Source organism: Ricinus communis, chromosome 10 (genome assembly GCF_019578655.1).
Source record: "Ricinus communis isolate WT05 ecotype wild-type chromosome 10, ASM1957865v1, whole genome shotgun sequence".
Classification (NCBI taxonomy): domain Eukaryota; kingdom Viridiplantae; phylum Streptophyta; class Magnoliopsida; order Malpighiales; family Euphorbiaceae; genus Ricinus; species Ricinus communis.
Genome location: NC_063265.1, coordinates 4,960,344 through 5,032,432, shown reverse-complemented (window position 1 = coordinate 5,032,432; position 72,089 = coordinate 4,960,344). Strand labels below are relative to the sequence as shown.

At 29.0% G+C, this 72,089-nt stretch overlaps 4 protein-coding genes across 4 annotated transcripts in view; 3 read left to right on the top strand and 1 right to left on the bottom strand.

Annotated features, from left to right (window-relative positions):
• Nucleotides 1-1,258, top strand: part of LOC107262441 (protein NRT1/ PTR FAMILY 5.6-like) — a 3,300-nt gene extending 2,042 nt beyond the window's left edge. Inside the window, exons 3-4 of the mRNA XM_015728324.3 lie at nucleotides 1-81; nucleotides 177-1,258. The exon at nucleotides 1-81 is cut by the window's left edge and continues 467 nt beyond it. Of these exons, the coding sequence (XP_015583810.1) occupies nucleotides 1-81; nucleotides 177-1,044 (949 nt within the window). The 3' untranslated portion in view covers nucleotides 1,045-1,258. The remainder of the gene's footprint in view (nucleotides 82-176) is intronic.
• A 15,343-nt stretch (nucleotides 1,259-16,601) lies between these two features.
• LOC125368660 (aldehyde oxidase GLOX) lies at nucleotides 16,602-18,540 on the bottom strand. Its single transcript, XM_048369958.1, has one exon. The coding sequence runs from the start codon at nucleotides 18,390-18,392 to the stop codon at nucleotides 16,788-16,790; it is 1,605 nt and encodes a 534-aa protein (XP_048225915.1). The 5' UTR covers nucleotides 18,393-18,540; the 3' UTR covers nucleotides 16,602-16,787.
• A 20,565-nt stretch (nucleotides 18,541-39,105) lies between these two features.
• LOC107262097 (zinc finger BED domain-containing protein RICESLEEPER 2-like) lies at nucleotides 39,106-41,128 on the top strand. The gene is made up of 4 exons (XM_015725775.2): nucleotides 39,106-39,160; nucleotides 39,280-39,395; nucleotides 39,573-39,964; nucleotides 40,144-41,128. Exons 1-4 carry the CDS (start codon nucleotides 39,106-39,108, stop codon nucleotides 41,126-41,128), a joined length of 1,548 nt encoding a protein of 515 aa, XP_015581261.2.
• Nucleotides 41,129-50,672: 9,544 nt separating this feature from the next.
• On the top strand, nucleotides 50,673-57,733 carry LOC8283902 (BEL1-like homeodomain protein 9). Its single transcript, XM_015725783.3, has 4 exons — nucleotides 50,673-52,166; nucleotides 56,012-56,382; nucleotides 56,572-56,632; nucleotides 56,815-57,733. Exons 1-4 carry the CDS (start codon nucleotides 51,186-51,188, stop codon nucleotides 57,346-57,348), a joined length of 1,947 nt encoding a protein of 648 aa, XP_015581269.1. The 5' UTR covers nucleotides 50,673-51,185; the 3' UTR covers nucleotides 57,349-57,733.
• Nucleotides 57,734-72,089: the final 14,356 nt, after the last annotated feature.

Genomic DNA, 72,089 nt, shown 5'->3' with positions numbered 1-72,089 from the left:
CTCAAATCTGGCTCATTTATATCAGCTCTCCAAGTCACAGATGGGCCGAGGGAGGCTTCTCGGCCATACTCAGAAGCATAGGTAAGCATGAAAAGCTAGCCCTTGTTATTACTGTCTTATCCCTGTGTGGAACTATCAGTTAACTAATCAGATCTTCCTCTCCATTTGAATTGCAGGTTTCTTGACAAAGCGGCTATTCTTGAAGGCACAGAAAATTCTGCTGAAAAGCAAAGCCCTTGGAGACTAGCAACAGTGACTGAGGTAGAGGAATTGAAGTTAATTATCAACATGATCCCAATATGGTTAGCGACATTACCATTCGGGATCTGTGTAGCACAAACATCAACATTCTTTATTAAGCAAGGCACCATGTTGAACAGAAAAATCGGTAACGGTTTCGAGATTCCTTCAGCTTCTATTTTCGCACTCGGTGCTGTTGGAATGATAATCTCCGTAACAATTTATGAGAAGATCTTGATACCAACAGTAAGAAAGGCAACAGCAAATGAACGAGGCATTACAATACTTCAAAGAATTGGTATTGGAATGGGTTTCTCCATTGCTACAATGGTAGTTGCAGCATTGGTTGAGAAAAAGAGGCTGGATGTTGTGGAGCAGAACCCATTAAAGGGTTCACTCTCAATGAGTGTGTTTTGGTTGGCTCCACAATTTGTCATCATGGGCATTGGAGATGGGTTTGCATTAGTGGGATTGCAGGAATATTTTTATGATCAAGTTCCTGATTCAATGAGGAGTTTGGGCATTGCCTTTTACCTTAGCGTCAATGGAGCTGCAAACTTCCTTAGTAGTCTCCTGATAACAGTAGTCGATGATGTCACAGAGAGAAATGGGAAGAGTTGGTTTGGCAAGGACCTAAATACTAGCCGCTTGGACAATTTTTATTGGCTTTTGGCAGCCATGGCTGCTGCGAACTTGATCATCTATGTGTTCTTGGCTCGCCGATATTCATATAAAAATGTGCAGGGAGGTGTGGTTGTAGCTGATTGCCCTGAACATAATATTGGAGGTGACTCAATGGCTTAAAATACTGCCAAAGATTACCCTAATTAATCCTTATACGTAACCATTATATTAATGTTGTAGCATGTATAATGTTACTTGAATATTTGTAGCAAGTAGTTCTGCGGTTTTTATTTTAATTAGATTTTGATTAGTCTTTTTCTTTTTCTTTTGATATGTTTTAATGTAATTATCATTTTATTAATAAAGGTAAATAAAAGACTTTAAATTATATAGTCATCTTTTTTATTTATACAAAACGAGGCAACGGCCTAAAAGAAACTAAACAACAACATTCCCAGCATAAGCCTTGCCACTAGCATCATGCTGGATCCACGCACTGAGGCCATCAGGAGGGAACGAATTTAATTATATAATCGTTTTAATATTGAAGAATTATACTTTTATGAATTAGATGAGTGTAGAACCAAGTCAAATTTTAATAAATTTGAGCTTAATTTGTTATACATGCTACGAGTTCGAATTGAGCTTGAACTTAATAATTAAGAATTTGAGTTAAATTCGAATCGAATTCGAACTTATTTCGAGTTTGACTCGCTAAAATTTATTTAGAGCTTATTTATCAATTTTAATTTTTTTTTAATTTTATTGATTTATTTTATAATATAGTTTATTTCGTTGTCTTGAATCAATTGATTTTAAACACTAAATGTTTAATAGAAGTTAATTATGCCATATAATAAAATTAAAAATACTTTTACACATTGATATATAAAAATTGATAAATATTTATATATGTAAAATAAGATATTAAAATAAAAAATATTGTACATTCTTTTGCGAGTTTAAATACAAATCTATTAATAAGTTAACCAACGAATAGACTCATAAGTCTATAAACGAGCTAGCTCTCGAGCTAACAAGCTAAGTATTGACAACTTTAAATTTAGTTTGTCAACACCAATGAATCTCTATTAACGAGCTCGGACAAGCTTTACCGAGTCAAGCTCTGAATAGCTCATGAGAAGCTTGGTTCATTAACATCCCTATGAGTGCCTACTTTATAATTGGGTTCAGATATTATTTAAGATAATAATAAATAATTTTAATAATATAATATATTTATATATATAAATGTTAATAGAAATTTAATAAAATATTATAAAATCATAATATAAACTATTAGCTGTTTAGCTTCATTAAAATCTGTGTTATATAGATTTTTGAATATAATCTTTGATAATTTATGTTTTAATACTATTTTCTTCTAAATAAAATTTCTGAAAGAAATTAAAATAAATTTAATTTGCATGATTCAAAATGAAGGAAATAATTAATATGATGAACTAATGAAGATTTTTAATAAATCATTAAGAGAAGAAAGTGAGAAGAAAAATTACATATTAAAAGAATATGCCAAATCAAGAAAAAACAACTTCAAAAATAGAAAAAGTCTCATATAATTAAAAAAAAATAATGCTAAAAATATGTGATAATAAACTTTTACAAAAAAAATTTAAAATGTATAGAAATAATTTAAAAAGATAGAAAGATGCATCTAGAAAAGATAAAGTATTTTTTAAAATACTCTTTCATATATAGAGAGACTATATATTTAAATTTAATTAACTTGATATAAAAAAGTATAAAAAGATAAAAATATATCCACCGGTCCATAAAAAAGAAAATTCATGACGAACATGAGAATGATGAGAAAATTAAGTTGAAAACGATGATGATTACTCTTGAAAATATAAAATAGATGGCAAGAAAAGCAGAAAGCTAAAATATGAGAATTAAGAATTTTGTTTAATAAAAAGATTAGGATTTGAAAGAGAAAAATAATTATATATGGAAGAAAAAGATCAATAAGAGAAAAGAAATAAAAAATTTAGATAAAAGAATAATAAGAAAATAGAAAAAAAATATTAATGAAATAAGTAAAAATTTAATTACTTCATTCAAAAGAAGAAAGAAAAAATGTATCTAGATTTGGTGCAAATCTCCACTTATGCATCAAATTGATAAATAATTGACATATATTTATTAGTTTTAAATTAAATGAATATGTATTAATCATTTAATATCGAAGTGTAAAATATTCATAATATATATCATTCTTCTATTAATTGTGGTGTATACAACAAGTCTTTATAAGAATTATCAAAAATATATATATAATTAAATAAGTAAACGCTTTTAAAAAATTAAAAACAAAAGCCATATGAAAACATTGGTTACACTTCTCCAAAATTCCAACTATAATGATTTATTAACATCACTATTTTCGTTACGTTATTCGTTCACTGAAATGTCAAGCATGAAATTATGACCAAACAACGTCGGCCGAGTGGCCAATTTATTGAAAAATAAGGTTTAATCTCATTGGTTAGCAAAAGCATGCAGTAGTACCGTAATTTTATTAAAAAGAATTTGTATAATTTTATGTCCTGAAAAGTTAAATATATATTTCAAAATTAGCATAAAAAGTCTCACTATCTCGCTGATTTTTCAAAATGGTTTGGTTTAAAAATGGATGTATATTGATGCAAAAGATATGTGTGGTTGGCTGGGATATTTTACATGGTAAAAGAAATTTAAAAATTTTAAATTTTACACTTATTTTATGGTAAAAAATATATTTAAACACTTGAATTTGAACTATTTAATAATTTTAATATTTTACCTATTGATACCATCCGCTTGGCGCTTCAATTTGTATTAAAGCTCTCACTACATTATTTTTCTAAAGAGAAATCAAATATCATTACCAAGAGTAGAAACAAAGTTCAGTTGGCTCGTTAAAAATCTTAGAATGCAAAATCCAATGGAACAAAAAAAATTAAAGAAGAAAAATAAATTGTGAAGTTATGAACTGATTTTGAATACTATGAGAGTTGGGTTGTTATGAAATTAGCAAATAGACATAACCAAAACAAGTAGTTAATTAGAAAAACAACAAAATAAGTGAACAGTTTGAAGAAAGAGTTTATTTTATTTTTTTGTTGATTTCTATTTTATCTTTTATTTATTTAAGATTTTTTCATATAATTGAATGATTTTCTTAATATTTAGTTGATGTTTGATTGATTTTAAGATGGATAAACGGTTGATGTTTGTCATGAACCAATGGTGCAGACACTTGATTATAATAAGGGAGTTGAGGCAATTTTAAAGGAATGCAACAATGTTGGTCAAGTCAAGAACATTAGGATTGTAGAAGCAATTTCATTAGTCAGGAGCATCTAATGAAGAGCAGGAACTAAGGGAATAATGTCGTAGCAAAAGAGTTACTATTTGTTTGTTTTTCCTTATTAGTTATTTTCATTCTAACTATTATTTTATCCTTTAGTTGTAGAGTAATAGAACCGTTGTAATCTGCCAATTATTGGCTTATATAATCAATATCTTGTGTAAAGAGAATCATCTAGAAATTAATACAACTTTCATATTTCCTTCCTATTTGAAATCTCTGCAATATCTTCTTCTCTTCCTCTTCTTCTTTTTTTTTTTCCTTTTCTTATGTCTTTCTAATTCTACTCCAACATTTCTCTCTTCTTATATTTTTTTTCATAAATCGTGTCTTTGAACAAAGATATATGATAAATGGTATCAGAGCAGTAGATTCTAAGGATACTCTTCTTTTTCCTTTCTCTTTTTCTTCCCCACCTATTCTACTCTTCCCTGGAATAAAAACTTTGTTTCGGGTCCATATCTAATGTAGGAAAACAAAATATTTATGAAAGCCTTTCAACCCTTTAAGATAATGACCCTACAAGAATTTAAAGAAAAGAACTAAATAAAATTTTCACAAAGAGAGATAATGTTCGAGTCTCATCAAGTTTAAAATAAGCAATTCCAAGAGCTGCAATCTCCTTATCAATCTATGAAAAAGGCTCGATAGCTTTTGCGAAGATATGAAATAACAAATAGACCAGTTAAGTGAGATTCTACCATCTGTTATTCATAACTCACAAAACTTCACTTCAACCATTTACTAACCTTTAATCAATCCTTCTACCACTTAATTTCTTACTGAGGGCCATACCATAACAAGTTAGGAAGAGATTGGAGCAGAATCTTGAGCAAAGTAAGGATCAATAATTGAACTTTATGAAGCCGACCATGACTGCGTCAGTGGTACCTCCTCAACCTTCAAAATCTAGTTTGATTCAAACACTTAAATCCTTTAATAAAATTTGAGTTAAAACCAATAATGAGATTGTATGATAAAGAAAATACAACTAGCAATAAAGAATTTGATGTTAAAGTTGGTAGAGGAAACAAGCTCGATTCATGGAAATTAGAAATAAGTTGTGCCTATAAAGTGTTTGTAGAAATGAAAATATGGATTGTCAATGTTATTGTTTCATATGACTAAATGGATATATAATGGTATTTTCATTCCTAAAGAAATAGAGTTTGAGAAATGGACAAAGCATAAGAAAAGAAAGAGATTGTTAAAAAGGGTCATATGCTTCAAGGAGTGGCAAATTGAGTTACAGTAGCTAACGAACACATTATTGCTTATGATATTTAAGATATTTTCTTGTTTTAAAATCTAAGTTCTTACTTTCATCCTTAAAGACAAGCATGAACTTCATGGGGAGGGTAATGTCATCCTTATTATTCTAGCTGTTATTTTATATTCTAGCTTTGAACTAACTGAATTGAGGTGATATGCCAATTATTCGCTTATATAAGCAATATCTTGTATGAAGAGAATTATTCAGAAACTAACACAACTTTCATATTATATTTTTATCTGAATTCTCTACACTTTTTCTTTTTCTTCTCTTTTGTCTCTTTAATTCCCTTTTTGAACTGATTATCTCTCTAACTCTACTTCAACATTCTTCTTTTCTTTTATATAGGTCATATATGTTAACTGAGGCACTTCACAATATTTGATTTTTTAAAAATTTATGAAGAATTGTCTTCGGTTTCATCCAACATATTAAAAATTAATTTTTTTGCTGAAGAATTATATTTCAATGTTTATTTTTATCATAAAATTAGTTTTTTGGCTTGTTATAACAGTCATGGTCAAGAATAATTTTTTATATTACTTTTTAATAAAGTATAAAGAATTTTTTAAATACTGCTTGGAATGTTCCTTTTTTTTAACAATTTCTCTTTTTTTTTATATTTCAGTTTCATCTTTTTCTAGATTAAGAGAACAAAGAAGAAGAGACATAGTCATTCAATGATTTTATGTTGTTGTTATTGTTATTTCTTGTAACTGTAATAAAATTTGCTTCAATCTTTACTAACTTTCTTTTTAATTTTCATGAAAGACTTAAAAAAATAATTAATAGAGTAAGAATCAAAGTTCATGAGCCAAAAAATAAATAAAAAAAGTATATTAAGCTAGTTGAAAGATCTACTAGCAGAGTTAGCTCTTCTTCGTATTGCTAAAGTTACCAGTGCTATAACCAACAAGCTTTCCAAGATATACCCATTTGTCTAATTTTGCTATATTTAGTGTTAATCTGATTTAGCTTTCTTGTTATTTTGTTGAGTATTCAATAAGGCGGCGAGCTGTCGATAGCACAGGTATTGACTATGATATCATAGGAGCAAAAAGCAGCTTTAAGGGAAGCATACATGAATAAAACAAATAAAAGAAAAAAAGAACACATGACTGTCACGATCCTTATGACCAAGACTGCACTCCAAACATAACGAATAGTGCCACAGTAAGAAGGTTTTATAGGAATATAAAAGGATTCTACAAAAAAACTTGTTATTTATCTATTGTTATTTTATCTTCTTTTAGTAAAATATGCTATTATTTTGTTTGCTAGTATCTAGTCATGATTTAGATATGATATTCCAATCATTTGTTATTAATAGTATTGAAATATATGGGACAACTATTCATAATTATCAATATAATTTCCTACTTAATGCTATTTCTTTCTCTCTTTCTCTCTCCACTATCTTCCTCCATTCTTCTTCTTCTCTTCTGAAACTTTTATTCTCTTTGTTTTTTTTTTCTTTCTTATTTTGTTTCTTATGCACAATTACTGTTTTATTGAATTAATATTGTGCTAACCTGCTAGTCATGGTTTTCCATGACCTTGGTACATGGCAGGTGATATCAAAGTTGTTCCATGCTAGGGATTGCTTTTGATTTTAGTTGCTTTCTCCTTTTCTGATCTCAATTCTTTTCTTTCATCTTCCTATTTTGTTTCTTCTTGATCTCATCTTTAATCTTTTTTTTACTCTTTTAATTTGTTGATTACCAAACATGATTTCACATTCAAAGTTAACCCTAAGACTAAGAGAGCTTATACAAATCTTTAACCTAAACACTAGAAATATTAGCATGTTATGTCGGCAATTGGAAGAAGATTTCAGCATGTATTTATTTTATAAGAAAGCATATAAAAGAACAAGCTGAGTTGTTTATGTTTGATCAAGACAAAAATCTTGATACTGAAGTGGGGGCTTTTGAATCAAATGAAGAAGATGATGAGCTCGTGCAATCATAAACTCCAGCTGAAAAATCTATTTTAATGACTATTGCTCCATCAACAAACAATCATTGCAAAGGTGATGAAGACATCAAAGATATTACAATCATCAATTCAAAATCGTAAGAGTTTCTTCTATATTGATCAGATTGCTCTTAATATTTATAAAAATAGAATGCAGGAACCATGTGTAGATTAACCAATTTTTGAATCAGATTTTTGCTTAATTAGTGGTATAATAATTTCTAAGGATTTAGATGATTGATTTACTCAGAAAAAGGTTGTATGTGGTTATGCTTATGGTGATTGGTTATGAAAATTTCAAAGGAAAATAGAATTAAAAGAAGTATACAAATTGAGTATTATGCGCCTCCAAGGTGTTTGTGAAAATAAAAATGGGGATTGTTGATGCTATTGTTTTCATGTGCCTAAATAGATATGTAATGATGTTTTCATTCTCGAAGAAATGGAGTTTGAGAAATGGAGAAGGCAAAGGAAAAGAATGAAATTCTTGTTAACATTTGCAAACTTTTGTATCTTCCATGTTAGCTTGTTAAAGATAAAATACCCTCATGAAAAAGTAATATCAAGGGAATGTGCTTTAATTCCTATGGTCCAAATTATTACTAATGGAGGGCCTTAGGAGGACTACTATTCATGGTGTATCAAGTTCCTGAAATTTTCCTCAAGGACAAGGAAAATGTCCAAAGGAGGGGTAATGTCAGGATTCTTATGAGCTCAAGGACTAAGGTTGCATTCCAAGCACAATTGATAGTGCCACAATAGGAAGATTCCATGGGAATATCAGAAATGTCTAAAGAATTGGAGGGGATTTTGCAAAAAAACTTGTTATTTATCTATTATTAATTTATTGTATTAATTGTCAATGTCTTTTAGTAAATTAGTTAGTAAAATTAGTTGTTATTTTGTTTGCCAATATCTAGTCATGATTTGAATAAGATACTTCTAATAATTTGTTATTAATAGTGCTGAGATATATATGGGCAACTATTCAGAATTATCAATATAATTTCCTATTTAATTCTACTACTTTCTCTCTCGACTATCTTCCGCCATTCTTCTGCTTTTCTTTTGGAACTCTCCTTCTCTTGTTCTTTTCCCTTCTTATTTTGTTTCTTATGCATAATTACTCTTTCATTGAATTAATGTTGTGCTAAACTGCTATCTATGGTTGTCCATAAGCATGGTACATGACAGACTTAAAAGAAAAGATTGCAAAGATGAGTATCGTGCTTCAAGAAGAAAGGCTCCAAGATACTGAGTAGACTCGCCTCAAATCGGAATTCATTATCTAACCACGTTTAATTACAATATTAATTTTGAGAGCCTTGGATTACAGGTTTTAGAAACTTCAGTGGCTTATTGACGCTCAAAAATAGTTTAGAGGCAAATGTACTTCTAGCTATAAATGTTATCATAAAAAGGGGATATTATCCCATAATTAAATACCTTGTTAGGTGTTAAGAGAGGGAGATTTAAAAAATTTTAGTTTAATTGATTTTCTTAATTTTTTATAAATTATTTTTATTTAAAGTGAATTAAATTTTTTAAAACTATTTTTACTCACTATTAGGCCTATAAATGAATCAAACATTCGTGAACCATTCGAAGCTCGAATCAATAAAAATTTCGTTTGAGATCATTTGTTAATTTAAATGAGCCGAGTTCGAGCTCAATAATTTTATTGAGCCAAGCTCGAGCTTGACAGAGTGTAGTTCGTTAGCTCGCGAACTTGCTTATTTACTGGCTCACGAACAGGTTCACAATCTGGCTCGTTTATAAAGTTCGTAAATATGTTCGTTTATAAGCTCGATAAGCAGGCTCTTCAGCAAGCTCGTTTATAGGCTCGAGGTCGAATTCAAAAATAATAATAATAATAATAATAAGCAACTACAACATTTAAATTTAGCTATTACTATTAGTAATAATTACAATAAAAATAATAAATAATAAACAAATATATTCTATAACAATTTAATAAAATTAAAAAATTTCAATTAAATAAAATAAAATTGACTCATTAACATAATTTTTATTTTACTTATAAATTATTTTATTGTATAAAATTTAATTATATATTTTTATGATGGTAAAAATATTCTAAATGCATCCTCTAATTATACTAATTTAATAAAAAAATTATTTATTATTAAAATTTTAATTAATATATAATAAGTCATGATTAATCAAACACCAGTGTAGAAAGAAAAATTAAACATTATGTCTAAATGAATATAGTCAGTGGTATTACCATTATTCTGAAACCTTGTATATCTTAACCTTAACATAGAATATTTCCTTTTCAATCTCATACACTTCATGTCTTAGATATCTCATATTTGTCTAACTCGAATCTTTGAGTCAATTGAGTGGAGTGTCGGTATTGAATAATACAGTTTCTTTAAGAAAATTTTAATTTAATTAAAACTTTATATTGAATTTACATTTATATTTATAAATGGTAATCAAATTAAAAACTAAGTTAAAATAAATTAAGACTATAATTTATAAAAGTTAATATATTATTGTAAAAAAAATTTTAGCTATTTTATTATATCCAACTTCGACTATTTTATATTTTAAAATTTATTTTAGATTTTATAAATATTATTCATTAAAAGGTGAGTGCCACTAGAAAATAAAATAGTGAAGCTAATTTATATTTTTTCTTTTCAAGTCAATACAGACTTGTGATAAGTTTAGTATAGCCTTTTTGTAATTTTTACGCAACAATGGTCTTTACTTTCATTATTCATGTTGTTTTAGTAATATTTTTTTTTATATGTTTTGCTATATTTTTAGAAGCTAATTTTGATTATTTATGTTGCAAATTTAAATTTATTTTTCTTTTGCTAAATTTGATACTTTTATAATTTTTTGCTATATTTTTAAATGTGGCAATTGATTAATTTAATTATTAAAAAATATTTAACGAGCCTGAGCTTGAACTTGAATTATGCTTAACAAGCTCGAAACTCGAGTTTTTTCATTATACAACCACTTAATGAATCAAATTCGAATCGAGCTAATTGCGAATTGAGCTCGAACTATTCGTAAGCTTAATTATTTTCAAACGAGACAAGCTCGAACTCCATTACAAAAACTCAAATCTCTATCAGAATTAAACAAACAAAGCCTGAATTTGTTGATATTCGACTCGACTAGGTTGGATTACAGCCCTACCCACTATAATACTGTAAAATTCAAGTCGCGGCGGCCTATTTACCGCTAATTAAAGTAAAATAAATGATCTTTTAAATGGACTGTAAAACTTTTTGAAAAAGCCATAAAAATAAATATCGTTCTTTTAAGAAATAAAAGAACACTCTTCTAAAAATAAATAGTCCATCTCTAAATTGGGCCCGCAGTCTGGGGGCTTAGTTTCTGATCTGCCAAAGTTGTTAGCAAACAAAGCTGTTCATTTTGTTTAAAAAAGCCCTCCAATTAATACTAGTACTTTGAAAAGAAAATGAGGGTGTTAATATACGAACAACTTTTAATTGATGCAAAAGGTTTGAGTTTCAAATTAGATCTGACAAATCAATGCGTCCAAATCTGGGCATGAGATGGAAGATGAGTCAGCCTTAATCTCATGCCCATATGTATATATTATGCATAAGAATAAGAAAGATTCAAGCTTTTTCTATGCCGAAATCAGCAGATACACTATGATCGTATTTTATGTTTTTCCAATTTAGGATTAAATGTTAGAAAATGAAAAAGATGAATACTGTATAGAGATGGGTTCTAGGTTTTAAAGTTAGCTTCGTTTTCATAATTAGCAAAATACAAGGTTTCTATTAAAATTATGTGCTTTTTACGTGTCATTTGTTTATTTGATTTGAATTCTGATTGCAACGTAGAATTAGTTTGTAGATGATATGATATTGCTATAATTAAAAGGTCATACATGATATTGCTATAAGATTAAAAAGACGCAGTTAATTTGAAAAGGCAGAAACGCTAAAGGTCATGTACTGTTTTGCAATAAATTTAGTATGTAAGTTTTTGCAATTAAGTCCAAGTTAAATACAAGTTAAATATTTAGTTTGCAATCCAATTAGTAATGGTATAAAAAAAAGTTATACTTTAAAATAATTTAATAACCACTTCTCTCTTTTTATTAGAGGATTTTTTTTTTGGCTTTCTTTTTTGTGGTACGTGTGTAAAAATTTACTTTGTATTTGATATTTTTAACAGGCTTAATTACTAATTAAATTTTATATTTTATAATTTTTAATAATTTTATCTAATTATTTTGAAATATTAAAATAAGTATTATGCTTTTAGTTTATTTTTAAAAATACTTTTCAATAACAATTTTTAAAATATTACAATGAGAAAAATGATGTGGCAAGTCAATTCTACTTACTAACATAAAAATTTGTGAGTTAATAAAAATTTATTACATTTAAATATAAAATATGTAAAAAATATATATATATAAGATTTTTAATTGTCACATTATTAAATATAGAATAAACTATTTTTTTGTGATTCATAATAATTATTCTTTTAGCATGTACAATGGACTTCCTACGTTATTTTTTATATTATAGAACTTTAAGAATTGCTATTGAAAAATATTTTTGAAAATAAATTAAAAAAATAAATATCTATTTTAAAATTTTAAAATAATTACCTAAAATTATTAAAAGGTATAAAGTTCAAAATTTGATTTGTAACTCTTTATATTTCATAACTTTTAAAATATTTCAAATTTACCGTCAACCTTAAGCACTAAAATAATAAGTATTAAGGAAAAATAATGTACATACATTTAATATATTTGAAAATATTTAATCATTATAAAAAATATTTTACAATTAATAATATATATATAAAAAGAAATCGTCATACTTATTTTATTTTTGCTAGCAACACTTTTTATACACCTATTCTAGAATTTAGCCACTTCTCTGTTCATTTAGAACACAAGAACCTACTACTTGTTGTTATGAATGTATTATTATTGGATTTTAGAATTATATATTTAACATTATCCTTTATTTTTATTTTAAGTGCTTTTAGTGTAAAGTAATGAATTTAGAATTATACATTTATCATTATACTTTATTTTTATTTTAAGTCCTTTTAGTGTGAAATATATATTCTTTTTATTCTTGAACTTTTGATTTTTATCTCAATATTATAACAACCTGACAAAATATGACTTTTCTACATTACAAGAATAAATAAATTCTCCATACTTTAAAATGTATTATGACCCAATAATACATTTTACTTTCGGAAATATGTGATTTTGATAGTTTCCTCTTAATCTTCTTCCCTGGCTTCAATTTGAAAGTCCATTCTCTTTAGGTCATTTGCTCCACTTTGGTTCCTCCTTAATTCGAAGAAATGTTTTTTAAAACATTGAAGTGGTAAATAGTATTATGGTTTAAATTGTTTAAAAGAAAATAACAAAAATGAAACACGTTTGATATTCTCGGATATATTATATTTTTAACTTTAATAGTCTGTTTGATTTATATATTTATTATCTTTACAAGTAGTTTAAATCTTATACTTAGTTAAATAATAAAATTACTTTTATTAAATTTTATTTCTAATTAATTCTATTTTTACGATTCTATAGTTAACATGATTGTTCAACTAACGAGATAAATTATTAAAATAATTATATTACTTAAATATTAGTTGCTTCACGTATAAAATTATGTTTAATTAGTTCCTTTTCTTTTTTCTCCCAAAAATCACTTCTCATTTTTTTCATCTAATTAGCTTGAAGCATATTTTTGCTATCAAGTATTAATTAGTTTTTATAATGTTATATTTTTATGTCAATTATTATCATATGATTCATTGGTAAATTTTTGTAATTATTTTGATTAAAACTTACAAACAATCATTACTCCCATTTTTTGTGCAAGTGAAATAGAAGAAAATGGTTACGAACTATTTTAAGAAAATTTATAGAAAATGAACTTTAAAGTTAATCCGTCGTGGCCACGTTAGCAGAAGAAGACTTTCTCTGAATTAAGGAAATCAATTGAGTTTAGCTTCTTCATTAAAATTAAATAAGAGATAGAAAATAGATTAATTATGGGATTACTAATCTCATTAGAGACAACTTGCTAAATAGAGGAAGAATTTAATTTTAGATAGGACTGATTTAATATATTAATAAAAATTGTAGAATTATTAACTACAATTTGTATTAAATGTATCAAACATATCATTATTTATTAACACCGAGACTTGGTTACGCAATCTTATAAACTAAATAGGTTGTAAGTGCTTTACATTTAAGCTAAAATAAAATTTACACAATTAAATGTTATAATTATTTTATATATATCATTCATTTAATGTAAAACCGTAATAAAATGATACAAATTAGATTTTATAATCGTCTCATATATATATATATATATATATATATATATATATATATATATATATATATATATATATATATCATTTATTCAATTATTAAGTGTAATATTATTGCAAATAATTAATAAATATTTTAAAAAAATATAATGCTAAATAAGAGAGAGTTTTGAAATAAATATAAAAACATGGGATTGAGATTCAATTTTAGCGACTTAATGCATTAAAATTTTGATTTAATCTTATTGATGTAACGCTGAATCTGGTTAAGTAGATTTCCACTTTTACTTAATTCTAAAAGAAGTTATGAGCTCTACTATTTTTATAATTTGACCACAATTAATACATTTTAATTTATTTGAAATACAATTGAATTGGAATAAGAAAATAATACATTTATTATAAATAAAGAAGGATAAAAATATAACATGTTTAATAATTTAATATATAATTCAATTTCAACAGGGAAGAAATTTATAATAAAAAGTAAAAAATAAAAATATTTCAATGAGAAAAGGGCAATATTTATTAAACAAAAAATAAGGTTTTAGAATCTCTAACCCTGTTTGAGAAGAAATAATAATTAGAAGATAAAGTTCTTGGAAGTTTTTAAAGACTTTCAAAACTGTTCAAATCTCAACCACTGAATAGGTAGACTAAAGTGATTATAGTGTTATATTATCTTTTTTTCTTAAATAATCTTTATATTATCTTCTAAAACCTTTGTTCACTATCAATTTCTTTTCAAATAAAGTAAAATTATAAACTCTTTGTTACCTCCTAAAATTTTACTTACATTTTTACTTTATAAAACATTACTTTACTTTTATCTCTATTTTTACCAAATAGAAACATAAAGAATACAATGAATCAGATTCAAGAATAATAGACCCAAACCCAGACAATGTCAATCCGACTTGGACTGTAGACAACATTAACAACCTGTTTTGCATCAAGCAAATTTGGGAATTCAGAGAAAAAACACACACACACACGAAAGAGCCTCACAACGGCCTATTGCCTGTGCCTCCCTCACCTCATGAAGGCCATTAAAACAACGAGAAGCATACACATTACAATGGTCATCCTCAATAACCATTCCACCTCCAAATTTACTGCTGTTTCGAAATAATACAGCATCAATGGTGTATTTTAGCTTACCAGAAGATGGGGGTTTAGACCGACGAACAAGTTTGGTTGAATCATGGACAGCTTGAATACTGCTGAAAGCAGCATGGATTTTAGCAGAAGTTTTATACGCAAAGAGCAGAGAAAGTAGAGAAAACAGCCTGATCATGGGAGTTACTTTTTAATTGATATTATTAAATTATAAAATTTGTAAAATTTAAAAAAATAATGTTAAAAATTTGTAATTAATCCAAAAAATAAATTTAAATTTTTCCAAGCGGATATAAAAGAGATGCTAATAATGGATAGCTATTTTCATTCTAATTCAGCATTGCTGTATATATAATAAATAGATATTGGCTTTTGATATAAAGGTAATAGACATCGGCATCAATAATTGAAATTTGTTTGATCTGACAGAAGACGAAATACAAAAGAGTCTAAAGGGCCCTTTACAGGACGAATCCAAGACCTATTGTTGATTCCCAGACTGGGTTCACGCTTGACAGCCAGAGCTATTCTTCTTACCACTGACAGCTACTAATAAGATAAGACGAACCACTACCAGCAGTCCTTCCTTCGGGGGTTCAATAGCTGCTGATTTGAAAAGCCCGGGTACCTATGCGATTATTAAGGCAGGATGCCGAGAAATCTTTTGATATTTTCGAACTGATAAAAACAATGTTTATAAATTGGATGTGTAAAAACGCAGAATTCACAATTTCAGATTATACTTATACAGAGAAAAAAACAAAAGAAAGTAAGAAAAAAGACGAGGACACAAGAGAAGACGACAAAAGAGATTTGTCTATTCTGTCCAAAAAAAGGGGCGAATGCGCATTTGCTTGAAACAGTTCAAAAATAGCTATTTTGCGTCTTTGTGCTCGCGTGGATCCTTTTATTATGTCTCGACGAAAGTCTGATTGTTGCGAATAACGGATCAAAGTAACTTCGTCTATTTGGTCAAAATCTGTCGTATCTTTGGTATTATTATAAGTAGCTGTATTTTCTTGATTATCGGTAAAAATTACTACACGTTTGGCTTTTCGTGAACGAATTTCATAATCTTCCGCCATGTTTTCTTCATTTTCTCCCTCTTGTTGTTCCAAATCGTCAATTAATTTGTATGACCTCTAAGATTTATAGCGACAGCATTTGATGCCCCCCACTTCACTTAATAAAGTCTATCACTATCTCTGCAAATTCTATACTATTTTACCTTACTTTTTCCATTTATTTATTTAGATGCTCTTTTAGTTTTAAACAGATTATTTTTTCTGTTTAAATTATATTTTTATTTTTTAATTATTTTAACATAGATATTACCACATCGAAATAGTTTCTAAATTTTAAATTTTATAATTATAACTTTTTGTAAAGAGTTTAATGCAAGTATTATAAAATATAATGACAAAAATTAATAATATCAATTAAAAATATCTATATTTTTGTTAATCCTCGGAATATACATAAACTAAATTTAAATGTCATTAATTTGTCCACATAATAGCTTTTTCTTTTTTAATTTTCTGAAGTGAAACTGCTTGGAGAGGCTTTTAGCAGCATAAACCTTTATTGGAAAAGAAGTGCATGTAAATTTGTAAAAGCATGTTACCAGAAAAACAAAAGAAAAAATAAATGCAGCAAATGAATTGCAGCTCAGCTCAGTCACCTTTTTTATTGACAGATATAAATACTGTGTAACAGTAAAAAGTAGCAATCCAATTTCACATTTGAAATCGAATGATCTATTCCATATCAACAGGCAATCACTAAAATTTCTGTGCACCCAAGCACAAGTTAAATTGAACCTTTCCCTCACTATGACACCAACTGCACCCACCGCGCCACACTTGGCACGCCTTGATTAACAGCGAATACCATATAATAACCAGGTGGGGCAACCACCCCATTAGGCGGCGCGGTGCATCCAATTCTGTACCTACCGCTACCGTCCGGCACGGCGGGTGTAACAGTCAATTTTACTAATCTTTGTCCTTGCGAAAATGAATGCGTTGCAAAAGGGGCGCTTCCAATGTTTACTTGTACAATTTCCACAACGGGCAATGAGACGGATATTAGTACGTTAAAAACCTCTCCATAACGTACCGTTTCAGGAATCTCTTCAATTATGGGTCGGATATTGGCTCGGTCAGCCGACAAGTATTCGGGCGAAAATGCCTCTATTCGTAATTCTGTAGGAAATTCAGCGTTGAATTTATAGAAAAAGTGCGGGTTGCTTCCTGCTAATAAAACTCGCCCATCTGGTAATAAATTAGCCGTTGAGTGGTACAATCTGGGTACGGTTCCTGGGTTTAAAGTCATGAACCGTAAACCAACGGGTTGATCTGGTCTATACAAGAGCGGATATAAACACGGGTTTGATGCCAGCTCAAACCCTTGCGTTCCAGCGCTAGCTCCATTTATGATTAAAACTTCACCAGTTGGCAGCATAACCATATCGCCCATGATCCGTCCGAATGGCATAGTCTCCATTTCCCAAACCGGGTCGGGTGATGTAGCAACAATGCGTCCACAGCTACCGTGTGCTGGTGTATCAATGCTCCTTTCTATAAAAGCTCCGTACTGAGCCCCACCACAAATAACAATCGCAGCCGTTGAGTAATCACCTTCTAATGCTAACATAACTGAGGATCCAGCTGAGGGATAATTTCGGGGGCCCCCATCCAGCGGTGGATAATATTTGATAACTTTATTAGTCTGATGATCGTACAGTACAGCCTTATTGTTGGCAAAAATGAAAAGATGACTGTTAGGGAGGAGATGTACGTAGGGATACAAATTATCCATCTGATTATCCTCCGCTTCAGCAAGAAAAGGAAAAGCAACGGCGGCGTTTCTAGGAGGATAATATTCTACCGTATTTGCCCCTCTTCCACCGACGATAATTACCGACCCATCCGGTAAAATCTGATTCGTAGAATACCATCTTCCTTCGCTCAATTTCACATCATCAAGCTCAACCCAGTCGCACAACCCGTTTGGTTCACAGGGTTCGAACTTTCGGATTTTAGTGAACCCGTCCATGCTACCACCAGTTTGTAACAAAGTACCATTAGGAAGAAACTGACCAGAAGAGCACCACGTGTCCGTGAGAATCATCAACGGTCGGAGTTGATTATTTTGTGGATCGAAAAGAACTGAATGAGCATAACAATCATGTTTTAGAGCGACGTCTTTGGAATCATAACGACAATGGCCTTTGGGTAGCATCTTGCGAGACGGACCAATGTTAGTCCGGTCGAGAAGGACGACGGTGTTGAAACGAGTAACGGCTGTGTGCATTGAGGCTATTCCTGCATTTAGGACTAGTAGCTCCCACGTTCCAGGCAGCTGTGCAGAGGCTAAAGCCATCAAATTGAAGACCACCACCAGACATTGAAGATAAAGAAAAGTTTCCCCCATAAGTGCGAGAGAAAGCAGAGAGTGAAGAGTGGACAGAAGCTGAATTATGTTTAATAAGAGAGTATTGTGAAATATGAACCGTTAAGTTGCGTTACGGAGACGTTATGTGTGTTGAAGGGAGTGTGTGAGAGGACCTCTTGTTTGACTGAACTTGAAGATAATGGCGAGGGGAGTGTATGTGGGACATAGAAGAAGAAACGAGTGTCGGGCTCTAGAGACGTTGAGATGACACGTCATCACATAGTGGTGTTTGTCCTTTTCTGCAATAATGGATTTGGAAGATGGGTGGCGTAAGCGGAAAGCGATGAACAAACAGTGAAAAATTAAAACATCACCACCTTTTGGAAGATTTTTGTTTTTCCACTAAAATGAATAAATTCATTCGTAAATAAAATTAAGTTTTTGATATAGACATATAATAAATACAGAATTTACTTTTTAATATAAAAAATAATTTTAATATTTTATTGTCTTAAAATCATATTACATATGTATATATCTGTTTTCTTTATTAATTTTTTATATAAAAAATAATAATTTTTTTCTGAAAGCTCTTAAATTTTCAACTAAAACAGAGAAAAATAAGAGTTAGGAATAAGGGATCGGAAGTTTTTGTTCCAAAAGAAACAGAAGATAGCGGTTGAATGAGATGTAAAAAGAAAAACGGTATTTTGAAACTTTGAATGATAGGGAAAGAGCACAAATGACCAAAATTAAAAGCAGAAAAAATAAACCCAAAATGTTTCAAATAAGCTGATGAATTTGATTCGGTTTCATTTGCACTTTTTTTAAAAAAAAAATTGGGTCTAATTATTTAATTTTATAAAAATATTAATTTGGTTTTCCTGGATTTAATTTTAAATAAAAGCTTTGGTTTAACCGAATTCACTAAATTTCTTATTAAATTAATAAAAATATTATTTTTAATAATACTATGAAATTTCAAATTTAAAATATATTTTTGTGATTCAGTTTTTCGGATTAATCATTTGTTGAGTTAAATTAGGTTTATATTTATTTTTTAACTTTTAAGAAAAGATTCCGTTTATTTGATTTGTTTCAATTCCATTTAATTTTTTTATCTCATTTTATTTAATTAAATATTTCTAAAAAAGAGTTATTTTAATAAGGATTATGAGTCTCTTAGTCATTGAAAAATAAGAAGTTACAATTTCATCAATAATATAAAAATAAAACACTATAATCAAGAATTACATGAGAAAAATCTCTTGAATAGTAAAATTTTATATATATATCCTTCAATCATACTCAATGATTATTCTAACTATAAATCGACTTTTTTATATCAACAAAGAAAAATAATTTTATTATCACAGTTGCAGCTCTATAAATATTATAAATACATCCATAAAAAGAGATTTAAATTCTATAAAAGATATAATTAAAAATTTCATAAAATCTTCACAGTAAAGAGAATAAAAAAGTTCATAAAACAGAAATTAAGAAATTTTAATAATAAAAGAAAACAAACATATCTAAGAAAATCTATATTTATTATTAAAATATAATGACACAACTAAAAAAGAACTTCAAAATTTGTACAACTTCTTCTATATTTTATTAACAATGATTTCAAGTACGCCTTTCAACAAAACTATCTGTTTGGCTATAAGAGTACTTTTCGTATGGGACATAAAACTAATTCATGCTAAACTCACTCTACATTTTTCTTCTTCAGTTAGTCACTTCAATTAACTCACAAGCATGACAAATTGAAACAACCTTTGCAAACCAAACATGACTAATCCTCTGCTCAACCTCATCTGAGCAAAGAAAAACAAAGAAAAGTAGACAAATTTGAGAAACTAAAATTAAGAAATAAAAAAATAATAATAATTTACCTGGCGGTTGTGGTGGACTTTAAAGTACTATATGGTTAGGGATGGAGAAGAAGAAAAAGAATATGAGTTTAAAAGATTTGGATGAAAATGGGGAAGAATATATTTTTTTCTTTCATTTTGCTGGTTCGTGATAAAAGATTTTTAATGATTGGTTAAAGAAAAAACGACGTGGTTTCAAAATTTGATATTGCAATTTTAATGAAGTGTTCATGGAAGGAGAAAAAGGAGAGGAGAGGAGACAGCGGTGGAGAAAGAAAGAAAGGAATTCAATAACAACTAGAAGTGTTACGTTATAATAGATTCACAAATATATCTAACTCAGCAAACACAAAGTCATTATCTAACACCTTAAATAACAAAAAAGACATAATTTTACTCAAATTTAGGGGCATATCTTGTTCTTCAATGCAAACATTATGGATAAAAAAATGAGTCTTTTCCCACTTACAAATAACTAAATATATATATTTTCAAACTAAATAATTATAAGATTTATCTAAATTTTATATTTATTTAATTTCATTAAACTATTTAGAATTACGTGTGAAAGAATACATAATTACATGAAATTAATTTAATCTTTTTATGGAGCACCGCTGGAAACGAGGAAATGGAGATTAAAAAAAAAAAATCAACATCAAATTTTACCATATTTAGGAAGACGAAACTGTCACAAGATAGAACCTCTGCGGGGTCCACACATTGGCGGCCTAACTGTAAATTGATACTTTCGTTTTGGCATAAAATTTGTCCATTTTTCAAGCTCTTGGATTAGCCTTGAGCTCATATACTTCGTATTTCTATGATTTTTCTACATATATTCCTAATGAGAACAAATGGGACGGATTCAGAAATTGGACATAAATATTTTATACGTGATATTAAATTTCACACACCACATTGATTTTTCTTTTTGATGCTGGCAAATTAGAAGGATTAATTAATAATTCAAAAGGAGCTCAAAGTAAAATAAAAAAAGATTAAATTTATTAAACGACTTGAGCAGATTTTTAATATCAAAAACTAAGATAAAAATATATTAAAATATTTAGTATATTAAAATGAGATAATAATATAAATAGTCATTGAATTTGTATTTGATTTTATTTTGATAATAAATTTTAATTTATTTCTTTTCAATCATTCAATTTTTATTTTTATTGCAGTTTAGTCATATTGCCAATTAAAAATTAATGTGTTATTTTTTAAAAAAAAATTAATTATTTTTATCACGTGTCAATATTTTATTTGTAAAGTGACTAAATTAAATAATTAAAGCTAAATAACTTGAACGAAATAAATTAAATCTTGTGACTAAAATAAAACTAAATGCAAAGTTTAATAGCTATTTATATCATTATTCCATATTAAAACATATCAAACAGAAAACAAACGTTTTTGTGAAAATAAATTATTTCCATTAAAAAATTAATTATTTTGGGACTCATAATCAATATAAGTCAAATGAGGAAAAGAAAAAGCTTACAAAAATTAGTTAACATCTTTTTATCAAACAATTTAACTTGTTGCAGGAATGTTAAAATGTGATATTATGTGATTTCTAAAATAAATAAGGGGTAATTAAATTTGTTCTCTATTGTATGTTATGAACTGCATTTTTATATAACTAACAATTATCAAAGTTTCTAAAATTTTGTGCCTGATAGAAACCGTCTATCTCAAACTATTCATGAATCTGTATTAAATTATTTACTGATTTAAGCTAAATAATAAATATGGAAACATGGCATGTTTTCCCTGTGTTAGAATAGGCAAGCACATGCATTTCATTATTATGGAAAATTAAAGGAATTGATGGAAGCTCAAACAAGTGACTTAATAACTCCAATTCCTTTGGAAAGGGGGGATTGATACAGGAAATGTAAATGATTGAAGTGTTGCTAAATGCGTTATTAGAAGAAAAAAAGATGAGGATACAACTTTATTAAAAAAATTTAAAAAATAATTTATTATTTATAAAAATTCTATCCAGCACGCTCTAGATTAATTAGATATATATACTAAAAAAGATATGTTTTTAGATATGTGAAAGAGAGAAATTAATAAAATTATGTAAAGGGTTCATCTCAACACTACTTTATATTTTAATTTAATCTATTAAAAACTAGTAATAAATAATTTAATTTTAATAATATAGTATAAAGATAAAATTTGAATAATTAGAAACTATAAGTTAATTGAGACAAGATGATATATGGTTGAGCTTTATGGAATCGTGGAATGAAAGGGAAAATAAGAGGTGCAAAAAGATGTTCATCATCATTTGTGAAAAAGAAAGCTACTGCTTTATTTCTTCTTATTAGCTGGAATCATATTCTACAGTGAATCCAGTGGAGCGAGCATGGCTTCTTTGGAAAGACATGTATATGATTATTTTACTTTAAAAGAATTTGATCTTTGCCTAAATGTAAAGTAAACAATGCATAATACTACTCGAAGTTTTTTAATTATACTTTTTTTTTTTATTATTGTTATGATGAATATACATAAAAGTTGATTCTCTATCAGATTTTCTATTACATTATTTTTTTTAAATGACGTAATGATTATATTTTCTAAATAAACTATATTTATTTTAATAAAAAATCAATTAGTAAGAAAATAAAAAATATTATTAAAATATATAATATTTAGATATATATTAAAATAAAAAATTATTTATTTATGATTTAATACGAAAATATACAGAAAATATTGTCAGGTTGTTCTAAATAAAAATTCTGAGTCAAAATTCTTACTTGTGTACTACTTTTTCTATTAACAAAAATCAATTAGCAAATAAAACATAAAATACTATTGAAACACCCACATTCTAATACAAATTAAAATAAAGATTATAATTTTATAGAAAAGTATATAGAGAATATTATTAGGACTTTTTTAAATAATAATTTTTAGTAAAATTTTTTATTTTTATACTAATTAAATTATAAATTTTATAATAAACAAAAAAAAAATTATTTCCTATTATATAACCTACCACTTATTCCACTTTTAATAAATGAAAGAATGCTAAAATATAGAAACCCCAAAAGTCGCAATCAATTTATTCACAAGCGACTTTGCCTAACAAAATGTATTTTCTCTTTCTTGTTACCTTTATGCATTTGCTATTATTGTACTTTTATGTATGTTTTTTTTATTCTTTTTCTTGTCTGAACTCTGAAGGGAATAAATAAAGTAAAGTTGTAGTAAAGAACTGGACTCAACGAACCGGGTTTAATGAACCCGAAGTCTAAAATTTGAACACCCTATTGGTTTAATGAGCCGGGTGCATTGCTTTATAATCACATTCAAGGCCCTTGTCAGTGGACTTGAGAGTTAAGACCCAACAAATAGACTGCCCAAATTATCAAATTACTAAACTGCCCTCTTTGTGTATCTTCTTCATCATTCTAGTCTCTAGAGCATTGCTGCCACTGCTCCAATCTGGGCCGATAGATCAAAGTTGCATCAGAGATGGATCCGCAATCTATTCCACCAAAATAATTGATATTTTTTTGGCATCAAACAATAATAAAAAAAGATTAACTATTATCAATGAGTTACTTTTTGAATGTGAAATAAATTGAAGATGAGATGGTCTGTCTTCATATCATAATAAACTTTAAATTAAACGTTAATAGAGTTAGAATTTTAGATATAATTAAGTTTATAAATTTAGGATTACTTAATATTTAGGACTAAATTCAGGATTGAGTATAGTAGACCATGATAATATAGTGATTCTATTCCCCATCTTCTTTTATTTTCTTTTCTTTTGATAAAAGAAAAAATTAATAGTTAGTTAATTAATTAATTAACTATTGGATAATAGGAATAACCAAAAAGAAACTGTTGTCAAGACGGGTTTTGAATTCGAAATTTTGAAGTTACAAAGAATTGAAAATAAATCTAATTGGAAATTAGTATGATTATTTATTTTTAAAGAAGTATTTTATTGAGTCTACAAGCATAAAAAAATTACAACAATATTAAAAATTCAAATTTAATACTCAAAAAGTCTTTTTGATAAAAAATTTAATCAATTAAGAACTTAAAATCTTAAAAGACTTGAACATCAATTTTGTATCATTAATATATTACAATAATTTCTCAATTAGTTTTATATTTAAGGATATCGATATTAAAATAAAAATGAGAATTAGACAATATTATTAAATTAGCATGATGGAAAAAAAGAAGAAGAAAATTTCTAATATTTTGAGAATATTACAAGAGTGTCATTTTATACTTATTTATGTATAAAAAAAAGAGAGAAAATAACCAAAAAGAGAAAGTGCTTAATACTGTCACTGTGATGTAATATATTGCTGATTTAATGAAGTTTATTCCTTTAAAAAGAAAAAGTGGTTTTGTTATTCAAAAGAGAAGTGAGGAGAATCTAATACAAATTGTCCTTTGACATCTAATACAAAATATAGAAATGCAACAATCTATGCTCATGCCAAAACCCTAGTCTTACTTTCAGAGGCATTCAAGGATTAGCACAGAAAATTAATGTCACCAACACTGAACCTCATTGATGAAAAACATCATAAGACAAACAGATAATGATAACATTCCACTTGTAGTGGCCTTTGTTCACTAACAAGCCCATCCTTATTGGTTAGAAATCAAACTTTTCCTTCTTCCTTTTTTAGGGAATTATATGATGATTTACTTTCTTTTTAAAAAAAATATCATTTATACTGTTATTTTTGTTTTTATACATTTTTACTTATATAAAATATTTTTTATACTGTTTTTTACTTTTCTTCTTTCATTTAAACGGATCTTTCCATTTCTTTACTTTCAAAACGGTAGGAAGAAGGTGGGTATTTTTATAATAAATAACCATTTGATCCTTTAAATTTTTGATTCCCCGTACTAGAATCTTTTATAAACTTTTCTTACTAATAATTCAATCCTTATAATATTTCTAGATTATTTCTTATAATTCCAACTTTATTTATTCATTATTTTATTATTTTCATCTCACTCGTCTTAAATATTAAATTATTTATTAAATTTAATCATTTTAACCTATTAAATATTTATATTACTGTATTATTATGATAATTATTATTATTATTATATTTATTTTTAATATAAGTCTTACATTAAATAAATTTTATACTATTTAATCATTTATTTATATCATTATCATGCAATGCACACTTGCATTTTAAAAAATAGTCTATTATCTCCTTCTTTATTTGTTAGCATGTATAACATCTCAAGATTTATTTTTTTAATTTATTTGTTATTTAAATTATTTTTATGGTGTAAGAGTTGTATGTGAATAGTACGTATATTATATATATATATATTAAATATAAAATAGTAAAAAAATTTAAAAATTTTGTACATCATATATAAAATATACTAAAGTTTTACCAATTATATACCATAAATATATTAAATATATATTTACTAGATAGCAAAAAATGTGAAATATATACTAATTAGATATCAAATGCTAGCATATACTATAAATTTATAAATATATTAAAATAAATCATATATCAGTTATATACTAAATGTCTACTAAATATATATGAAACATATACACAAATCTATAGAATGTATATCATTTACAATAATATTTGCTTGTGTTTTTTATAAAAATAAAACACAAGTACATTATTTATTAGAAACATATATTGAAATAAGTTGAATATATTTCATTATATTGAATAAAAACTAGCATAATATTCATTGTTATTAGAAAAAAATATTTCAAAATTCAAATATGTTGAACAAATTTAAATTTTGATTAAAAAAATACTAAATATATATCTAACATATATCTTTTACTGTATATATATAATAAAAAATTAGTCATTGCTATCCAATTTTTTAACATATAATTTATATATATAAAATAAATTATATTCTTAATAAATTAAAAATCATATAAACTCAATTTGAAACTTATTATGATTCATATATTATCTATATATATTAATATATATTTATATATATATATCCTTTAGGGTTTAGGGTTTATGACATAATACCATTTTGTATATATTTTGATATAAACATATTCCAATTTATTATTTTTTATTATTTCTAAACAAAAAATTATTAAAATAATATTTTTTACACTCATTATAAATTGCTAAAATCTCACCTATACCGATATTAAAATACAAAGACTTTTTTATTTCATAATAATAATAATATTTTTATTATTTCATATGCTCTCTAAATCTGAAAAGAAAAGTTAGAAGTTAATATATATATATATATATATGTAATATTTTATAAATAAAAATATATTAGTATATATATAAATAATATATAGATAGTTTGATATTAAAATTAATAAATATTTTAATAAATAGTAAAATTAATATAATATTATAGGTCACATGGTTACACATAAAAAGTTAATTTTTGAATGTTAGAAATGATATAACAAAAACAAATATTAGTTTAGAATTTTAATTGAAAACATGTAAATAGGTTAAAAGGCTTTTTGTAAGTTACCTTTCATTTGAATGTCATCCAGCCCAAAATTCTTACTCTTAACAAGATGTGGTGGCTCTCTAGTTTGTATACAGCCCAAAACTATCTTTTTCGCTCTTTTCAGGGTATTTGTGAAAGAATCCCCTCTTTTTTTTTTAGCACCAATTACGTAATAAGAATATAGGGACAGATTCTGCTTCTAATTTTGAAAACTTTTCAAAAATATTTTATAATTAATAAAAATATATTAATTTTATTGTTTACATTTTTCTTTTTCAAAAATATTCTTTCTCTACTTTTTTAAGTTGTTTTTATTATTCTTCAATTTTTTTGGTTGTTTTATCCATAAAAATATCAAAGAATAAGTAAAGTTATAATTTTGAAAAATTTAAAAAGTCATATTTTTTATATTCTAACACAATAAAAATAAAAAATATTATAAATTTAAAAACATCAGTGTTTTTTATATTCTTCCTTTAATATTTGCTTGTTATCCTCTTAAAAATTAAAAATGTAAATATTTTATCCTACTTCTCAGACTCATATTTATTATAATAATATTATAATAATATATGCTCCGGTCACGCTTTTATAATTTCAGAAATGCCTGAATACTCTCTTCGTATTTTGAGAAATTGTAAATTACCTATTAATATTAATATGTAACTCATTTGATAGACAAGAAAGCTTTAATTTAGAGTATAAGAAATGTTATCCTCAAAATTTTGAGATATCAAATCCAAAACTATATCAAAATACTTGTAAATATTAATGGTTTCAGAGAAAATTTCAAAAAGATTTTATGGAAATAACTTGTTTGTTTTGTGTGAAGATATCCAAAAGTAGAGAAAAAAAAAAAGATAAAAAATGAATTGCCAGATTTAGACACTTATGGCTCAATATTTTAAATTAGACCATTAAAAATAATGTTTCTCTGAATAAGAAGAGAAATTCTTACGTATTAGGATTTTATTATATGATTTTAATAAAATTTTAAAATTGCTCTCAGTTGTAACGTGGAGTTTGGCCTGTGTAAAAATAATTTTTCATCATTAGTCTAATCACTGGGATTCGATCATAGAACTTGTTAAGATTAGACGGTTTTGATTTATCGATATTCAACTTTTTTTTATCAATGTCCTTTCAGCTTGTAGAGGGTCGACCTCTTTATTTTACAAATGTCCAACCTTTAAACTTGGGATATTACTCATTTTTTATTCAATTTCTCGGAATTAGATTATTGATTATATAATAAATTTCTTGATTATTGACATTGATTATAGGTTTATTATAATTTTCTATACAGACTAATTTAAATTTTTATATAAGCTAATTTCTGTATAAATTGATTTAGTTTCTTGTATAGGCTGATTGTTATTTTCTTATAATAGAATTACTTTCTGATTTAGCTCATGATAGAAAAATATAAATTGCTTTCTAACTTAGCTGATGTAAATTGCTTCCTAACTTAGCTTTTGATTAGAAAAATATAAATTGCTTTCTAACTTAGTTGCTGATTAGGAAAATGTAAATATGTATATATTTTTATAAAAGATTTCAAAAAGAAAATTAAAGTGAAATCTATAATAAGATGACCCTGTTTCCAAATCAATTTTTTTGATACATAAAAAGTAAATTTTTATTATTTCAAATAAAGTTTATTTTTTGTTTACCTTGTTATGATTAGGAAAGGAGAAACTGATTTTAATTCTAAACAATATTACAATTTTTGTCTTCAATGAAAATACAAATTAACAAGAACATGTATCATCTTATACTGCAGGAATTTCTCTTTTTCGTAATAAGTGATACTTTTATTTTTTCTTGAGAAAACTTAATAAATAGTAATACTTGATCAATGATAATATTGCTAATGTCTCTAAATTTAAATTCTAGAGTTTCTTCCTCATCTCCTCTTTGTTTGTTTTCTAAGGCATAATTCCAAGAGGAAAACAACAGGCAAGTGACAATTATTATCAACAAATAATAAATACATTGCTAATAATACACAACTCTAGTTCCACTGGTTTAGATCATCTGCTTCCACAGATTCAATCTGTAATCTTACAGTGAAACTGCGTCCTCTCATTTTTCTTTTGGCTTGATTATCAAAAAAAGTCTCCATAATTGTACTTGTCCTTCTGTGTTGTGTTGCCCTGATTTGATGTCAAGACTTTGCAATTTGCAACACCTTTCACATGCCAACGTTAACGTCAGGAACAGGATTTCTTCAACTTGAAGTGATTAAAGACCTAACCGTTTTGTTAATCCACTTATTAATTATCATTATTATGCTCACTAATTTTCATTATCTTTGAGTTTGCCTGTCTAATTTAGTTGAAGTTAAAATATATCAGGAGCGTTATTTTTTAGATCACTTCATTTTGCATGTCATTTATTGAAATAAGTTCGTAGGTGTTTAGTTGAATAAATTATTTTCTAAATTTTATAAAATATATTTATAAATTTAAAATCTATATGTTTAGTTGAAATAAAAATTTATTTTTGATTTTATTTAATTAATTTATAGAATTTGAATTATAACTAAATTAATTCTAATAAAATAGAAATGAATTAGTAAATTAATATATTTAATAATTAAAAAATAATTCTCAATTTTATTATTTTACTTTATTTTCTCTCTCTTTTTGTATAATTATTTTCGTCGTAATTTATTCTAACACAATATCCATTCATTTCATTTTTTTTTATAGAAAAAATTAAAGCACTTCACTGTCAAGAACTTCATTGTTAAGAAGAAGAAATATTAAACAAAGCAGACTCCCTTACAACATCAAGGGCGTCCCCACGAGGATTAATTCCTCCAACCAATCTACTTTCAAAAGCAAACCTAGCTAGTATATGGGCCACTTTATTGGCTAGTCTAGGAATATGACAAAAACAAATACAGGTAAAAGATTGAACCAACCCAAAATGTTCTTAGTTAAAAGACCTAAAGGATTTCTGAGTAGCTACTGGAGGCCTTGGATTATTACTCTAGCTTCTGCAATTTCAAGGCTACTTTGGACATGGAAGTGGAAAGATGCTGAAACTATAGCCAAACCTTGACACTCAGGAATAATTGTCCACCATAATTGATGCATGCTCGCCTGAATAGATTACTCGCATAAAGCTCACCAAGATAGAGTTTGCCTGAGATACCACTGGATCGCTCATGCACAAACCTAAGATTGCCTAACAGATAAGTGACGATCTAAGAGTAAAGGCATCTTCAAGCACCACGTCCATCACTTCCAGGAATATAAGAAGCTATTACTCCACTACTTTAATGCCCTAGTGGAGCTATTGTAAAGGATACCCCAAGACATTCCAAGAGAATAAGGGAATGACAAAATAAGATTTACTGCAGGTGGAATAAATAATTTAATAGCTTTTAACTAAACATACCATAAAATCATATATATAATCGAAGTCACTTAGTTTCAATTTAGACTCTCAGTTTAGTTATATTTGTTTTTCCCTTGACGAATCAATGTCATGGCTTTTCCATACCATATGACAAAATTTGTTTGGGGTTATTTTGTATTTTAATGTTTCTTCTAATGATTGTTTTTCAGATAAGTTGTTTTTCTCTTTAAATAAGATTTAGTAAAACAATAATTTTTCTCTGCATATAAAAATAATTTATCAAGAAACAGCGGAAAAGCCTAAATTCGAGTCACGGAAGATGGTGTATTGGTGACTTTATAAGTCAACTATAACATGTTTATTATTCTTTTTTCTGTAATTTTTATTTACAATAAATACAAATTAAAAAAAAAAAACTAAAGCTCTGATTTTGCGAAATTATAATTAAAGGAAAACCCATGATTAATTTTACATATTGAAATATTATAATAGACCCAAAAATTAATTCTAAATTTTGAAAATTAAAAAACTATCAATCTCTAGTAAAAATAAGAAATTATGAAATTGGGGTATATGCATACTAATCATTTTTTTTATTATTAACAAAATTCATAAGTAAAATTAATTAGCTTATAAAATAGAATTTGACACTCCTAATTAATGATAAATAAAAAAAGAACTCGGAGATCAAAGTCCAAGTAATTAAGTTCACTAATCTCATTCTTAAATTCCTTAACTATGTTTCTATAAACAGAAAATAAGGGGCCAATTGCTAGTTTTCAAGGGGTTAATCAAACATTTTGTATTACATTCATACTACTTAATATCTTCATGAATTAAAGGTAATTGTCCCTCTTACCCATATGGTGATTTCATCACTGATTTGAGATGACACATTACGAGAAAATTTAACATTAAGATTTTAATTGAAAATTAATACTCAATAGCTTAAGATTTTAATTTGAATTACTGGCAACTCAAATTACAAAAAGCAGGTTGAAAAAAGATAATTGTGGATCCAATGTCATGGTTGTTTTCCTAACCTTTGAAGCTTCCTTCTGAATTTCCTATATTATATATTTTACAAAAGGAATTCATTGATTTGTGAAGAAGACTAGCAGCTATGATCAATCTAATCATTAGGTTGCTATAATTTATATATAAATCCTTGTACATGCTTCCAAATGATATAGGAAGGAAGGAGGGACCAATTTCCTCCCTCATATAAGGCTATAACTGAATATTCATTATATTATATATGATTTTGCTTCTTTTTAAGTCCTTACAAATTAGATAGTTTTGTGTCGTCTTCACCATGAAATTATTTTGGATAGCAAGTGAATATTGTAGATTCTTTTAGCCGTAAAAAAAAAAAATCGAATAAATTAAATCGATTGGAAAATCAGTTAATGTTAAATTAAAAAATATTAATTAAATTTATCCAATTTGGTTTTAATTTCTATTTTTAAATTTTTTTTATTAGTTCAGTTTTTCTTATTTTAAATTATAAAATTGATAATTAATTAAGGCCGCTAGTTAATAAATATTATATATCATCATATTATTATTATATTCTAATTTTATAAATCGAATATTATATTTTATTATATTACAATTTCTAATTATATTATAACATGTATTATCCATATAGATCCTCCAATTAAAAACATTCATCAACCTTAGATGAAGAAGAGCTTATCTACTATTAATTTATTTTTATATAATCTTTGTAAAGGTTACATTATATATTCTAAAGATAAATATTTTTCTATAAATAACTTTTAAAGTTTTTATCTGTTAACTGAAAAATTGTAGAACCAAAACCTATCTTTTCTAAAATTTTGGTTAACCAAAAAATCGTGGATTAAGATTAATCTTTTTATTAACCAAACTAATACTTAATTGAATATTTGGTTTGATTTAGTTTTAAGAAATTTATAAATTTAATTTTAGTGTTTAATAAATTTTAAAAATAAATATATTGAATACGTTTAAATTTTTTAAAATTAAATTATACTAAAAATAAAAAATATTAAATTTATTATTTTAATTAGACACTAAAAGTAACTTTTACTAAAAATAAAATTTTATTCTAATTTGATAATAAAATTAATTTTGGATGAGTCTGATATTTAATAATAAGCTCAATGATCAAATTAAAATATTAAATTGTTGCTTGAGATCCTAAAATCTTTGACCGTTACAATAAGTAATAAAGGTAGAAAAAAAAGAGAATAAGAGATAGTTAAAAGGTTAGATTGTTAGAAATACTTTTAAAAGTTGAATAAATATAAGTAAAAATAATATCTGGTATTAGATCATTTATTTGTTTACTTAAAAGGATGTGTTCAAAATAATTTAAAAATTCTAATTCTAATTCAGCTCTTTTATTATTATTATTATTGCCAAAATTATAGCAATAAATTTATATTATATGTTAAAATTCTCAGTTGGAAGAAAAAGGAAACACACAAGCGGAGCATAGTGTCGAGCTATTAAATTAATTCCTAAAAGCAACGGCTATAGAACTATGATTGCATTTCCAATTATCATCTTCCCTTCAATTAGTCCATTGTCAATCCTTTCCTCTTTCTTTAGATTTTTTATTAAACAAGAACACCTTCACTCTCTAAAATTTAGGAAACAAAATAATTGAATACTGTATATATTGGGATCGTTGATGCCTTGAAAGCTGAAAGATATGGACACATAAAACGGTTCTTTTATCTTATTTTATCGGTAAACATTTACTTATTATTATAATGATAGCATGTCTAAGGATTTGAATAGTTACCCTGAATTGAATCTGAAGATATATATGTCTTAATTGTGAATCTTACTAATGATAATAAGTATATAGTTATAAGTTACTGGTGATTGGACATACATCTTTGTATATTTTATGGTTCATTGTTTTTCTCATCTTTGATTATTGTTTCATGATTGCATTATATTTATAAAATTAATTGTGTCGAATATATATATATTCCACTATACTTTATATATATATATATATATATATATATACCACTATACTTTTTATATATGATTTTATTAGATATTATTTTTTGAAATATTATTAAGGAATAGCGACTTCAATTAATTTATTGTTTTTATGCTGAGTGTGTGAAGGCGTGGAAGATTTGACTTTTCTCCTATGTTATAGTTTTCTTCAATGAGGTGCCCAACCTTCATATACAAATTATATATATATATTAATTTTAGACATTTTAATCGATTCAACACTCTAATTTTTTATATAATTTATAAATATTTAAATTTATTTTTTTATTATATTATAATATTTTTTAATATGTCTTTATTTAATACGTTCATATATATAGCACTATCACCGGGCCATACTTCTCAGGATGATTGGTTATGAAAGTATCATCTACCAACATTATCTCACCCACCCTAATGCAATCCTCTGCTAGAATTGAAACAGTGAGTTGGGACAACCATTTACAACAATATAGCTCATAAGTGTCACATTTTGCGTTACTAGATTTATCCATCCGACAATTAAACCAATTTTCTTCAGAACCCTTAGGATTATATGGTTCTATTGATCTCTTTCAATAAGAAACACTAAGGGGTTTTAAGAGTTGTAATATAATAACATCATATTTGATATATTCAGAATATCTGTTAGAAACACCCGTAGAGAAACCATTTGTCTATGGGGCTTTAAAGGGCCCCAAGCTGAAGATTGCTTCTTTAATTTATTCAAAAATTAGCGGCACAACTTGGATGATAATTTAGTTATTGACTCGCCATCATCTTCATATAATTAAGAACCACTTCTGTGTTATTAGAGACTTCATTAGCGCATATAAGAGATAGGAAGAATTTGAGGAATTCATGGTGAATTTCACCCACCTTTCAACCATTGCCTTTGGTCCATTTGATGCTAACCACCAAGATTTTATTACATCTAGCTGCTCTATATAAAAATGTGTTTGAAATTTCTGTTGAGTATTTAACAAGTAGATTTATTATAATTTAATATATTAACTTTTAACTTTTATAAATTATTTTTTACAAACCTATTTTTGAAAAAAAAAAACCAATTTATAATAATTGAGTGCCAATAAAACCTATTTAAACTTAGAAATAATATACTTGAATAAAACCTATTCTATCTATAAGAATGTTTATTTTCTAAAAGCTAGAAAAATATCTTAAATTAAATCCTTAAATCATCTTTTTCAGCGATTATAAATAGAAAAATTAAATATGTTTTTTGTAAATAAAGTAGTTTGACGAATCACAGTTGGCTTTTAAAATAAATTAATAAAATATAAAATTTACTATGTTTATTTTCGAAATTTTGAAAAAAGGGAACTCCCCATTTATTTTATATTTTTTAAAAGGAAGACAATGATGAGGCAAGGGGGTCTAGCCCCCAAATTTACCGAAGTTAATGATGGCAGCTGTGATCCAATTAATTAAACGCTCAGGTTGTTCCGTGCGTGCAATCATAATCACATGTGCATGCATTAACAACGTACTTCGGCTTTTTTAATAGCTTAATTATTAACAAAAATCTTAAATTTTACATTTATTATCAAATTTGATATATAATTTTTAAATTTTTAATTTTAATATTATAGTATTAATATTAATTTTAATATTTAATAAAATTATTTATCAAATCTACTAGTTTGACGGAAGTTCGATAATAAAAAATGAGTTAATATTAGAGTTATTTATTAGTTTTTTATTAAAATATTATTATTTAAGTATATTATTTTTTTAATTTTAAAATTTATTAGTCTTATGTGTTTAAACGATAATATTTTAATAATCATTATTAAAATTCAGATTAGATCAATATAATTTATTAATAATTTTATTAAAAATTAATATTAAAATTTAATATTTAAATTAAAATCTAAACAGTAGATACTAGATTTATAATAAGTTGAAAGTATATGATTTTTTACCAAATAAGCCTTTTCTAATCTTCATGTTTTCTTACTTTCCTACCCCTCTTTACCTTTTTGAACGACTCTTTTCTTAATTTTCTTTTTTTTTTAAAAGGAATTACTTTCTAAATTAATTTAGGAGCCTCTGTTGGCAAATGCATGGAATCAATCTTATTATAAAATTGGTTGATTGTTTCAATCAGAATCCATAGATCACAAATTAGTTCAGATTGTATAAAGAAAATCGAATAATTGTTCATGCTTTTATTGACACATTTTTCCACATATAATTTAATATAAGAAATGCCTTTGCAGGTATTGCTCTTGCTTTGTTTGAGCTCAGGGGCCACTTAGTGATGTAGGTCATTTAAGGCAATTGGTTAAGAACTTTCAATTAGAAGATTTCTTTATTTTAAAATTCATATAAACATTATATCATAGATAGGGATGGCAATGGATCCTGGACCCGACCCGGATCCGTGGATCCAGATCCGTTTTTACGGATATGGATTTTAAAATTTTGGACTCGACGGATCCGGGTCGGATCCGAATTCTGCTTTGGAAAAACGGATTTGGATTCGGATCCAAATATTGGACCCGGATCCGGATCTGTTTACCCGTTTAATTTATAATTTCAATATTTTTTTATATTGAATCTGATTGTCTGAAGCTCTAATAACAACTCTAACTTAAGCCCAACATCTCAAAGGCCCTAAATGTCACGACCCCACCCGTGGGCCCGTGACCGGCACTAGGGAATGGGTAGGCTTAAGGCCACCGAAACCCGTAGTAAGCCTGACACTCACTGATTTAAACAAATCTCAACTCAAATTTAAATTCTGCAGGATGAAATTGTAAGTAATTAAGGAAGTTGAGGGACCAAATTGTAATAAGGAAAAGTTCGGGGGCCTAATGTCGATATTGAAAGAAAAAGAAGTCGGGGAAGAAGAAAGGAGGAGAGAGAGAGTGCGAGCGTCGGGAAGAGAGAGAAGGGAAGTTGCGCGGGGCCGCCGGCGTGGGCGTTGGGCGGCGTCTTGTTGGCCGGCAGCAGCAGCCAGCCCGGGGAATCGCGTGTGGCCGGCGTGTTCTCCGTTGTTGGCGGCCGAGTTGGGTGGCGATCGGCTCTCTCGGCGAGCTTTCTTTTAGTAGCGGCCGGCGCCCGGTGGTGGCCGGGAAGCGGAAGATCCGGTGGAGAGAGAAAATGGTGGCGGCGTTTTCAGCTTTTCCGGCGAGATCCGGCGGAGGAGGACGATCGGAGGATGTATCCCGACTCTCCTCAAGCTTCGCGATGGCACCGGTTTCGTGGCGATCGGGCTTCGTTTGTGAATCGACGGTCGAGATCGTCCGTAAATTTCTCCCGGATGGTAGGGTGTCGGATCGGAAAATCGAAAGCGGGGATCGTCATCGGCCGTCGTTGTGAGTCCGATGGTGTGTTCGGATCGTCGATCGGACTCCGTGGAGGCGAGTCGGCCGGCGGCCGAGCGTCTTGATGATCTGTTCGGCTCGCTCCTACCGAGACACCTAAAGTCGAGCTAGGAGGTCGCCCTAATTCGTGAGTTAAAGTCATATATCGTTTACGCACGTGTCATGCATAAAATTTGATTTGCTCACGAGAATATTTATTTGCAATTTCAATTTTTCATTCAATTATTATTATTATCATTTGCATGATGCTTTTAGTTACTATTTAAATATGTTTTTACCCGTAGTAAGCCTGACACTCACTGATTTAAACAAATCTCAACTCAAATTTATATTATTAAAACCATAAATTATCTTAATAGTTACACTTTACAAAATTACTTGATTACCCGGAAAATACTAGAAGCTCGGAAAATTACAAACTGATACATATACTAATTACTACTGCGGAGAATCTAAGATTTACCATTTTACATACCAAATCAAATACTTCACCCGATGATGAAGGGTAGTTCTTGAATAAGAGTCGCGAGAGAACTATGATCACGAATCCGAAAAACAATAAATGGAGGTATGGGTCTAGAGTGAGTTAAAATCATACATCTAAAAGCAGTTTCAAATATCTCAATGTCACATTCATTTAATTTTAAAATAATTAATAAATCACGCGAACCATACGTGTCATGTTAAAACATATGTGTCATGCCATGCTTAAACAAAATTTATTCCACATGCAGCGGGATGAGTACTTGGGTAGAACTCTAATCCCAACTCTAAAATCTCGATTATTTCAACACTTATGTCTCAACTAACCTCAACTCTATCATCTCAAACCTCTCATTCCAATAGAATTTGGCCGGAGAGCAAAGCTCGACCAGGGACCTTACCTTGATCCGGTCACTTAACTCTCGGCCTTAGCCTTTTGGCTCTCTTATCCAATAAGACTGGCGCCCCCGAGAGCAAAGCTCGACCAGGGACCTTACCTCCGGTCACTTAAGTATCCAAATAAGAAATCTAATAGCCATTCGACTCTCTTAATCTAATAAGGTGCCCGAGAGCAAAGCTCGACCGGGGACCTTACCTCCGGTCTAGTCACTTAAATATCCAAATAAGCCGGCCGAGAGCAATGCTCGACCAGGGACCTTACTCCCAAGCAACCACACTCTACTAAGCCCAGAGAGCGATGCTCGACCAGGGCAGGTCCTAATCTTTCTTTCTCAAAATTTTTACCTCTTTACCTTTTTCTTATCTCTCTCATATTATATTGGACACTCATCCAACTCCTATGTTCTACTGCCGTCCCATCCTGAGTCATCATGCAATATTAAAATTGGTAATAAAGGAAAAACATATTTAAATAGTAACTAAAAGCATCATGCAAATGATAATAATAATAATTGAATGAAAAATTGAAATTGCAAATAAATATTCTCAGTAGCAAATCAAATTTTATGCATGACACGTGCGTAAACGATATATGACTTTAACTCACAGAATTAGGCGACCTCCTAGCTCAGCTTAGGTGTCTCGGTAGGAGCGAGCCGAACAGACAGATCATCAAGACGCTCGGTCGCTCGGTCGACTCGCCTCCAGCCGCCGGAGTCCGATCGACGATCCGAACACACCATCGGACTCACAACGACGCGCTGATGACGATCCCCGCTTTCGATTTTCCGATCTGACACCCGACCATCCGGAGAAATTTGCGGACGATCTCGACCGTCGATTCAGCGAAGCCCGATCGCCCACGAAGCCGGTGCCATCGCGAAGCTTGGTGAGAGTCGGGATACATCCTCCGATCGTCCTCCTCCACGGATCTCGGAAAAGCTGAAAACGCGCCACCATTTTCTCTCCACCGGATCTTAGTTCCACCACGTCGCTTGCTAAAGCGATCGCCACTCGCACGCTCGGCCACCGCCGCTTCCGGGCCAACGCTCCACGCCACGCGCAACTTCCCTTCTCTCTCTTCCGACGCTCTCTCTCTCTCCTCCTTTCTTCTTCCCCGACTTCTTTTTCTTTCAATATCGACATTAGGCCCCGAACTTTTCCTTATTACAATTTGGTCCCTCAACTTCCTTAATTACTTACAATTTCATCCTGCGAATTTAAATTTGACCCCCAAACTTCTTTTTAGCCTATCAATTAAGCCCTTAACTATTTAATTTGGGCCAAATTAGAATTCTGAAAATACACAATTACAAAAATACCCCCGAGCATATTTATTTACGAAAATACCAAACTCACAAATTTCCATTAAAACCCCATAAAAATAAAATTATACTTTCAATCCTTATTCCAAAATAAATTTCCAATTTAGTCCTAACACACAATTAAATTAAATAATCAATTTTTTTCAAAATTCTTTTATAAACACATCCTTTACAATTCTACCATAATTTTCCAATATATAATTTTACTTATATAAATATGCATTTGGAAAAATTTGAATAACCAAAATATAATCATTTTAAATTAAACCCAATAATAATGAGGCTAAAATTAACTTAAATAAAAACTCATTATTAAATATATAAAAATTCCGGGTGTTACACTAAACCCTAAATTCCCTAATTCTAACTTCCCTCTCTAGTACTCTGTAGAGTGTAGTGTAGACTCTGGAATTCTGTATTGTTTCATGCGAATCCGCCGCTTATGCCTTCTCCTCCATTGAAGCCAATAATTCAGTCTCTCTCCTCCATTGAAATCAGTTCGTGAGTTCAATTTACGGTATTTTTTTTTCTTTATGCATAACTGAATATCAATTTATCAATCAATTGGTTTAATTTTTTATGAATCAATTCTTAATTTGTACGAATAATCTTGTAGTGTTGTCCGATCAAAATGAGGAAGATGATTTGGAGGGGTTTGTTGAGGTCGAGAATGATACTAGCAAAGTAAATGAATCTAGTAGTTCCAAGAAAAATAAGAAACTAACTTCTGAAGTATAGGATTATTTTGATGTGGTTAAAATCAAAGGTATACAAAAGGCAAAGTATAAGTATTGTAAGAGTGCACTCTCTTACTCGGGAAATAATGGAACCTCACACCTTCTCAAACATGCTAAAAAAATATGTTCGGGAAGGCATTTGAAGCTTCCGTCTGGTCAATCATAATTGAAGATTAAGACCGAAGTTGATGGGACTACTTCTTTGACAGTTAAGGAAAAACAAAAGAAAGTGATATTTGATCAAGATGTTTCAAGGCGAGAGTTGGTTAGAATGGTAGTAATACATGAATATCCTTTGTCAATCGTGGATCATCTTGGTTTTAGGAGATTTGTCAAGAGCTTAAATGATAATTTCAAGATTATTTCAAGGAACACGTTAAGGAGTGATGTGATGAAAATGTACAACAATGAAAGAATTTCTCTTAAGGATTTGTTAGAGGCTAATGAGGATAGAGTGGCAATAACAACTGATATGTGGACCACCTCCAATCAAAAAAAGGGGTACATGGCTGTTACTTCGCATTTCATTGACCAACAGTGGATTTTGCATAATCATACATTAAGGTAATTGTTTAATTGATTTCTTTCTAATATTGTATAAATAATATAATGTTTATATACTTATATTTCGTTCTTTTTGGCTATTTGAATTTTGGCTATATGATTATATGATGCTTGTGTTATTTGGTTGGTAATTATTCTAGCTCTTATTTATGTATTTGGTATATTTATTTTGTGTGTAGGTTTTGTTTTGTGCCATGTCCACATACAAAGGGGGTTATTGCTAAGGTTCTTATGTATAGTTTGTCTCAATTTTCTTTGAAAAATAAAATTTCTTCTGTTGTTGTTGATAATTGTACTACAAATGATGCTATGATCAATGTTTTGTTGGAGAAATTAGAAAGTAGTTGCTTGGTGTTAAATGGAGATTTTTTGCACATGAGGTGTAGTGCTCATATTCTAAACTTGATTGTGAAAGATGGTTTAGAAGTGATTGATCATACAATTGTCAAAGTAAGAGAGTGTATAGCATTTTGGATGTCTACCCCTAAAAGGATTGAAAAATTTGAGGAAGCTTGTCGTCTTTTGAATGTGACTAAAACTAAAAGAGTGGGTCTTGATTGTAAAACTAGGTGGAATTCTACTTACTTGATGCTTGAATCTAGTTTGCCTTTCAAGGATGTTTTTAATAAGTTGAAACGTCTAAATAAAAGGCTTAAGTTTTTTGTTCCTAGTGATAACGATTGGACTATGGCTTCTCTTGTTTGTCAAAAGTTGGAAATATTCTACAAGGCAACCAAGGTTTTTTCTATTAGAAATCATCCAACTGCTAATTTGTTTTTTCGAATTGTTTGTGAGATTAGACTTGCTTTGAATCGTTGGGTGCAAACCGATAATCATGAGGTTATTAGGACAATGGCTAAGAGTATGGTTGAAAAATCTGACAAATATTGGTCACATATTAATGGGATTTTAGCTATTGCTGCCATTTTAGATCCTAGAAATAAAATGGATTGTGTGGCTCATTATTTTGAAAAATTATATGGAGATGATGCTAATAGTAAAATGACAAGAATAAGAAAGACCTTTGATAATCTTGTCCATGAGTTTCAAAATAAGAATGAGGTAGTGAATGAACCATCACCATTAAAGAGAGGGTTTAACGAGTGTGGTGATGAAGATGATTTTGCGAGATCTAAGAGACAAAAAGTTAGAAGTACACTGTAACACCCGGAATTTTTTTTAATATATATTTAATAGTGAGTTTTTATTTAAGTTAATTTTAGCTTTATTTTTATTCAAGTAAACTATTTGAGAAATGATTATATTTTGGTTATTCAAATTTTCCCAAATGCATATTTATATAAATAAAATTATATATTGGAAAATTATGATAGAAATTGTAAGGGATGTTTTTATAAAAGAATTTTGAGAAAATTGGTATTATAATTGATTAGTAGTATTAAAGTTTGAGTTGGAAATTGATTATTTAATTTAATTGTGTGTAGGATTTAATTGGAGGATTATTTTGGAATAAGGATTAAAAGTATAATGTTATTTTTATGGGGTTTTAATGGAAATTTGTGAGTTTGGTATTTACGTAAATAAATATGTCGGTCAGGGGTATTTTTGTAATTGTGTATTTTCAATAATTCGGTTTTGGCCCAAATTAAATAGTTAAGGGCTTAATTGAAAGGCTAAAAAGAAGTTTGGGGGTCAAATTGGAATTCTGCAGGATGAAATTGTAAGTAATTAAGAAAGTTGAGGGACCAAATTGTAATAAGGAAAAGTTCAAGGGTCAAATGTCGATATTGAAGGGAATGAAATCGGGGAAGAAGAAAGGAGAGAGAGAGAGAGCAGGGAAGAGAGAGGGCGTTGCGGCGGCCGTCGGGCGTGGGCCGTGGCCAGGCAGAAGCGGCAGCAGCGGCCAAGGCGTGTTCCGGCGTTCCGGCGTTGTTGGCGGTGAGTTGGGTGGCGATCGGCTCCCTCTCGGCAAGGGCTTTCTTTTGGCGGCGCTGTGGTGGCCGGGAGACGGAAGATCCAGTGGAGAGAGAAAGTAGGGGGCAGCCGCATTTTTGGGCTTTTTCGGCGAGCTCCGACGGAGGATGGATGATCGGAGGACATATCCCGACTCTCCTCATCTCAAGCTTCGCGATGGCACCCGATTTCGTGGCGATCGGGCTTCGTTTGCAAATCGGCCGTGATCGTTCGTAAATCTCTGGATGGTCGGGTGTCGGATCAAAAATCGGGCGAGGGATCGTCATCGGTAGCGTCGTTGTGAGTCCGATGGTGTGTTCGGATCGTCGATCGGACTCCGTGGTAGGCGAGTCGGCGATCGGCGTCTCGGTAATTATCTTTGGCCCGTTAATTTTAGAAATTCTTGGTTTAATTGTGTCTATTGGATTATATTGTGTATTTGATGATATTTGTGAGTCATAAATATTTGTCCGGTTAGCTGCCATACTCGTATTTTGTGCTGTGTGGCGGAGTCGGGAAATAGTGAAGTTTGAGGACCCGACTCCCGTTGTTTAAATTGTTGGATATTTGGAGTGTTCTTCTGGCAGGTCCTGGACCCGTTTTCACGGGGGGTAATGTTCGTGTTGTAGGGAGGTTCACTGAATTTTCGGTAGTTCGAGTCGAGATTCTAGAGTCTAGACCTAGGATTAATGATCGATTGTCTCAGCGTATTGATAAATTGTTTTCCGTGTCTAGATTGTCAGTTCGTTCGGCTCGCTCCTACCGAGGCACCGGAGCAGAGCTAGGAGGTCTCCAATCTTGTGAGTTAAAGTCATTTAATCTTTGCGCTGTTGCTAGTCTGATTTTAATATGCTATTTAGAATTTGTGCTTAATATGATTACTAGTATCGCAAAATAAATGATTTCACTTGATTATTAATATTTGAAATAATATAAATATTATTATTAGTATGTTATAATAAGATAAACGTTATTATTTTTCTCCTCACAAATTGCACGTTGTTTTACCTTAAATCTTTAATCTTTATTTCGATATGTGTTAGTTGAGTTCATCAGATAATAATATTTATTATATGTGATGATTGCGAATTGGGAAATGTGGCTTGTAGAACATCTTTGATGGGTTACATCGGGACTAGCGTCTTGCCGGTAATGATCATGGACATAAGGTTATTATGGATTTGTTTGCCCCGATCGAGCATTGCTCTCTGAGTTCGATTGATTAGGAGTTAAGGTCCCTGGTCGAGCTTGCTCTCTGGGCGCCGGCTTATTTGGAATTCAAGTGTTCAAGCTGGAGGTAAGGACCCTGATCGAGCTTGCTCTCTGGGCGCCAGACCTGTTGGATTAAGAGAGCCGAAAGGCTACTAGAATTTGGAGTTTAGGGTTCTACCGAGCCACTCGTCCCGTAAAAATAAAAATATATTTTTATTTATTCATTTATTTATTTATTATGGTATGATTATAATATGGATTGTATTTACGTGCATGACTAATATTTTCTGTGAAGAAAGTAATAGAGTATGATTATAGTATGATTGGTATTTATGTGTATGATTTGAATAATCTATGTTTTCTGAGAAGAAGCAATAGTCCCTAGATTATTTGATTTTAACTCACTCTCGAGACTGACAGTCTCATTTTTACTGTTTTTCAGATTCGCGACTGTTAGTTCTCTTGCGACTCTTATTTAGTAACCCGACTCCTTCATCATCGGGTGAAGTATTTGATTTGGTATGTAAAATGGTAAATCTTAGATTCTCCGCAGTAGTAATTAGCAGATGTATCAGTTGTAAATTTTCTGAGCTTCGGGTCTCGCCTAGTTTTTCTGGCAGACCGAAGTATTTATGTAGAATGTAGCTATTAAGATAATTTGTGGTTTTAATAATATTAATTTGAGATGAGATTTGTTTAAATCAGTGAGTGTCAGGCTTACTACGGATTTCGGTGGCCTTAAGCCTACCCATTCCCTAGTGCCGGTCACGGGTCCACGGGTGGGGTCGTGACATACACCTTTGAGGAGTGAGATTGATCAATACTTAGAAAGTGACACTATGCCGGAGGATAATGAATTTAATGTTCTTAAATGGTGGAGTAGAGATCAATATTATCCAACTTTGAGAAAAATTGCCAAGGATATTCTTGCAATTCCTGTCTCTTCGGTTGCTTCGGAAAGTGCATTTAGTATGGGTGGAAGAGTGGTTAGTGCCCATCGTTCTCGACTTCATTCTCAAACCGTGGAGGCTCTAATGTGCTTGCAAAGTTGGATGGTTGATGATGTGAAAGGTAATATTTTACTTAGTTGTATTTCTTTCCTTTTAATATAGATTTCATCTTCTATTTCTAATCTAATGTAATTTTAATTAATTAAGACAAAGACAATATTGAAGGATCCCTTTCATGTTCCACTATTACGGAAGATTGTAAAGATGATAATGATGCACAAGGGATGGATGTAGTTGATATCATTGATATGGTAATATTTTAAAAGTTATATTAATATATAAACATTTACTTTTAGTTGTTATCCAATCCCTAATTATTCTCTTTGGTTGTTTTTCTATTGTAGGATGTTGATGATGTTAGTAGTGATGAAGAGTATTAGCCTTTTGGTAGTTGGTGTAAGGTGCTATTGGGAGATGAATGTTGATGATGCTCATTTGTATCGTTATTCAAAAGACATGTATTATTGGATTGTTGAGTTTGTATAAGTTGTTTTGTATTATTGGATTAGTATAACATTTGAACCTGTACCCTTTGAGGGAGGCTTGAAAAGTATAATGTATTTGTTTTTTTATGTGAATTCTATAACTTTTGAAAAAAAAAAGGTAAAATCAGCAAGATCCGTTTAGGATCCGTAGTATCCAACGGATCTGGATCTAGATCCCAACTTTTCAGACCCGATGGATCCAGATCGGATCTAGATCCAGGGTCCAAAAACAGATCTGGATCTGGATCCAGTCGGATCCGGTCCAGATCCGACCCGTTGCCATCTCTAATCATAAATAGTATTGTTATAAAATTATTTTATAATAATTTTAAAATACTAAAAATTTATAATTGAATAAGATATCTAAAAAATATGAGCAATTTTATATTAATTTTATAGAATAAAAATATTAATATTTACAACTATATTTCTTTAAAAAATTATAAATTAAAGTAAATTATATTGATGATCACTAAATTTTATATTGTTTACAAAAAATTATAAAATTTTTGATTTGTAAATAAATAATTATTAAGCTTTACATTTAATAACATCGATGAATTCTTCCAGGACACTTTGTGTAACACCCCCATCACATGCTAACCAATAAACATTAGCCAGGAAGCATACAAGCGTCGTAGAATATATACTACAGGTAGATAGGTCAATATGTAGGTTGTTAAGAATCTAGACACAAGGTTATTAACATATAAACATATAATTATACTTAAACATCATTTAACAAGTATTACAAACATCTTCTTATGCCTTATAAGGCATACTTCCATATATATCACATAACTGCATACAAAAATGCATCGGAGGAGACTTCACAAAACTGGCCCAACTTGAATTGCTAAAAGCTAGACTTCGCATACAACCAACGGATGCACTACTATTTACAAACCTGAAAAGAAAAATTTTGGAGAGGGGTGAGCCTCCACCTCAGTAAATAAATAATCAACATAATCTATATCACATACACTTAATATAATTTCCACCCAATCATATAACTTTCCATGATATTCATAGTTTAGGTATAAAGTCATACCATTCTACTCAATTCATTACAACCATCATAGAAGAAATACAATTCAACAATTATGGTTAGTTCTCACGGCTTGTGGATCCCCTTTAATGTGCTGCTCCGCCTCATCCTCACATATCACACACGTGGTACTCGCCTCATCTCACATTATACACTTTTATAGCCTCTCTAGGCTTTAGCCTCCCAAGGCTTTATATATATATCTTTTTTTTCACGGGGAATCCACCATTCACATGCACATATGCACTTAACATCACAATTCAATCATTTCACTTATATCATATTTCAGCAATAACAATTGTTCCACTCAACACCAATCATTTTCATCTCAGTCATTCAAACATAAACAATATTAAGCAAACGCAACCATTTGCGGAACATTTGATTAAATATATGAACATAGCAAATATTAACTATTTACTTACTCAAAATATACTTATTCCTTTAGCATATAAGAACCTCCTTTCTCCACAACTTCCTTTCCAGGCCTTTGAGTACCTATCAACACATTCATCAATTCACATTTCATGCATATTACAAATATTCATGTAAATGCGAGTTCTAATGCATTACAAGATCATCCCCTCTCTAATTCATAGGTCTCACTCTTCCTCTAAGACTCTCAATTACTTTTTTAATATCCTATAAACATTTTCCATCTAGTTAAATACCAATTTAACTCAAACTAACATCAATAAATTGCATAAAACTAATCTCCAACATTTCTGTTTTCTAGACAGAATTTAGTACCAAGGTATATTTATTGCTGGGCAAAATTGGCTTAATACAAAAATCTCATATTAAATAGACATATCCATTTATGCGTCTAGTTTCATCTCCAAGAAGTATTACTCAATTCCGACTTCTATAGATTTAATTATTTTCAAATTACTGAGCAAGGGTCATACAGCTAGTTGTACCCGAGCAGCAATCTGTTTGCTCAATTTAAGCAACCAAAACGGCAAAAATAGCAAAATCACAAAACTACAAAGTTATAGAGGACTCTTTAAAATTTCCATAGACACCAATTAAGCTTAATTTGGACTTATATAACCCATGTTATGCCTAAAATACAGAACATCAAGGTTGCTGGAATTTTGACAGTTTTCTATCTTAACATACTTAAACTTAAATCAAGCTTAATCTTTATGCAATCATTCAATACTCTACTAATTCATGATAATCAGACCTTTAATTAATCAATGAGAGCATCAAATGAAGTTTTTCTAATTTGTAATCAAGAATCCTAATGACAAATTAATAACACTCAAGTAACAACTTACCAATTTCAGCTTTTGGGTTGCTAATATGCTTAAATCCTTTAGCTTTAGCTTGACTCCTTCAATAGTTGGCAAAATCCTATCTTAATCTTAATTTTTCTAGGTATTCCACTCCTCTATCTTATTCCAAATTTTGTGTTTTTGGCCATGTACGAATTTTAGAGAAATGAAGAGGTAAAATGAGCTTGCTCATGGTTCCAATTTTCAACATTCCTCTCTTAATGCCACCACCTACTAAACTATTTTTATCACCTTAAATTAATTCTTACTAACTATATATAGGTACTAACTTTTAATTGTATCTTTTAAGTCCAATCTATTTACCCAACCTTCAACTATTGGTTCAATTAAGTCTTAAGGCTTAATACACATAACCCAAGTACTTAATTAACTTATCTAAATTAATAATCTAATATCATGCTTCTTATTCTCTACTTATAATTAATATATATCTGTTCTCATAAAATAAAAATATCATTGATATACCATTATATGCCCAATGATTAAATGTAAATGCACATAACATGGATGATGAGAAAATGCAGGCGTTACACTTTGCAAGTAAATTATATAGATAGTCATCAAATTCTATACTTTATAGCAAAAATCTAGCAAACCTTTATTTTGTTATAAAAAGAAAGCCTAATTACTAATTAAATTCTGAACTTTACACTTTTTAATAATTCTATCCAATTATTTTAAAATTCTAAAGCAAATAGTCATTCTTTTAATTTATTTTTAAAATACTTTTCGATGAATTTTTTTAAAATTTTACAGTAAAAAAGATAATATAAGAAGTCTATTGTACTTACTTAAAAAATAATAATTATAAATCAATATATATAATTTATCCTAGACTTAATAATATGACTATTAAAAATCTTATCTATGTATATTTCTTTCACATATTTTATATCTAAAATGTAATAAATTTTTTATTAACCTAGTAAATTTTATGTTAGTAAACAAAATTGACTTGTCACATCATTTGTTTCATTGTAAAATTTAAAAAATTGTTTCCAACAAGTGTTTTTGAAAATAAATTAAATGTATAGATATTTATCTTAAAATTCTGAAACAATCAAATTAAATTGTTAAAAAGTATAAAGTTTAGAATTTAATTAGTAATTAGGCCTAAAAAATTACTAATGTATCTTTTTAAAATTAAATTTTTAACACCTTTTTGTTATAAATAGTAAAATTTGGTGACCATCTACGTAATTTATCATCACATTTGCTGAAAAAATTCATCAGTGTTATTAAAATAAAATTTAATAATTATTTAGTTATAAATTAAAAATTTAGTATCTTTTTATTATAAAATATAAAATTTAATAACTGCAAATATAATTTACTGTTATAAATTATCTACTTTATTACTAATTGATATCCGACCAAAATATACTGAGCTAATATAGTCGAACAAAAAAATTGACCCGAGTCTAAGTTCTATTATGAGTATAAGTATTAGAAAAACCAGTCCTAGTTGGATTCTATTTAAGTATTATTAGAGACTCTATACGAAAGATAAATAATTTATAATGTTAAAGATTCATCCAACCAAGTGGTTAGTTTTAGTCATTTTAGTATTGGTTGGACCTACACCTAATTCTATTAATTAAGCTCTACACTTACTTCTTTATTTAACTCCCATCTTAATTAAAATATTTTAAATTTTTAATATAATATTAGATCAAGTTTGGTCTTTTTTTAATTTTTCAGTTTCTCATTTTGATGTCTAATCCTATCAATTTGTATCCACTGTGTTTTAGAGAATTTTAATTTCAAATGAATAATTTCAATTTCAAATTAAGAATTTCAATTTCATGTTACAATCGGGTCAAATCTTATTACATTTAAGGATGAGTATTAGAGATCTCACGTCATTAAAAAATAAAAAAATAAAAAATAAATAAAATAATTTATAATAGTAAAAGTCCAACTAATAAAATGGCTAGTTCTAATTATATTAGTATGACATTCATTTAATTTTTACTTTAATTGAATCACAAGTCACGTTATTTATTCTATAAATTTATTATTTAAGATTGAAAGTATTAACTTAATTTTTATTTTAAAAGTTAAAGACCTTATTTCTATGACTTGCCCATAGCGTCTATAAAATATTAATCCACTCCCATTTCATATTAATAGTTTTGAGTTAGATTTCAAACAATTTGTATTTGTTAGTTTAAGTATGTACAATTTTATGGTTGAGGTGATCCAAGATTTATCAATTTGATGGAAAGCAGCACTTTAGGGCTCTATTTATATACTAAACTATTTTATTAGCAAAAGTTGATTCTCCATTAAAATCTTTGGATTCAATCAACCCTGGAAAATAGAAATCCAGTCAAATTTTTTATTATATATAATATTAATATAAAATCATATATATATATATATATATATGGCTAACATTTTATAAAATCTATACATACAATTTTTTTTATATGATTTATTTGATTCCTTTATATTAATTTAATCTGCTTTTATGTATATCACCATTTATGCGAGATTTCACCCGGTAATTGAAATTTATCTAATTGACTGTGAGGTAAACTGATTATGGGTTAGGTAAATATGAGTAGACTTTTATCTCATACATTTTTCTATCTTTAGCTATAAAACCCAAACACCAATGACTTTTCTATTAAACATTTAATAAGGGATGGACTGAAATACATTGCAGTCATTATTACTCCCAATTATTGGAAAAAAGTGATAATAATATTATTGGAAAATAAAGAAATTTGAATTTGAAATCTCATAAGTGAAAAAATTGATTAGATTACTCCCAATTTACGCTCTTCTTAATGTAATATGTCTTTTGAAACTAATTTTACTTTATGTCTAATTACTTGAGAATAAAATGCAATGGACTTGCATTTAAAATTTTAACTCCATTTTTATGGTAATTTTATTTTTTTTATTGAACACCAACATACTTAATTAACGTATACTTTTAAAAGATAAATTATATTTAATTAATATGATAATTCATTATAAAAATAAATATATATTATTAAAATTTCTAATTTAAAATATTAAATTATTTTTATTTTTTATAAATCATTATTATTATACTATTCATATATAATTTCTGACGTTATTATTTAGTCGTATGATTACACGATAAATAGATTGTTGTTAATATAAAATTGATCTAATAATTAAATAATAATATTAAATATAATTTAATTTTAAATTTTATTTATCAGAGAATAATAATATAAAATAATTATCGATTAAAATAAAAATAATTAAATTTTTATAAAATAAAATTTTAATATCAAATATTTATTTTATGATAAATAGTTATGTATAGTTTTTTTAAAATAAAATAAAATCACAGTGTGTGTTTTTCTTGTAACGTTTTCGTTTTATTTTATAGATAGGAAAACATCGGAAAGCGAGTAAGCAAAAAGAAAGAAGCTTTAATAACTTTGGGGGACGAGTGTTGAGAAATGCTAAACACTCACTCTCACGTGCGTCATCACCTCCTCTTCTTTTCCTTTCTTTTCCAAATCCTAATAAAATTTAATTATTTAATAAATTACAAAGGCAAAGAAAAACCCAAATTGTGTAAAACGACAAAACCCCAATTGTCAGAAATATCTGAAACACACACACACACACACAGAGACACAGTATAGTTAGTTCAATTATTACCGGAAATAGCCGGTGGTAGAGACTCTGTATCCCTAAAGACTATGAGCTCAGCTCCCCACTCACTTTGTCCATGTCCATGGAGAAGAAGGAGATGTCACTGTAACAAAGATTTTTGCTGTTTTGTGCGTTAGTTTGTGTTGTGTAAGTGAGGGAGTGATTGTGATAGTCTTTTCTTTTCCTTTCTTTCTTTTTCTCTCTGTATTCGTGTAATGAGGATGCGTGAAGTTAGCGACCCAACCCATCGGCCATTTACAAACTAATAATAATTACACGTATCTGTTATCTCTCTGCTAAAAAAGAAAAGACGACCTGCCATTTTTGCAGCCCACACAGAAGCTATAGATCATGATAACCTTTCGTTTCGTCATCACCCCTTCTCTTTCACTCTTCTTCTCTTTCTTTTATTTCTTTCATCCCTACTACTTCTACTGGTCTTTGTTTTAATACCCTCTTTACCACCAACCCCGTTCCTCCTTTTTTTTTTTTTTTCTTTTTTCCCTTTTAGAGAACAAAATTTTCTGTTCTAACTCCGTCTTTCTTTTATCTCTAACCAAAAAAGAAAAGAAAAGAAAAGAAAAGAAAGAAAGAGAAGGGCTATCTATGGCGGAGGGTTTTGAACCCTACCATGTCCCACAACAAAGTAGAAGAGATAAGCTAAGAATTGTGACTCAAACCCACCCACAAGACCTCCATTCTTGCGCTTCTTTACTTCCTCTTTACGATCCCTCTCTTCTCTCTTCAGATTTGCTCGCTTGTGCTGCTTATAGTAACTCGCTTTCACCTTGTAATAAACCAAACCCTGTTTCTCTTGTCAAAGAAGAAGGTCCTCATTTAATGGGTTTTGTTGCCGGGATCGTTACTGCTAATGCTACTTCTTCTTGTTCTTCTTCTATTACTACTGCTGCTACTACTACTACCACTCACCATCTTCATCCCCCCTACTTGAATCCTATATCTTCTCCTTTGCCTTTAAACCCTACTTCAGTTCATGATATCAATGCTTCTTCTGATCCTTTTCTTTATACGCCAAATAATCTTCAAAACCTCAGAGATTTTGACCACCCTTTTAATGGCAGTGCTGCTCAAGCTTTACCCTTTAAACCAGAACCTTTGTCTACTACTACTGGTCAAGGCTTGTCTTTATCTTTATCTTCTCACCATACCCACCAAACAAATCTTCCTTTGGAGCTTAATTTGCAAAGATATGACTCTGCAGTTTATGATCCTGATAAGGTTACCGCTACAGGCGGCGGCGGCGGTTATTCAGTTGCTGGCATTATTGAAGGCAGTGGCAACTTGACCCCGAATGAGCTGTCTAGGAGTTCAGTCCCTCTTGGACCTTTAACTGGTTATGCTTCTATTTTGAAGGGGTCAAGATTTTTGAAGCCTGCACAGCAACTGCTCGAAGAGTTTTGTGATGTGGGTAGGGGAATTTACATCGAAAAGATAACGGCTGATGCCTCTTTGATGGATTCTCCTGTTGACTGTTTGAATGCATGTGGAACTGCTGACGATCCACTTAATTGTGGAGATGGTGAAAGTCGGAGAAAGAAGTCTAGACTGATTTCAATGCTGGATGAGGTATTTCATATCTTTAATGTGATTTTTTTTGTCTTGTTCTTCTATTTAAAGTTTGAAAAATTGCATTTGAGCTAATAGAGTAAAAGGGTGTTAGTCTGAGAAAAGCAATTATTGTTTCAAGATGACTCAATATGCAGTTCACGTTTGTTGCTAGGTTCTTGGATCCACACGCCTTTAAGTTTATTTTCTTTTCCTTGCAATTCTGTCTCATAGTTGGTGGTTTTAATTTTTGTGGGTGGATGTCAGTTTTCATTTTTAAATCTTTATTCAAGATGGATCTTTGCGGAAACCAAACATTTAGTCACTGTGGGAGCCATCAATTTCATTATTAAATGAATAATTGATTCTTTAATGGGTTGGAGCAGTCATTACTTTAACCAAAATACAATTTGGTAATGTTGCATGTACAAGTGATTCTCTGATGTGTATAGTTTATTATAGCTTTCGTAACTGTATAATTAGATTCTTTGTTATTCGAGAGATAGATATGGCCTCGATAATCACAAAATCATCTTTTATGAAAAGTCGATAGGAGGGAATATATGCACAAAGATTGTTATTACTATAAAGTATCTGACAGCCATAGAAAGAGTTCTAATAGATGACAATGTCACCATGTTCTGGGCGTATTGTGCACAAAGTGATTGAAGGAATCCATTTGAAAAGATTTATACTCCAAAAAAAGTGTGTATAGGAAAGCAATAATTGTATTCCATTCTAAACCTAAAGAAAATAGATGAGTAGATGACAAGGTGTCTGAACTTTTTGAAAGACTGGTTTGAATTGAAGTGGGTTTATGCTAACTTTGCAAATTATGAGCTTGGGATGTGATTCTGAACTTTTTGAGGGAGAAAGATAAGTTTGATATGGAATTATTCCTCCATGTGCACTTTATGTTCTACTCTTCATCATGGACATCGATTTTACACTTGGATACCTAGCCTGTTATAGTAGTACTGCTAACACTTAGTGGTTGGTAATAATGAGAGCAGTCACATGGAATTTAAATGATGTATGGTGGTTAGATGGACCTTCCCTTCAATATTTTACTGAAAAGTGGTCGAGATGAATTTCACATAATCAAGTGGACCAGTTATTTACTTGAAATGCTATGATCAACTTTCACAATATGTCATGGTGAAGTGGATAAAGCCTAATAGTAGAATTTGAAAATTTGCTACTTCTATTTTAAATTGTGCATGGATGTGCTAAATGGGTGGTTGTGCTGCATCCTAAAATTTATATGTAATGATAAATTCTAAAGAGAACTCCACTAGATTTAGTGACTTTGGTCCTCATTTTTTAGATAATTTATTTTTAATCCTTCTTTCATCCCATAATTTTATGTTTTGGACCATAATTATGTCGTTTTAGGTCATTGTTGACCAACTTTTTCTATGTCAGACATGGGAATACCAAAGAGTGAATATGTGAATCATACTAAAGGTGAAGAGTTTCTCAGGAATCCTCTTTTCTTTTGCTTTCCTTTTCATGTTTCAAAATGATTATTATTATGGTGGAGCTGTAGAGTTGAGAAAAAACTAAAAAGAAGAACGATAGTAAAATATAACTGAGTTGAATCTGTTTCCATCATGTTTGTTTGTCGTAGAGTATTTCACAAGTCTCTTTGCATGTCATGTTGAAAGTTATATATAGTATTAAGCTGTGCTATTTTTTGAAATCTATTTTCACTTGAATACAATGAATATAAAACAAAACTGGTCAGCCAGGATAAGTTCAGCTGAACCCAGTTTGCTGTAATTTGCTTGAAGTAAGAACCCATACTACTCCTTCACTGGTTCAATTCTTCTTCAGGTTGGGACTTGAGTGAAATTTGTGAAATCTTACTTGAATAAGATAATTTATGGGGAGGAGGAGGAGAGAACTTGAGTTTCTGTTGTTGTTTGCATATTTTGTAGTGGCTCTTAGTTATAAGGTTAATGACGATACATGTGTGTAATGTCTCTCATGTCATTGTAGTTCAGCTAGTGGGCTATATTACAATGTATTATCTTTTGTGCTTGTATCTGTACATTTTAATGCAGTATATATATGCTTCTAGGGAAGTCATCGGCTCATGATCAGTGATGTTGGAATATGGTTAACTGGTTAAGCTAGCCAGCGTTCTCTTTGTGGATTGTCATGAATCTATGATTGTGTTAATGCAATTCTATTCATTATTATGGTATTAAGATGTTGCAGTATTTTATTAAAATCTTTTTGGCTTCCGGTTAAGTTCTCCTTCCCTCTTTACAATGTTGCTGTTAAGACTAATATTTTTTTCGGTTATTTCAAGTTTAATATATTGTACTCTTCGGCTGATATACGCTTGGACTGCTGAATCTTATGAAGTATTATAAGTTTAAGTCGCACATGCAGATTTATGGTTCAAACTATTTGGAAAATATCCCTCAAGTAATGAATTTTGGAAATCCTAGAGAGGATCAAATCTGATTGCCGTTGGATGGTGTTTTATGGAGTCTACATCCTGGAACATCCATGGAACCCTTGACCTTCCAGAGACTTAGTTAATTGCTTTCAGAACACTAAATGATTGATATTGCCCTCTAAATATCCAGAAACTAATTAACTTGAACTTGACCGGCCTTTTATCATTCAATAATTGAATATGATAAAGTTACCTTCTGAGTTTATTTTTCATCTTTTAAATTTGGATTTGTATTTTCTTTGTTTTTCTTTTTTCTTTTAGACCTGCTCCACTGTAAACATACTTTTTCTTTTCTTAACTAATAACCCGTGTTGGTCTCTCTCCATTGTTTACCTCCCTGTCTAGTCCAGACATTGGTCAAAACAAAAAGAAATAGAGAAGCAAAAGAAAAATGGATGTACAAAAGCAAAAATCTAAATCTATTCAGTATATTGCTTGCTGTACCAGGAGATGTCACATCCATTTGAGAATGGGTACAAGAAGATTCTATTTTCTAAATCATAATATGAAATCCCATTTTAATTCTTAATTCAAATTCCAACTATCTTCCAGGAAATAGACAAAAGATTTCTGAATTCAGCACACCATTTTGAAACCTTTTAGCCAATCTAGAAGTGCAAGAATGTGTGTTTCTGCTACTTGAAGGAGGTTAGAGGCTGTAAATATGATGTTCTCTCAAAAGTATGGTTCAATACAAATATTATTTGAATGAATAGTGCTAGTGTTGAAAGATTGGAAATGCAGAAATAGGACAGATTAGGATTTGATTTTGATCCATGAGCATGTTGCCTTTCAAGTTTAACTAATAGAAAGCTGATACTGAATTTGTCAACAGCAAAGTGGGCTTGAACGTTTTTGCTACTTCTTACTTTGTCACTGCCATGTGCAATTGAATATCTATTACATCCACATGTTTAGAAAGATAACATTCCACATAATTAAGGAAAATGATGTGACTCCAACTTGGGATGATAAAAATAATGAAGCTGACAAGAGTCAGTCCCAGGTGTTTTTCTGGTTGTACCAATCATTTTTCTTGTTCCTTTTTGCCTGTGATAAAACGAGTTTTAAGGGATCACATTTCCAATAAATATTTATGTCCCTCTCTGTTATTTGTCACAAGTAGAAAAAAAAAATGAAAAAATGAACTCTGGTTGTGATTAATCATTAAGGGAACTCTTGGTTAAAAGGCATTTTTGCTCCTTGTGCTAATCATCATGTGGCAGTTAGGTATATTATTGTGACCCCCAAACACTACTGTAGTGTGGATTCATGGGGAACCTGTCGATCATTTAATTACAATGTGTTGATAGAATATTGGTATTTTCTTTCCACTCTCATTAGACCTATTTTATGCATGTTCTTTGACACTTATTTCTGTTTATTTCTTTATTAGGTGTACAGGAGGTACAAGCATTATTATCAGCAGATGCAAGCTGTAGTGACATCTTTTGAGTGTGTTGCCGGGCTTGCCAATGCAGCTCCATATGCTAGCTTGGCCTTGAAAACCATGTCTAAACATTTCAGGTCTTTGAAGATTGCAATAACTGACCAGCTTCAGTTCACCAATAAGGGCCATGGCCAACTGAGCCATGGAAAAGAAGAGGCTATAAGGTTAGGGAACATTGATAGAGGCCCTTATGTTCAAAGGCCTGGTCAGAGCTCAGGATTCGTCGACCACCAGCCTGTTTGGAGACCGCAAAGGGGGCTTCCGGAGCGTGCTGTGACTGTCCTTAGGGCATGGTTGTTTGAACACTTCTTACATCCGTAAGTAACTAATTGTTACTTTATATCTGTAGTTTATTGAACATTAACTTGATTTGTCTTCTGGAAAGAAAAACTACAGAGTTTCTTTTTCTCATTTATCCTCCTCCCTCCCCCTTTCTCCTCATCTCTCTAGCTGTGAAAGGGTATATGCTAATTAGAACTATAAAAATTATGTCTCCTGTTTTGCAGCTATCCCACAGATACAGACAAGCTAATGCTGGCCAAACAAACGGGTTTATCACGGAGCCAGGTATGCATTTCTCATTGCTAAGGTATTATTCTTTTGTTGGCTTTGCAACCACAGAAAATTTCCCCCCACTATAATCTCAGTCCGAACCAGCTAAAGAGCTTGGAGTATTCAAGCCTTTTGTTTTCTTTTTTTCATTTGAATTCAAAGGTGTTAATTCTTTGACATATTTACATCGGAACCAGGTGTCCAATTGGTTCATTAATGCAAGAGTAAGGCTCTGGAAGCCAATGGTGGAAGAAATACACATGCTGGAGACACGGCAAGCACAAAAGGCTACACAAAAGGAGGACCAAAATGCCAACAGATCAAGTGATCATGCACCTCTTTCAAACTCTGCTGTATCAGATAACCCATCAACCTCCATCCAAAGAGTTCAAGACATCCCCTCAAAGCGCACTAGAAATGATCTTCCTGATTTACCTCTGGGTAGTGAGGAACCACTGAATTTGTCTTACAACAATATGTCAAACCACCCACCGATAGGAGTTGGTTTAAGCCCAGCAAATGGAAGCGGTGGTGTTTCTTTGACACTAGGCCTTCACCAGAATAATGGGATAGGTTTGTCAGAGCCCTTTCCTATGAATGCAGCTCAACGATTTGGTCTTGGCCTAGAAACAAATAGCCAGGGATTTGTTATGGGGGGATTTGAAGTACAAAATCGGCACTTTGGAAGGGATGTTATGGGAGGGCAACTGTTGCACGATTTTGTTGGTTGAAGATGTTTGATTTTTGTAAGAGTCATCCATGCTAACAAGGTTATATTCTGGATAAGCATTCATTGACTATCAGAACTCAAGCTGATAAACAAAGGTCAAACGCTTGCCTCTTTATCAAGTAACAAGGTATGATCATCGAATTGAAAGTGTATATGATCTCTTAATACAGTGCCTAAGAGAAAAAAAAGATTGGTGTAAAATTCTTCTGTAAATCTATAATTAAAATGATAAGAAATGATACCTTAAGATAAAAACTAAATCATGGGTAGAATGGCTTTAGATGGTGGTTTTGTGTGAACGAAAGCTCACATTTTACAAGCTCACCATCGTCGCAAGTCAGAAATGGTCTTAATGACAGGTTCTTGCTTGAGGTCAAATTTCTCAAGTCCTGGGATTTTCTTTTTCTTTTTCTTTTTTTTTTTTTTTTTTTTTAAAAATTTTTGAGCTAAATCTGTGCAATACCCCAACCCAATTCATCATTGGTTGGATTATCATGTTTCGTAGTGGATGATGTATTTATACGTATGGAAGTTGAGGTCAATGTTACAAATTTGTGATGAAATATGGTTTTGGCTCGAGCAAATGTACTAATCTGGCTTAGGAAGCGAAGCATTATTGAGGAGCGCACCAATATCAGGACGTGGGTGCTCCGGTTACTTTTTAAAGTTTTCTGCAGGAAGTTGTACCTTTACCTTTTACTGGCAGGCCACCAGCTTTGGCTTGGATTGCTATAATCATAATTATACCACTGCCAGTATCTTCGGGATTCAATCATTTAGTGATTGGAGCAGAACATTGTTAGAAAAAGGGTTTTCCAAGCGTACATTTGGAAAGCAGTTGCATGTCGTAGAAATGCCTTGCCACTGAACCATACAGACATTTCTTTTCTGTGAAAAAATTTAAAACACAGATATATCTGAGAAATGAATTAAGTGAAAATTTCACCGATTATCTATTTTAAAAAGTAATTATAAAAATACTTCATTTTTTTTATATAAATATTTTATGCTATTTTTACTGGTATTTATTTTCACATTATTTGTATTTTCTGTTTTTTTTTTTTAAATTAGTTTTAGATATTTTATGAATATTTAATATATATTTTGGTAAATATATACCGTTTGTTGTCGAATATTTGAGTTGAATTTTGTTTCATTTTAAAATATTTTAAATTTTTATAAAATATTATTATTATTTAGCATATGTATATCTTTTATTGTTCAGTTTTTTATTTTTTTGAGTTTGCATTTTATTTTAGTTGAAAAAGGTTGAGATACCTAACGTAAATTTAATGTATATTATTTTTTGTTAAATATATATTTTTTGCTGTTATTTATGTTGATATAAATTTTTTTTCTTCAATATATTACTGAATATGTTTTTTTTTTTTTTAACTTTATATCAATTTATTCAGTTTTTGAGATATGGTATTTTCACCAATACATTTTAAAAATTTTAAATCAGAAAAATATATTTTAGATTTATTATTTATTTATTTATCGTTAATATCACAAAATCAAATAAAATGTTACAATATTTTACAAAAAATTAATGTGTTTTATATTTATTATGTTAAAAGAATATTGAATATATAAACTTTTTTTTTTAAAGTATATCCAACATCTGAAAGACCAAATTGGATATTTTTTAAAAATAAAATTTCTTTTTAGGGTAATTTTGTAAATAAGATTTTATTTTTGGATATTTTTGTTGTCAATAATTTTTGCAAATATTTTTATAATTATTTTATGTGTTTGTGGTATTTATGAAAAAGAACTCATTAATTAATGTAGTGTAAGAGCATCTCTAAAAGGCTTTTGATATAAGTTAAATTTTTTATTATAAAGAGCCATTCAATAAAACAAGCCTCCAACACACTTTTTATTTTAAAATATTAAATAGAGAGTGAATTTGATTTTCTACATTTGGAGAGTCAAATTTTACTCTTTATCCTTCTTGTAATGAATACACTACAAGTTCTTATACAGTTTATTAATTAATATCTCATATTTTTTATTTTTCTTCAAAAATGATTTTTTTTCCTCTCATAGCGATCATTTATTTAAATAGCATTTTCATTTTCTTCCTACAACGGTAATTTGATTTCAAGATTTCTATATATTCATGCTTTGCTTTCTTTTCTTTAAACTATAGATTTTCAAATTGGTAGTGAAATGAATTAGCCTAATGACTCCTTTGAAAATCCTCAATTTTCAATCCAACTTCCAAACTCTGATGATAATTTTGTTTTCACCAATACTCAAAAATTTCACTTATCTCCTTCAGTTGAATCCAACTCTAAAAGGTCACGTGGTGGCAATTTTACTGTAGAAGAAGATCTTCTCATTGTGCCAGTATGGCTTAATATCAGTTTAGATGTTCTGCAAGGACATGAACAAAAACACAAAATATATTAGGCGAGATTGTAGGCGTACTTTCATAGGTGCAAAACTTTTGAATATGAATGAACACGAGTTTCTTTGATGAACCATTAGTCAAAAATTTAGTTAGCTACAAACAAATTTTGTAGACGCTATGCTCAAATTGAATCTAAACACCAAAGTGGTATTAATGACCAAGATAAGGTATTTAATATTTTTTATTTTATAAATATATTTATATTATTTTAGATTCTTTAGTTTGTATTCTTTTTCTTTTCCAGATTGCTAATACAAAACTCTTATACTAAGAATTAAATAAAGGTAAACTTTCATTCCAATTTGAACATTGTTGGAATCTGTTGAGACTTCAGCCGAAATGGATGGAAGATTGCTAAAAGAAAAAAATAAGCAAAACACAAGTACAAATGTAGTACCCGAAATTTTTATATATTTAATAATGAGTTTCTATTTAAGTTAATTTTAGCTTTATTTTTATTTGGTTTAATTTGAAATGATTTAATGGAAATTTTAATATTAGTCAATTAAATGAATTATTTTTCTATACCCAATTAGTTTGAAATTTTAAGAATTAATTAAGTAAATTATTTGAGAAATGATTATATTTTGGTTATTCAAATTTTCTCCAAATCATATTTATATAAGTAAAATTATATATTGAAAAATTATGGTAGAAATTGTAAAGGATGTTTATAAAAGAATTTTGGAAAAATTGATATAATAATTGATTAGTAGTATTAAATTTTAAGTTGGAAATTGATTATTTAATTTAATCGATTTAATTGGAGGATTATTTTGGAATAAGGATTAAAAGTATAATTTTATTATTATGAGGGTTTAATGGAAATTTATGAGTTTGGTATTTTCGTAAATAAATATGTCGGTCAGAGGTATTTATGTAATTATGTAATTTCAATAATTCGGATTTGACCCAAATTAATTAGTTAAGGGTTTAATTGAAAGGCTGAAGAAAAGTTTAGGGGTTAAATTGGAAGTTTTCTGGATGGAATTGTAAGTAATTAAGAAAGTTGAGGGACCCAATTGTAATAAGGAAATATTCAGGGGTTAAATATCGATATTGAAAGAAAGAAGGAAGGATCGGGGAGAGAGAAAGCAGATCGGAAGAGAGAGAGAGAGGGTGTTGGCCGAAGAAGAAGAAGAGAAAGGAAGAGTAATGACGGCGTTAGCAGTGAGGAAAAATAAAAGAGGGCAACGGCGGCCTTCCTACGATCTTGGTGGCGATCAGCTCCCCTCGAATAGAGCTTCCTTTTGGCGGCAGCAGCGTCGGTTTTGGTGGCCGGAGGAGAGAGTTCGGCGAAGTGGTGGCAGCCGTGTTTTCTGGCTTTTCCGGCGAGCTCCGGCGGATGATAGACGATCGGAAGACATATCCCGACTCTCCTCAGCTCATGCTTCGAAATGGCACCGGTTTCGTGGCGATCGGGCTTAGTTTGCAAATCGACAGCCGAGATTGTCCGTAAATTTCTCCGGATGATCGGGTGTCAGATCGGAAAATCAGAAGCAGGGATCGTCATCAGCGTGTCGTTGTGAGTCCGATGGTGTGTTCGGATCGTCGATCGGACTCCGGCGGCCAGAGGCAAATCGACCGAGCGATCGAGCGTCTCGATAATTTTTCTCTAGCCTGTAATTTTGGAAATTCTTGGTTTAATTGTGTGTCTAATGGTTTATATTGAGTATTTGATGATATTTGTGAGTCAAAAATAATTGTCGGTCAGTTTGCCTGCCTCGTATTTTGTGTTATGTGGCGGAGTCGGGAAATAATGAAGTTTGGGGACCCGACTCCCGTTGTTTGAATTGTTAAGTATTTGAAGTGTTTTTTTGGCAGGTCCTGGACCCGTTTTTACGGGGGGTAATGTCCGTGTTGCAGGGGAGGTTCGGCCGGATTTTCGGTAGAATTCTCTCGAGTCGAGATTCTTAGACAGTCAGTCCTAGGAATCTAGACCTAGGGTTAATTGTAATTGTTCAACATAATTGATAAATTATTTTCCGTGATTAGATGATCTGTTCGCTCGCCCAACCGAGGCCGAGCTAGGAGGTCGCCCAATCCTGTGAGTTAAAGTCACATAATCTCTACACTATTGCCAGACTTAATTTTGATATGCTATCTTGAAATTCATATTTAATATGATTATTAGTATCGCAATATAAATAATTTCATTTAATTATTATTTGCTGAGATAAATTTCAATATTGTTACTAGTAATATTATATCACTATTTTGATAGTTAATGTTATATTCACACAATTGTTATTATTATTTTTCCACATATCGCACGTTGTTTCCTCGAAATTCTGATTCTTTATTTCGATATGTGTTTAATAATTTTGTTAGACCATGATTATTATTATATTTGTTGAATGTGATTTGGGATGAGACTTTAGTAGAACATGCCACCTGGTAGGTTGCATCAGGACCGCGTGCGCACCGGTAATGATCAAAGACAGGTAATAAGGTTATTATGGATTTGTTTGCCCTGATCGAGCATTGCTCTCTGGGCTGAGTTCAGTTGATTGCCGGAGTTAAGGTCCCTGATCGAGCAACGCTCTATGGGCGCCGGCTTAGTTAGAATTCAAGAGTTCAGGCTGGAGGTAAGGACCCTGATCGAGCTTGCTCTCTGGGCACCAGACCTGTTGGATTAAGAGAGCCGAAAGGCTACTAGAATTTGGGGTTAGGGTTCTACTGAGCCACTCGTCCTGTAAAAGTAAAAATATATTTTTATTTATTTATTTATTATGGTATGATTATAGTATGATTGATATTTATGTGCATGGTTTGATATACTGATTTGAATAATTAATATTTTCTGTGAAGACTGCAATAGTCTCTAGATTATTTGATTTTAACTCCCAAATTACTTTTTTTCGTGACTTAGTCTTCCCGCGACTCTTATTCAGTAACCCAACTCCTTCATCATCGGGTGATGTATTTGATTTGGTATGTAAATTGGTAAATCTTAGATTTTCCGCAGTAGTAATAGTAGATGTATCAGTTGTAAATTTTATGAGTTTCGGGTCTCGCCTAATTTTTCTGGCAGACCGAATTTATTATGTAAAATGTAGCTATTAAGATAATTTGTGGCTTTAATAATATTAATTTGAGATGAGATTTGTTTGAGTTGTGAGTGTCAGGCTTACTATGAGATTCGGTGGCCTTACGCCTACCCATTCACTAGTGCCGATCACGGGCCCTCGGGTGGGGTCGTGACAATAGAAGTCTTTATGTTTATCCTCCTACTTGAGAGAGTCAAGTGAATTTTAAAGATGACAATATTGTAAGTTCTAACTTTATGGACTTAGAGAGACCATTTGAAAGGAAAGCTAAAAAAGATAGAAAGAAAAGGAAGGGCAAAGATTTGGCAAATGACTCAATTTCATATGTGAATTTATTACTAGAAATGAGAGAGAGAAAAAACAATTCAATGAAAAGAAATTAAAATTATTTGAAAGGGCATATGCTGAAGAACAAGAGAGAGGCTTACCTATGAGCAAGAAAAACTTCGATTAGAACAAATGAAGGAAGATGAAAGGATAATGGCTATGGATATAACAGAGATGTCTCAAATGCTTGCAAACTTTTATATTCAAAGCCAAAAAGAAATTTTTGAAAGGAGATCTAGACAATACTAAATTCTACTAGCTGACTAGATATGTTATGGATCCTGTTTATGGGGCTTAAGGATATAAGAGTTCTAAACTTTATAAGTTAGTTTGGTGCAGCTATAGTTTTGTTGTTCAAATTCAATAGTTAGTTTGTTGCTGAATCAAAAAGAAAATATCTTATTATGTCTATGCATAACTAGTTTCGTTGTCTATGCATGCCTAGTTTTATATTGGTACTTTTATTTTGAAACAATTTTCTTTATCATTTCTTTAAAAAATTGAACTTATTTCAGCTCCTAGTTATATTGCAGCCTCAATTATCTAAATTCTCATAGGTTCTTGGTTGCCTAAAAGTGTTATGCCACTTAACTCACAAGTCTTTTAAAAGAAATTATTTTACTATTTTTTTTATTTTTACACATAACAAGCAACGACAACACTGGTCAAATTAAAACAGAAACTTGGCCTTTGGATAATCAAAATTAAAATTGACTAAGATTTGTTTGCTACAACCTCATTGTCTAATGTATCAGTCAAGAAAAAAAAAGTTTTTCTCACTTTCACTAAGAACAAAATACTAACAGAATACATTATTTTAGTTTATCTATTGATAATTTTTTGTTACATATGACTCTCATATATTTTCCATATGTGCTTAATTAGATCTTGTTATAGTTGAAAATGAATGTCTCTATCTCTAATGCGATGATGACATTGAATAAATTCCTTAAGCTCCACTGTGTGAAATGATATGTTTGGAATAGCATCATAGTTAAAATCTAAATCTTTAATATGTCTCTGATCTTCAACAATCATATTGTGTAATATGATGTAAGCTTTTATAATGTCTTTAAGCGTTTCATGATGCCAAGAAATGTGCTAGTCCATGCACAATGGCAAATTGTGTTGTAATACCCCAAATGCTTGTTCTACATCTTTTCTTGCCGACTCTTATGTTATAGCAAATTGTTTATGCTTATTACTTTGTGGAAATGGAGTCGTTTTCACAAAAGTTGACCATGGAGGATATATACCATCAGTAAGGTAGTATCCCATTGTATAATCATGACCATTAATTGAATAGTTGATTGGTGGAGCACGTTCTTCAGCAGGATCTGTAAATAAATATGATCGCTCTAGAACATTATGTCATTATGTGATCTAAGTAGTCCACTGAAGGCAATGCCATATCCAAAAATCATAAAAAGCTACAACTTCAAGGATTATAGTTGATTCACGAATGTGGCCAACATACATCCCTTTCCAAGCAACTAGGCAATCTTTTCATTTCCAGTGCATACAGTCAATGCTTCCTAATATTCTAGGAAAACCACAGTTGTCACCTTCTTTTAACAATCTAGTAATAGCAAATTTGTTCAGAGATTCATATACTTCTCTAAAAAAATTGACGTTATTGCTTTAATAAATTTCTTAAGACTTTCAATCGCAGTACTTTCACCAATCCTCACATATTCATCAATATAATATGTTGCAACTCCATATGCAAGCATCCTTATTGCAGCCGTGATTTTTTGGAGAGAAAACAAATCAAGAAATCCAACAGCATCTTCTAAAGCAGATTGAATACGAAAAAAAAAAGATTGACTCATTTGGAACCTCCTTTAAAATAAATTTGGAGAATGTATAAGATTGTCTCCAAAGTAGTCATGAAAAAGCTTGTGATGGCCTTGAACTCTATCACGCCTTATGTATGCATGCCCATAAACTGAATCATAATGTAGTGTTGTCCTTCTTCTTTTTGTTGAGCAATATAGTAGGTATTGCCATCTCTAAATAATCATATGATTCAGAATCATCAAGTAAAGTACTGATTAAATAAGTAGAAAGCATGATGTACTAGAAGAAAGAGTTTAAATATTTTGTAAGAAGCTCGGTGTGAATATGAAATGAATGGTTGAGTTCATTAAAATAATGGAGGGAGAATAATGAAATAAAAGGAGGGAATTCTAGTAAAAGAGAAAGAGGGAAAAACTAAAACATTAATGCTTGTTTGATAAAACAAAATAGAGATACAAATATAAAGAGTTTATTGGACTCAAATAAAATTTTTCACTCTTTATAAGTAAAGATGCTCTTTAAAATAAAGAGCACCATCGGGATGCTCTAAAAGCATCTCCAATGCACTCTTTATATATGTCAAACTATTTATTTTAAAGAGTCATGTCATAAGATAACACTTTAATGCACTTTTTATTTTTTAAATATAAAATAAAAAGTCAATTTAGCTATTTATATGTGGAAAGCCAAATTTTACTTTCTACTATATTGTTAATAAATACCCTGCAAATTTTTATGTATTTGATTTAATTAATATTTATAATTAATATTTTTATATTGGTAAAAGTTAAAAAGAAAATGAATGGGAAAGTAAAACTATTAATACTTATGAAAATAAGGTAAGATATATAATAAAATATAAGAGCATCTCCAATGATGCTCTTTATTTTAAAGAACATAATTTCTATAATAAAAAGTATTTTAAAGAATATTCAAATATAAAGAGTAAACTTTTACTTTAGTCCAATAGACTCTTTATATTTATTCTTTATCTTACTTTTAGACTTTTACTTGAGTCCAATAGACTCTTTATATTTTATTTTTTACCTTATTTTTATTTTCATAACATTAATAGTTTTAATTTCTTTTTTTTTTTGTTTAATTTTTACCAGTAGAAAAACAATAATAATAAATATCAATTAAATCAAATATATAGAAATTTGTAATGTATTTATTGAATATAGAGTAAAGAGTGAAGTTTGACTCTTTATATATAAACAGTCAATTTGACTTTTTACTTTATATTTAAAGACTAAAAAGTGCATTGGAGTGTTATTTTATATTATGACGCTTTACATATAGAGAGATCTATATATAAAGAGTCAATTTGACTCTCTATTTTATATTTGAAAAATAAAAAATGTATTGAAGTGTTATTTTATATTATGAGCATTGGAAATATTCTAAGAAATTTATTAAATTTAAATAAAATATTTTATTTTTTATATAAAAATATTATTTTATTTTTATATAAAAATATTATTTTATTTAATTTTTGTATATAAAAATTATATTTTCTAAAATAAATAGCATCAAGCATAGTCCAATGAACTAAAATGAAACTGAGATTGCTTGCTTCGTTCAATAATCGATTTGAAGGTGATGATGAAATCTCCTCCGAGGCATCGGCTCATTTTAAAGGTGAAAAACTTGTCTCATGTCTGATGGGCCTTTTTTGTCTTCGGCCTTGTCTTCTTCTTCTCCTACTAATTACAGTTAATTAAAAAATAATAGTAAATTAATTATTTTGATATTTTTTAAAATTTTTAAATTTTTAAATATCATTAATGTAATAATATAAAATTATTTTTAAAATATTTATTAATTACTTTTAATATTATATAAATTAATACTATCAATATAATTCATATTACTATTTTCTAAAAATACAAATTTATTATATAATTAAAGATTAATTTATTATTAAATATAATATTAAAAATAATTTAAAAATTTATTTTTAGAATTAGAATTATTATTTAATTAAAAATAATAATTTATTAATTAATATAATATTAAAATATAATTAATATACTATTTTTAAAATTAGAGTCAATATTTAATTAGGAATATAACTTCTTAATCAACAAATTAATAAAAGGAACTATAAAATTACTTATAAGCTTGAATTCCATGTGTCAAAATAACATGTCAAAATAAAAATTTCATGCGTCAAAAGTCAAGCACACAAATCAAAGATCTCGAAAGTCAATAAATATATATATATATATATATATATATATATATAGTTGCTTAAAGTACAATAAATTTACTTAACATTTAAAGCACATGTTTTTTTTTCTTCCAACTATTCGATTCAAAAGCCCAATAATTACAACACCAAATCTTAACAAAACCACAACAAATTAAATAGTGATCTCATCATCATGAATAGACAACAATTGATAGGTCCAAATTATGTATATATGCTTAGGATGTTTTAGAGCTTTAATAGTATATTATATATATATATAATATGTTGAAAATAAGTACTTATACCTCACTTAAATTTTATTGTCTATTTTTTAGGTAATATTAGCCAAGAAAGGGAAAATGAAAGAAAATACTCAAAGAAAAAATTTAATTGGATATGTTCGTGTCAAGGCCCAAGATTAAGGCATGTGGATTTGCTATTTGTTGTGCTGGCCCAATTATACAAGGCCCAAGGGGGGTATTTTAGTTATTTTATATAATTATTAGGATTTATATTAAAAGTTATTTATAAGATAATATTTGGTGGAGAAAATGATATTTATAGTTTATCTATTAGATAGACTTATCTTGGGTATATTTATTTTTAGGTAGTCTTATTTAGAGGAGGACTCTACTTTATATATATCACTGCAAAGCAAGTTCTAAAAGAGAGAGGAGAGCTTTCTCCCATATGCTCTCTGCTACATCTCTCACCTGCATTTGTTCATCATTCTTGTCTCTACAAATCTCTACAGTTCTTCATAAATATTTTATTTTTAGTTTTCATTGTTCTTTTAAGATCTAAGAAGCTTTTCAAGAAGTGGAGAGTAAGGTTCAATAATCTTCATATTTGAAGAATTCTGGATTTCAATGAAGCTTTTTATTTTATTATTTTTATGTCTTTCTATTTAATACCATATCATCATTGGGCTAAATATGTTAGGCTAGTTTTCACAAATATTAGTTTAGCCTTTTTATTTTCATATGCACTTTGTTTTTTATTTATTTAATGAATGATTTCTTTACCTTCATACCTTTATTAGTTTCAGTTATTGTTGTTAGTTAACCATCATATTAATTTAATAATAATAATTGTTATGAAAATATTTAGGTTGAATGTATTAGAGACATCATCGTTGCTTCAATCTATGTTGGTAGAAGAAACTTTAGTTGCATCATTAGCTTGAGTAAGTAAGGAAAAATGCACATCACCATCTCATTCATTAGATATTGATTTAAAGTAAAATAAGGAGATTACTAAGTAATTGGCTAGGCTAAATACTGTTTTTAGCATATAGTTTTAAATCATAAGTATTTAAATTTGCATTGCATATTTACTTTATAGTTTATTTTATTTCTTTTATGAATATTCTATTTTCTCAAAATACTAATTTAGAGTGTTTAGATTTACTTCTATTATTATGTATTGATCGACCTTGGTGTATTTTACCGCTTTACTATAAGAACAGTTTATGTACTTGCGAGTACTAACTTAGACACATTAACAATAAACAGTAAAATGAAATATTAGAAACTTTTTAAAGATAGATTCATCAATATTTCAATTCCATAAGAGGTAATCCAATTTCATATACATATTTAGTTGATTTTGTATAAATTTAAATTTCATTGCATCAAATTTTTTCAAAAACCATTATATTATATGTGTTTTTAAGTATTTAAAAGTTGTAAAAGGTGAATATTGTATTTTAAAACTCAGATCTACATAAAACTAATGAATTAAATTTATTTTACAGAAAATCCAGAAAATAATATATATCGAGTATGTAGAAGTATATATTCTAAAAATTTATATTTTTATTATATGTGTATGATATATATCTTGTAAAATTCTTGAATATTAACTATCTTATGAATATAAATAAGTAAAAGAAATCATCAATTATATATTATAGAAAAATATTTTCTTAACAAAATATAAAATTATTTTTAAAATATACAGTGAATTAATAGTATATACTAAGTATATAACCAATTTATTCCAGATATATAATACTCAAATTTTTACTGATTTTTTTCTATTCAGATTTTAAAATCATCTATTATATTTTTCTTATAAATAAATATGGACATAATATCTATTTTTTTTCACTATAATAGGCATTAGGAAGAAAACATGAGATATATATAGAAACTTTGACATAAAAGGCATTCTAATACTAAAGGATAATAATTTTACAAACCTCATAAAAATAATATCAAAAAATATAACAAAATTAAAATGGAGAAAACAATAATGGGATTCGATATTAAGTCAAACAGATTATTCACAACTACAAGTAGAAGAAAATGCAAACCTCCCATTCTATTTAGAGTTGAAGTCGATAAAATGTAATTTCACTAAATACCCTTTGTGTAAGACGTTACAAGAATGGAAACAAGAATGAAAGACGTTACAAGTTTGATAACAAAAATCGTTGTTGAACAAATTAAAAAAGCACGATGTGGAATTAATCATAATCAATCCAAGGCATAAACAAGTTGAAGTTGGCTAAGTTATGCAAGCAAAGAGATATTGAAATCTGACATGGGATTTTATATATCAACAACCACTTCCAATATAAAATAACCAAATATTACCAAAAGCAATACTATTTGTGTTACTTGAATGAGAATATTAAGTAGTTTTTAAAAGCATCAAAGAATATTCAAAAAATATAAAAAAACAGACTCATATATATATTAAAAATTATATAAAACAACGACATTAAAATATATAAAAGAAATGGATAAAGAAAAGTAACAAAAAATGCATTAAACCAAGTTTATTTCAAGTATACAACAGGTATCATTGAATTATATTATAAGTATATTCACATAAAATTAAACATACTTATAAACTTAACGATATATAATATATTATGAGTATATAATATTATTTCTGAATTGATTAAAATCTATATATTTTATGTCCAAGTCCTAAAAGTTCTAATATATAATCAAAAATAATTTCTAAAAAGTTCTAAACAAATCATAATTATTTCAAATTACGCTGACTATACAAATCTAATAACAAAAAAAGTTATTGAACAAATTTAGAGAAGTAAAATATAAATATTACGAGAAATGATTGATACCAAATATATTTCGAACAAAGGTTATTTTCGAGTATATTACCAATATATTCAACTTATGTTACAGTAGTCTTGTAAACCTAACAACATATAGTATATTTTTCGAGTATATAATATGAATATATAATAAGTATCTATTATTATTTCTGAGTTAATTAAAATATTTATATATATTTATTGCACGAGTAATATATATTCTAATGACTAATTTTGATCACTCATAATAAATATTAATTAATTACAAAAACTATTTAATTACATAAATTTTAATTCATGAAACCAAATTATGAAATCAAATTGAAAAGCTATTGATTTCTCTCAAGTATGGTCATCGAGTTGTTAAATTATAAAATCAATCTTTTTATAAAATAAATGCAACTTATGTATACATTAAACAATAATTGCAGTATTAAATAGCCAAAAAAATACATAAGAAAATCTAAAAATAAATTATTTATCCAATTTTTTATAGTATATAAAGGGTATCATCATAGTATATTATGAGTATATTTAACTTATATTGAAACATTCTTATTTTTTGATATACAAAAAGACTAACAATTAAACATTTAGACTAAAGTAATAAACTTTCTATGTATTAATAAATCATTCATAACAAATTCAAACAAACAAAAATCTACAAATTAATATATGTATAACTAAACCTAGTAATAAAACTATAAAACTACTTGTCCGTCATGTATAAACACATTAATAAAAAAATTAGATTAGGTTTCTTCTTCAAATCTTGTTTGGCCTATCCACCTCCTTAAGCTTGCCTTATGATTCAATCTCACCAACAAACCATCATTTCATTAGATTTTATATAAAAGAACAACATGATCAAAATATGACCATTATCTTTAAGGCTCCCATTCATGTTGTTTGAGCACTACAAAATAAAAAGCTAATATATAATCACAATATGTATAAGATTGAGGCTACATATTAAGAAAATTAAAATAGAAAATACAGTTAACAGTATATAATATACTTCGAGTATATTATAAGTAGAAAATGAGTATATATTATCATTATCATAATAACTAAATCCAAAACAACAATAATAAAGCAAAAGAAAAAAAAAATAGAGAACAAAACATGAAGTTCATGTCTTAGGCCTACAAAAAACAACAAAATTTTTTTTAGTCTCCTTCCCACACTCTTCCATTTTATATTCTCCTTACCTTCTTAGTTTTTAAACTCTCAAACCATACATATATATATATATATATATATATATATATATATATATATATATATATATATATATTTTTTTTTTATTGTAACTATTTTCATCAAACACTTAGAGCGCATTCATCATTAATTAAGAAAACTATTAACAAGATAGAAAGAATGAAGTTAATCTCTTTAATAGCAGCAGAGGGAATAGACTCAAAGAATTTTTTTAAGAATATTAAACCAATTAGAAGTCCTTTTTATATAAAGAGAATCCAAATCATCAATTACTAAATATCATCAATTTCTAAAAAATAAAAAATCAAATCAAGCAATCAAATTTATTAGCACTTAATCAAAATCTATAAAAACAAAAGAAAATAATGGATAATTACACTCACCACTGATGGAGATCAATACAAGAAAAGATTAGAATGAACAAAGTATAAATTCCAAAACTAAAAAAGAATGTATATAAATTCATAAACTAAAAAATCTGATTTACTAACACTTTGTTAAAATCTATAAAAGACAAGAAAAATGAGTAATTTTACTCACCAAGTGTAATACCCGGAATTTTTCTTTAATAATTATAATATTAGTAATAATTAATAAATGAGTTTTTATTTCAATTAATTTTACTTATTTTATTTGGTTTAAATTGGAATATTTTAAGTAG

Coding starts and splice junctions, on each gene's coding strand:
- LOC125368660 (XM_048369958.1), bottom strand. CDS start 18,392: ATGGGGGAAACTTTTCTTTATCTTCAATGTCTGGTGGTGGTCTTCAAT.
- LOC107262097 (XM_015725775.2), top strand. CDS start 39,106: ATGCCTTCTCCTCCATTGAAGCCAATAATTCAGTCTCTCTCCTCCATT. Junction 39,161..39,279: donor TCTCTCCTCCATTGAAATCA/GTTCGTGAGTTC, acceptor ATAATCTTGTAG/TGTTGTCCGATCAAAATGAG. Junction 39,396..39,572: donor ATAAGAAACTAACTTCTGAA/GTATAGGATTAT, acceptor TCATAATTGAAG/ATTAAGACCGAAGTTGATGG.
- LOC8283902 (XM_015725783.3), top strand. CDS start 51,186: ATGGCGGAGGGTTTTGAACCCTACCATGTCCCACAACAAAGTAGAAGA. Junction 52,167..56,011: donor TGATTTCAATGCTGGATGAG/GTATTTCATATC, acceptor TTTCTTTATTAG/GTGTACAGGAGGTACAAGCA. Junction 56,633..56,814: donor CGGGTTTATCACGGAGCCAG/GTATGCATTTCT, acceptor CATCGGAACCAG/GTGTCCAATTGGTTCATTAA.